The following is a 72089-nucleotide window of genomic DNA, read 5'->3' on the forward strand; positions in this document are numbered from 1 at the left end:
AATAAATATGGGAGTGTAGAGGTTTCTTCAACATGTTAATTTCAATTCTTTTGGCTATATATCCAGTAGTCGGATTGCTGGATCATATGGTAATACTTTTTTTTTTTTTTTTGGTTATTTGAAGAACATCTGTATTGCTTTTCATAAAGGCTGTATAATTTGCATTTCTAAAAGCAGTGTACAGAGTTCTCTTTCCTCTGATACTCACCAACACTGGTTGTCTTTTACTTTTTTTATAATAGCAATTCTAACAGGTATGAAGTAATACCTTATTATGGTTTTAATTTTCTTATCCGAATGGCTAATGATATCAAGCAATTCCTCATATGTCTGTTAGCTGGGTGTGGCTTCTCTTGCTTGCTTATCGTAAAATGTGTGAAGACAAGAATGATTGGATGGGATTTGTAATAAATAAGAAAGCAGAACTTAAACTATTTGGAAATTCTCACCCTCGTCATATTGTAAAAAACGAGAAATCATGTTTTGGAGAGACCGCCAAGGCTGTAACCAAGTTCCTGTTTTATAAGGTGACTAATATGGATGAGTAGCAGTTGGGTGTTATTCATCAAGGCAATAGAAGAATGGCCCTGAAGGCATTTTCAAGATCACTGATTGCCATTTCCATCACAGTTTCAGAGTGCCACAGTCGACGGACAAAACTATGTCAAAAGAGGAGCTTCAGTAGGACCTCAGCACTAGTTGTTCAATACTGCACCAAGTTCCTTCTTCCCACATGCTGGATCAGCACTCTACCTCTGGTATGACTCCAGTGGACTTTGGTATGATATGAGCCATAGTAGCCTCCCCACTCAAGGGTAAAATGGTTAACTTTGGTGGCATCCATGCAATGTTATCTCCACCAGAATGTAGAGTTGCAGGAGCTGTAAGGTCATGGTTGCCTCCACCTAGATTTCAAAGGATGCCCCAGAGTTTTGTGGCCCAGAGAACTGTCACAGGGGTGGTGCCACTACAAAGAACCCCCAATAAGACAATTCCAAATACAGTTATGCGGGTGGGGCGACCAGAGACCCTCCTGCTATAGAAATGCCTAGTGGAGCTGTGGCTATCTGTGAGATCTCAGACTAGTAGTGCCACTAACATGCAACCCCAGCCTAGGAGAGCTACAGGCACACAACTCCAACCCATGAGTACTGACATGGGGAGCTGCTCTGACAGCTTTTGGGGCCCAGTCCCTACCCCAGTGTGTCCAGAAGAAAGGACATAAAGTAAAAAGATAATTCTCAATAATTAATATTTAATATTGTTTTACTTCGTGATTTTGGACTTAAGACCTATTGCCCCCTTACTTATTTTCTATTTCTCCCTTTTGGAATGAGAATGTCTATCCCATGCCTTTTCCAAACAACATTTTGGAAGCACATAACTTGTTTGAGTTCGCAGGCTCACAGGTGGATGGGGATTTGCCTCAGGATGTCTGGAGGGGAATTGCATCTTGGGTCTCAACGCTACCCAATTTAGATGGATTTAGGCAAGACTATGCACTTTGGAATTTTGAGTTGATGCTAGAATGAGCTAAAACTTTTGTAATTTGGGGGATAGCAATGAATATAATTTGCATGTGAATAGGGCACACATTTTGTGGGGCCAGAGTCAGAATGCTATGATCTGAATGTTTGTGTTCCTCCCAAATATATATGTTGGAACATAATTCACAATGTTATAGTATTAATAGGTAAGACCTTTGGTGGGTGATTAGGTCAGCAGGGTTCTGTTCTTGAACCCAGTACCTCAGTTGAAAATGCGGAAATCACCCATCTTCTGTGTCACTCACGCTAGGAGCTGGAGGCTGGAGCTGTTCCTATTCGGCCATCTTGGGCGCACCGTGGGCTCTGTTCTTATAAATGTGATTAGTACCTTTATTAAAAAGGACTGATGGAGATTGTTTGCTCCTTCTTCCATGTGAAGATGAAGTAAGAATGCACCATCTATGAAGCAGAGATTATGCTCTCAACAGACATCAAATCTGCCTTGATCTTAAACTTCCCAACCTCCAAAACTATGAGTAATAAATTTCTATGGCTTATAAATTACCCACGCTAATTATATATTGTTATAGCACCCAAACAGACTAAGACAATACCATATGTTGTTTATCCATTCATCTGTCAAACACTAGGGTTGCTTCCGTATTTTGGTTGTTGTGAATGATGCTGCTATAAACATGGATGTACAAATGTCTCTTTGAGAACCTGCTTTCAATTGTTGTGGGTATTTATTTGGAAGTGAAATTGCAGGATTATATGGTAATTTTATTTTTAATTTTTTGAAGCACCACCATACTCTTTTCCACAGCAGATGTACAATTTTACGTTACTACCAAGAGTGCACAAAGGCTCCAATTTCTTCACATAATTACCAACAATTGTAATTTTTTTACAGTAAAAATCCTAAGGGGTATGAAGTGACATTACATTGTGGTTTTAATTTGCATTTCTCTAATGATTATTGACCATTTCACGTACTTAATATTGAGTGTGGCAACTCATATATTCTGGATATTAACACCTTATCAGATATATGATCTTCAAATATTTTCTCATATTTGTGGGTTGATTTTTTCACTCTGTTGATTGTGTCCTTTGCTGTGTAGACTTCAATTTTGACATAGTCTCATTTGTTTATTTTTGCTTTTGCTGCATATAATTTTAGTATCATATTCAAGAGTTTATCACCAAGTCCAATGTCACGAAGACTTGCCCCTATGTTTTTCTGTAGGAGTTTTACAGTTTTAGCTCTTATGTTTAGTGCCGTAAACCTTAATTTTTGTACAGGTATAAGGTAAGGGTACAACTTTATTGCTTTGAATGTGTATATACTATTTTCACAGCACCTTTTGATGACAAGAATGTACTTTTCCCAACAGTCTTGACATGCTTGTCAAAAATTATTTTACCATGTATGTGAAAGTTATTTCTGGACTCCATATTCTGTTACATTTTTCTATATGTCTCTCTTTACACAAGTGCCATAAACTGTTATAATTAGTGTAGTTTTATAATTGTTTTTAAAATCAGAATATTGAGACTCCCAAACATTTTTTTGAATATTATTTTGGCTATTCAGGGTCCCCTGATATTACGTATTAATTTTAGAATGTATTTTTCCATGTTTGCAAGTAATACTATAGCTTTTTGATACAGATTACATTTAATCTGTAGGCTGCTTTGGGTAGTATTGACATCTGTCCTACTCAGCTTTGTATTCTAGAATGAAAATACATTACACTTGGCTGAATAAACAGCAAAATTTTGTTTCTCATAGTTCTGAGTACTAAAAAGTTCAAGATCAAGATGCCAGCAGATTCAGTATCTCATGAGTGCCTTCTTCTTGGTTTAGATAATAGTCTTCCAGCTGTGTCCTTACATGGTGAAAGGGACAAGGGAGTTCTCCGGAGTCTCTTTTGTAAAAATATTAATACCTTTTATAAGGGCTCCACTGTCATGACCTAATCACCTACCAAAGGCCTCAACTTCTAGTACCATCACTTTGGGGTTAATATTCCACATAAAAATTTTGGGTGCATACATTCAGTCCATCGTAACATTTTAGCTAAATTAAATGTTCCAATCCATGAACATAGAATATATTTTTATTGGTGTCTCTTTTAATTTATTACAGCCATGTTTCACAACTTTTAATGTACAAGTCTTTAACCTCCTCAGCTAGATTTATTTCAAAGTATTTATTTTGATGCTATTGATTGTAGAATTGTTTTCTCAGTTTCCTTTTTTGATTATTAATTATTAGCATATAGAAATGCAATTAGGCTGGGCACAGTGGCTCACACCTGTAATCCCAGTACTTTGGGAGGCCGAGGTGGGTGGATCACCTAAGGTCAGGAGTTCGAGACCAGCCTGGCCAACATGGTGAAACCCCATCTCTACTAAAAATACAAAAATTAGCCGGGCGTGGTGGCAGGCACCTGTAATCCTAGCTACTCAGGAGGCTGAGGCAGGAGAGTCACTTGAACCCGGGAGGCAGAGGATGCAGTAATCTGAGATCTCACCATCACAGTCCAAACTGCGGGACAAGAATGAGACTTCCTCTCCGAAAAAAAAAAAAAAAAAAAAAAGCAACTAATTTTTGTGTGTGTTGATTTTGCATCTTGAACTCTTTTGAATGCATTTATTAATTCTAGCGGGTTTTTTAAAATGGAATCTTCTATGTTGTCTTTCTTTTTTCTTTCTTTTTTTTTTTTTTTTTTTTTGAGATGGAGTTTCACTCTGTTGCCCAGGCTGGAGTACAGTGTTGCAGTCTCAGATCTCTGCAATTTCTGCCTCCCGTGTTCAAACAATTCTCCTGCCTCAGCCACCTGAATAATTGAGATTACAGGTGCACACCACCATGATGCCTAATTTTTGTATTTTTAGTAGAGACAGGGTTTTGCTATGTTAGTCAGGCTAGTTTTGAACTCCTGACCTCAAGTGATCCACCCACCTTGGCCTCCCAAAGTGTTGGGATTATAGGAGTGAACCACTGTGTCTGGCTCTTCTGTGTTAGCTACATAAAAGATTATATCATTGATAAACCGATATAATTTTACTTCTTTCTGTCTAATTTGAATGACTTTTATGTTTTTCTTGCATAATTGTTAGATCTTCCAGTACTACATTGAATAGAGGTGGTGAAAGCAGGCATTTTTTTCTTGTAATTAATCATTGAGCATAATCTTCAGTACTTCACCATTGAGTATATTTTCAACTGTTGGCTTTTCACATGTGGCCTTTATTATGTAGAGGTACTTTATTTTTCCATTCCTAGCTTGTTGGTTGTGTTTATCATAAAAAATATTGAATTTTGTCAAGTAATTTTTCCACATATATTGAGAAAATTATGTGATTTAAAAATCTCACTGTGTTAATGTGATATATTACATTGATTCATTTTTATATGTTGAACCATGTATGCATACCAATAATAAATCTCATTAGATCATGGTGTGCATTTTAATGCACTGTTGAATTCTCTTTGCTAGTATCTTATTGAAAATGTTTGCATCTATGTTAATTAAAGATCTTAGCTTGTAGGTTTTTCTTTTTTCTTGTGGTATCTTTGTCTGACTTTAGTGTCAGAGTACTGTTGGCCTCATAGAACGAATTTGAAAGTCTTTTCTCTTCGATTTTTTGAAATGATTTTAAAAGAATTGTCTTAATACGTCTACGAATGTTTGGTAGAATTCACCAATGAAGCCATCAGGTCCTAGGCTTTTCTTGGTTGGGCAGTTTTAATAACTGATTCAATCTTCTTAACAGGAATAAGGTTGTCCAGATTTTCTATTTTTGTTTCATTATGTTGTCTTGTAGGTTGTGTGATATAGAAATGTTTTTATTTCATCCAGGTTATCAAATCTGTTGTTGTTCAATTGTTCATAGTATTCTCTCATAATCCCTCATGTTGCTGAAAAAGTGGTGTAATGTTCTCTCTTTTCTTTCTGATATAGGTGTTTGAGTCTTCTCTCTTCCCTTCCAATTAAATTTAGATCAAAGTTTGTCAATTTTGTTCATCTTTTCAAATAATCCACTAATGATTTTATTCATTTTATCTATTGTTTTACTATACATTGTTTTATTTATCCCTGCTGTAATCTTACTTTTCTTCAGGAAGTTTGGGTTTGGTTTGCTCTGCTATTACTAGTCACGTAAGGTGTAAATTTAGATTGTTAGTTTGATGTTGTTGATTTGTGGTCTCTCTTTTCTTGAGCTGCAAGCATTTACAGCTATACATTTTTCTTTCACTATTTTTCCTATATTCCGTACATTTTGGTTTGCTGTGTTTTCATTTTCATTTATTTCAAGATATTTCCAAACAACTGTAGATCTTTTAGTTTTTCTCCTGCTATTAATTTCTAGTTTCATTCCATTGTGACTAGACAATATATTTTGAGGATTTTAATCTTAAAAATTATTTAAAATTTGTTTTGTGGCTTGGCATAGGGTCTATGCAGGACAGTGTTCTATGTTTACCTGACAAAAATATGTATCTGCTGTTCTTGGATGGAGTGTTTTATGTATGTCTGTTTTTTTTTTTTTTTTTTTTTTTTTTTTAATTTTTATTTTTATTATACTTTAAGTTCTAGGGTACATGTGCATAACGTGCAGGTTTGTTACATATGTATACTTATGCCATGTTGGTGTGCTGCACCCATCAACTCGTCAGCACCCATCAATTCATCATTTATATCTTGTATAACTCCCCAATGCAAGCCCTCCCTCCTCCCCCCTCCCCCCTCCCCATGATAGGCCCCAGTGCGTGATGTTCCCCTTCCCGAGTCCAAGTGATCTCATTGTTCGGTTCCCACCTATGAGTGAGAACATGCGGTGTTTGGTTTTCTCTTCTTGTGATAGTTTGCTAAGAATGATGGTTTCCAGCTGCATCCATGTCCCTACAAAGGACGCAAACTCATCCTTTTTTATGGCTGCATAGTATTCCATGGTGTATATGTGCCACATTTTCTTAATCCAGTCTGTCACAGATGGACATTTGGGTTGATTCCAAGTCTTTGCTATTGTGAATAGTGCCGCAATAAACATACGTGTACATGTGTCTTTGTAGTAGAATCATTTATAATCCTTTGGGTATATACCCAGTAGTGGGATGGCTGGGTCATAAGGTACATCTCGTTCTAGATCCTTGAGGAATTGCCATACTGTTTTCCATAATGGTTGAACTAGTTTACAATCCCACCAACAGTGTAAAAGTGTTCCTATTTCTCCACATCCTCTCCAACACCTGTTGTTTCCTGACTTCTTAATGATTGCCATTCTAACTGGTGTGAGATGGTATCTCATTGTGGTTTTGATTTGCATTTCTCTGATGGCGAGTGATGATGAGCATTTTTTCATGTGTCTGTTGGCTGTATGAATATCTTCTTTTGAGAAATGTCTGTTCATATCCTTTCCCCACTTTTTGATGGGGCTGTTTGTTTTTTTCTCGTATATTTGTTTGAGTTCTTTGTAGATTCTGGATATTAGCCCTTTGTCAGATGAGTAGGTTGCAAAAATTTTCTCCCATTCTGTAGGTTGCCTGTTCACTCTGATGGTAGTTTCTTTTGCTGTGCAAAAGCTCTTTAGTTTAATGAGATCCCATTTGTCAATGTTTGCTTTTGCTGCCGTTGCTTTTGGTGTTTTAGACATGAAGTCCTTGCCCATGCCTATGTCCTGAATGGTACTACCTAGATTTTCTTCTAGGGTTTTTATGGTATTAGGTCTAACATTTAAGTCTCTAATCCATCTTGAATTAATCTTCGTATAAGGGGTAAGGAAAGGATCCAGTTTCAGCTTTCTACTTATGGCTAGCCAATTTTCCCAGCACCATTTATTAAATAGGGAATCCTTTCCCCATTTCTTGTTTCTCTCAGGTTTGTCAAAGATCAGATGGCTGTAGATGTGTGGTATTATTTCTGAGGACTCTGTTCTGTTCCATTGATCTATATCTCTGTTTTGGTACCAGTACCATGCTGTTTTGGTGACTGTAGCCTTGTAGTATAGTTTGAAGTCAGGTAGCGTGACGCCTCCAGCTTTGTCCTTTTGACTTAGGATTGTCTTGGCAATGCGGGCCCTTTTTTGGTTCCATATGAACGTTAAAGCAGTTTTTTCCAATTCTATGAAGAAACTCATTGGTAGCTTGATGGGGATGGCATTGAATCTATAAATAACCTTGGGGAGTACGGCCATTTTCACGATATTGATTCTTCCTATCCATGAGCATGGTATGTTCTTCCATTTGTTTGTGTCCTCTTTGATTTCACTGAGCAGTGGTTTGTAGTTCTCCTTGAAGAGGTCCTTTACATCCCTTGTAAGCTGGATTCCTAGGTATTTTATTCTCTTTGAAGCAATTGTGAATGGAAGTTCATTCCTGATTTGGCTCTCTGCTTGTCTGTTACTGGTGTATAAGAATGCTTGTGATTTTTGCACATTAATTTTGTATCCTGAGACTTTGCTGAAGTTGCCTATCAGCTTAAGGAGATTTTGGGCTGAGACGATGGGGTTTTCTAAATATACAATCATGTCATCTGCAAACAGGGACAATTTGACTTCTTCCTTTCCTAACTGAATACCCTTGATTTCTTTCTCTTGCCTGATTGCCCTAGCCAGAACTTCCAACACTATGTTGAATAGGAGTGGTGAGAGAGGGCATCCCTGTCTTGTGCCAGTTTTCAAAGGGAATTTTTCCAGTTTTTGCCCATTCAGTATGATATTAGCTGTGGGTTTGTCATAAATAGCTCTTATTATTTTGAGGTACGTTCCATCAATACCGAATTTATTGAGCGTTTTTAGCATGAAGGGCTGTTGAATTTTGTCAAAAGCCTTTTCTGCATCTATTGAGACAATCATGTGGTTCTTGTCTTTGGTTCTGTTTATATGCTGGATTACGTTTATTGATTTGCGAATGTTGAACCAGCCTTGCATCCCAGGGATGAAGCCCACTTGATCATGGTGGATAAGCTTTTTGATGTGCTGCTGAATCCGGTTTGCCAGTATTTTATTGAGAATTTTTGCATCAATGTTCATCAGGGATATTGGTCTAAAATTCTCTTTTTTTGATGTGTCTCTGCCAGGCTTTGGTATCAGGATGATGTTGGCCTCATAAAATGAGTTAGGGAGGATTCCCTCTTTTTCAATTGATTGGAATAGTTTCAGAAGGAATGGTACCAGCTCCTCCTTGTACCTCTGGTAGAATTCAGCTGTGAATCCATCTGGTCCTGGACTTTTTTTGGTGGGTAGGCTATTAATTGTTGCCTCAATTTCAGAGCCTGCTATTGGTCTATTCAGGGATTCAACTTCTTCCTGGTTTAGCCTTGGGAGAGTGTAAGTGTCCAGGAATTTATCCATTTCTTCTAGATTTTCTAGTTGATTTGCGTAGAGGCGTTTATAGTATTCTCTGATGGTAGTTTGTATTTCTGTGGGGTCAGTGGTGATATCCCCTTTATCATTTTTTATTGCATCTATTTGATTCCTCTCTCTTTTCTTCTTTATTAGCCTTGCTAGCGGTCTGTCAATTTTGTTGATCTTTTCAAAAAACCAACTCCTGGATTCATTGATTTTTTGGAGGGTTTTTTGTGTCTCTATCTCCTTCAGTTCTGCTCTGATCTTAGTTATTTCTTGCCTTCTGCTAGCTTTTGAATGTGTTTGCTCTTGCCTCTCTAGTTCTTTTAATTGTGATGTTAGAGTGTCAATTTTAGATCTTTCCTGCTTTCTCTTGTGGGCATTTAGTGCTATAAATTTCCCTCTACACACTGCTTTAAATGTGTCCCAGAGATTCTGGTATGTTGTATCTTTGTTCTCATTGGTTTCAAAGAACATCTTTATTTCCGCTTTCATTTCGTTATGTACCCAGTAGTCATTCAGGAGCAGGTTGTTCAGTTTCCATGTAGTTGAGCGGTTTTGATTGAGTTTCTTAGTCCTGAGTTCTAGTTTGATTGCACTGTGGTCTGACAGACAGTTTGTTATAATTTCTGTTCTTTTACATTTGCTGAGGAGTGCTTTACTTCCAATTATGTGGTCAATTTTGGAATAAGTGCGATGTGGTGCTGAGAAGAATGTATATTCTGTTGATTTGGGGTGGAGAGTTCTATAGATGTCTATTAGGTCCGCTTGGTGCAGAGATGAGTTCAATTCCTGGATATCCTTGTTAACTTTCTGTCTCGTTGATCTGTCTAATGTTGACAGCGGAGTGTTGAAGTCTCCCATTATTATTGTATGGGAGTCTAAGTCTCTTTGTAAGTCTCTAAGGACTTGCTTTATGAATCTGGGTGCTCCTGTATTGGGTGCATATATATTTAGGAGAGTTAGCTCTTCCTGTTGAATTGATCCCTTTACCATTATGTAATGGCCTTCTTTGTCTCTTTTGATCTTTGATGGTTTAAAGTCTGTTTTATCAGAGACAAGGATTGCAACCCCTGCTTTTTTTTGTTCTCCATTTGCTTGGTAGATCTTTCTCCATCCCTTTATTTTGAGCCTATGTATGTCTCTGCATGTGAGATGGGTCTCCTGAATACAGCAGACTGATGGGTCTTGACTCTTTATCCAGTTTGCCAGTCTGTGTCTTTTAATTGGAGCATTTAGTCCATTAACATTTAAGGTTAATATTGTTATGTGTGAACTTGATCCTGCCATTATGATATTAACTGGTTATTTTGCTCGTTAGTTGATGCAGTTTCTTCCTAGCCTCGATGGTCTTTACATTTTGGCATGTTTTTGTGATGGCTGGTACCGGTTGTTCCTTTCCATGTTTAGGGCTTCCTTCAGGGTCTCTTGCAAGGCAGGCCTGGTGGTGACAAAATCTCTAAGCATTTGCTTATCTGTAAAGGATTTTATTTCTCCTTCACTTATGAAACTTAGTTTGGCTGGATATGAAATTCTGGGTTTAAAATTCTTTTCTTTAAGAACGTTGAATATTGGCCCCCACTCTCTTCTGGCTTGTAGAGTTTCTGCCGAGAGATCTGCTGTTAGTCTGATGGGCTTCCCTTTGTGGGTTACCCGACCTTTCTCTCTGGCTGCCCTTAAGATTTTTTCCTTCATTTCAACTTTGGTGAATCTGGCAATGATGTGTCTTGGAGTTGCTCTTCTGGAGGAGTATCTTTGTGGCGTTCTCTGTATTTCCTGAATTTGAATGTTGGCCTGCCCTACTAGGTTGGGGAAGTTCTCCTGGATGATATCCTGAAGAGTGTTTTCCAACTTGGTTCCATTTTCCCCCTCACTTTCAGGCACCCCAATCAGACGTAGATTTGGTCTTTTTACGTAATCCCATACTTCTTGCAGGCTTTGCTCATTTCTTTTTCTTCTTTTTTCTTTTGGTTTCTCTTCTCGCTTCATTTCATTCATTTGATCTTCAATCGCTGATACTCTTTTTTCCAGTTGATCGAGTCGGTTACTGAAGCTTGTGCATTTGTCACGTATTTCTCGTGTCATGGTTTTCATCTCTGTCATTTCGTTTATGATCTTCTCTGCATTAATGAGTCTAGCTGTCAATTCTTCCACTCTTTTTTCAAGATTTTTAGTTTCTTTGCGCTGGGTACGTAATTCCTCCTTTAGCTCTGATAAGTTTGATGGACTGAAGCCTTCTTCTCTCCTCTCGTCCAAGTCATTCTCTGACCAGCTTTGATCCGTTGCTGGCAATGGGCTGCGCTCCTTCGCAGGGGGAGATGCGCTCTTATTTTTTGAATTTCCAGCTTTTCTGCCCTGCTTTTTCCCCATCTTTGTGGTTTTATCTGTCTCTGGTCTTTGATGGTGGTGACGTACTGATGGGGTTTTGGTATAGGTGTCCTTCCTGTTTGATAGTTTTCCTTCTGACATTCAGAAGGACTGTCTGTTGGTCTGTTGGAGATTGCTTGAGGTCCACTTCAGACCCTGTTTGCCTGGGTATCAGCAGCAGAGGTTGCCGAAGATAGAATATTGCTGAACAGCGAGTGTACCTGTCTGATTCTTCCTTTGGAAGTTTCCTCTCAGGGGTGTACTCCACCCTGTGAGGTGTGGGGTGTCAGACTGCCCCTAGTGGGGGATTTCTCCCAGCTAGGCTACTCAGGGGTCAGAGACACACCTGAGCAGGCAGTCTGTCCGTTCTCAGATCTCAACCTCCGCGTTGGGAGATCCACGGCTCTCCCCAAAGCTGTCAGACAGAGTCGTTCGCGTCTGCACCGGCTCCTGCTACTTCCCCTGTTGGTCTTCAGCTGTGCGCTGTCCCCAGAGGTGGAGACTACAGAGACAGGCAGGCTTCCTTGAGCTGCTGTGAGCTCCACCCAGTTCGAGCTTCCCAGCGGCTTTGTTTACCTACTTAAACCTCAGTAATGGCGGGCGCCCCTCCCCCAGCCTCGCTGCTGCCTTGCGGATAGATCGCGGCAGACTGCTGTGTTAGCAGTGAGGGAGGCTTCGTGGGCGTGGGACCCTCCCGGCCAGGATTGGGATATATTCTCCTGGTGTGCCTGTATGCTTACAGCGCAGTATTGGGGTGGGAGTTACCCGATTTTCCGGGTGTTGTGTGTCTCAGTTCCCCTGGCTAGGAAAACGGATCCCCTTCCCCCTTGCGCTTCCAGGTGAGGCGATGCCTCGCCCTGCTTCAGCTCTCGCTGGTCAGGCTGCAGCAGCTGACCAGCACCGATTGTCCGGCACTCCCTAGTGAGATGACCCCAGTACCTCAGTTGAAAATGCAGAAATCACCGGGCTTCTGTGTCGCTCGCGCTGGGAGTTGGAGACTGGAGCTGTTCCTATTCGGCCATCTTGCTCCACCCTCTCATTGTCTGTATGTCTGTTAAGTTTAATTGGTCTGTAGTGTTGTCCAATACTGTACTTCCATTATTGATCTTACTACCTGGTTGTTTTATTTATTTTTAAAATTAAGGTTTTGAAGTAATCTATGTTATTATAAAATTCTCAATTTCTCTCTTTAATTCAGGTTATATTTTTTTCATATAGTTAAGTGCCCTGATGTTTTGTTAGCAAGCACAGGAGTAAGGTTAGTTTCATAAATAAAAATGATTTTGGCTATGATACTATTAGAAGTTAATGTGACAAGAAAACGTGTAGTTTACACAGTTTGGTTTTGTTTTAAAGAAAAGTGTATTTTATTGTATTAATTCGGAGACTTTTGCCATGTGAAACCACCTTAAAAGGATATTGGAAAACATTATTGATTGCCTTCAATTCTGACTTTGTAAAAGGTACAATAAAATCATTCAAAGCGCTCTTTGCTTTACTGACACTGTAAAAGTTGAGGAAAGATTTATCTGTAATAACTAACACTTGATCCCGGGAAGACAGAGGGGAAATCTTCTAAGCTTTATGAAAATGTAAATGGAAAAGAGGAATAAACTCTCCCCCTCTTCATCCCTAAAAATGGATAGTTACAATCTAAATCACTGGTCTAGCAATAGGCTTTTCTAAAATTTCTTCTAAAATAAAATCAAAGAAGCTTTCTCCTTTTTGTTTTCTATAGAGCACACGTCTAATTCATTCAAGAGACTCATCAAGTTATTTAGGTATAAATTTAAAAAGGAGACAGTAAAAACCATTTACTTCACACAATTTAAAATTGGAATGCCATAAAGCTTCTCTTTTTTACTATAATATTGGTAGGCATTATTAAAATACAGAAATTAAAAGTAACAAATACATAGGATGGGCAAGTCTAGAGATTTTATGTACAATATGAGAACTATGGGTCACAATAGTATTGCATTTGAGATTCCTGGTAGATAAGTATACTCTTTATTAACTATATTATGCATATCACGTAACATCATGTTGATATCTTAATTATACAGAGTAAATTTTATTTCTAAAGATGATACTTAAAAAATACAGAAATCAAAATCAAGGTAATAAAATGTGTTGACTATCAAATTTATATTGATGGAGCAGAAGATTAATTAGTCCTATGAATAGCTTTTTACTGCTTCTAGGGTTACTGTGTAAGTAAGCATCTTATAACCTATATTAGTCTTTGCATTTTTGCACTAGACATTTTTTTTTTACAAAAGAAAACATTCAAAAAAAATACTTCCTCTTTTACAGTTATGAACATTACAAATTTCATAGAAACACTCAACATGATCTTAGGGAAAATCATTTCTAGAAATATTTTTAAGTGATAAGGATTTAATTTTATTACCTGTATTTATATTTAATAATTTTGTGTCATATAGTTTCTAAATAAGAAGACTTGCCAGCCTTTTATATTTCAATAGTATGATTTCTTAGAAAACTGAATTATTGAAGAATCACTGTGTTTTTAGAATTAGTACTGGCTCATTTGCCCATACAGTAGTACTAGAAAAGGTCATCCAAAATAAATATCTGGGAAGAGGCAGAGCAAGATGGGCTGAATAGAAATCTCTTCTGATCATCTCATTTGCTAGGGCAGCAATTTAACAACTATCTTTAAAAAAGCACCTTCATAATAACAAAAAATCAGATAAGTGCTCATAGTACCTGGTTTTAACTTCATGTCTCTTAAAGAAGCATTAAAGGTGGTAGAAAAGATAATCTTGAATTATTACCACCACCTCTTTTCCATACCCTGGCAATGGCCACATGGTGCAAAGAATCTGAGCACTTGGGAAAGGGAGAACACAGCAACTGCAAGACATTGCAGTGAATACAGTGCTGCCCTTTTACCGTAGAAAGCAAAATCAGGCTGAACTCAGTCTATGTCCACCAATGGAAGTAGTAGCCAGAACAATCCTAGCCAGAGGAAATACTAATCTTAGTGCTCAGAACTTGAGTTTCAGCAAGTCTTGCCACTGTGACATGAAGTGCACTGGGGTCTAAAGGAAACTTGAAAGACAATCTAGGTCACAAGGACGACAACTCCTAGGCGAGTCCTAGCACTGAGCTAGGTTCAGAGCCAGTACACTTGGAGGACACATGGTCTACTAAGACACCAGCCAAACTGGCAAATGGAGGGCTTGTACCACCTCTATCTCAATCCCAGACTTCAAAGCTCACAGCTCCAAAAGAGACCTCTACCTTCTGCTTGAGGATAGGAGAGGGAAGAGTAAAGAATTAATCTGCACTATACACCAAATGGACCTAGTAGATAGTTATAGAACATTTTATCCAATGGCTGCAGAATACGCATTTTTTTCCCTCAGCACATAGATAATTCTCAAGGATATACCATAAATCAGGTTTAAAAACAAGTCTTAAAACACTCAAAAACTTTGAAATGATATCAAGCATCTTTTCTGACTACAATGGAATAAAACTAGAAGTCAATAACAAGAGAAGTTTTAGAAACCATAGAAACTTGAAAATTAGATAATATGTTCCTGAATGACCAGCGGGTCAATGAACAAGCTAACAATGCATCTTAAAGAACTAGAGAAGAAAAGAAAAACAAACCCAAAATTAGTAAAAGAAAATGAGAAAAATAAAGATCAGAGCAGAAATAAATGAAATTGAAACCACGAAAGCAATACAAAAGATCAATGAAACAAAATGTTGGTTTTTGAAGATAATCAAAATTAATTAATCTTTAGACAGAATAAGAAAATATATAGAAAACCTAAATTTAAAAAATCAGAGACAGGAGATATTACAACTGATACTGGAGAAATCCAAAAGATTATTAGTGACTACTGTGAGCAAATATATGCCAATAAATTGGAAAATCTCGAATAAATGGCTAAGTTCTTTGACACATATAAGATAGCAAGATTGAACCACGAAGAAATCACAAACCTGAACAAATCAATAACAAAGAAAAAAACAGAAGCAATACTAAAAAGTTTCCCAGCAGATAAAAGGCCAGGATTCAAGGGCTTCACTGCTAATTTCTACCGCACACTTAAAAAAGAACTGATACCAATTATACTCAAACAATTTTAAAAAATTGAGGAGGAAGAAATACCTCCAAACTCATTCTACAAGGCCGGTTATACCTTAATACCAAAACCAAACAAAGAGACATAGAAAAAAAAAAAAAAAAAAACACCCCAAACCGGCCATTATTTCTGATGAATATTGATGCATATACACTCAACAAAATACTAGCAAACCAAATTCAACAATACTTTATCAAGATCATTCATCATGACCAGATGGGATTCATCCTTGGGATGCAAGGATGACTCAACATACGCAAATCAATCAATATGATACATCAAATCAACAGAATGAAAGACTAAAAACATATGATCATTTCAGTTGATGCTGAAAAAGCATGTGCTAAAATTAAACATCCCTTTAGGATAATATCCCACAGAAACCTTGGTGTAGAAGGAACATACCTCCACCTAGTAAAAGCCATATGTGAAAAACCCATAGCTAGTATACTAAATGGGAGAAAAGGAAACTTTTTCCTCTGAGATCTGGATCATTACAAGGTTGCCCACTTTTACCACTCTTATTCAACATAGTACTGGAAGTCCTATCTACAGCAATCAGACAAGAGAAAGAAATAAAAGGCATTTAATTTGGAAAGGAAGAAGTTAAATTATCTTTATATGCAGACAATATAATATTAGGCTTGAACAAATCTAAAAAGTCCACCAAAAAACATTAGAACTCATAAACAACTTCAGTAAAGTTACAGGATACAAAATCAACAAACAAAAATCAGTAGCATTTCTACATGTTGATATTAAGCAGTCTGAAAAAAAATCAAGAAAGTAACTCTATTTATAATAGCCACAAATAAAATACCTAGGAATTAAACAAAAAAAGTGAAAGATCTCTGTAAAGAAAACTATAAAACATTGATGCAAGAAATTGAAGAGAACACAAAATATGGAAAGCTATCCGATGTTTGCACATGGAAATATGAAAACCATAAAAATACCCAGAATATCCTAAGCAAAACGAACAAAACTAGAGGAGTCACATTACCTGACTCCAAATTATACTACAGAAATAAAGTAACCAAAATGACATGGTCCTGGCATAAAAACAGACATATACTTCAGTGGAACAGAATAGAGAACCCAGAGATTAATTCATACATCTACAGTGAACTCAATTTTGACAAGGTTTCCAAGATTAGAAAAGGATGATCTCTTCAATAAATGGTGCTGTGAAAACTAGATATCTATATGCAAAAGAATGAAACCGGATGCATATATACAAAAGTCAAATCAAAATGGATCAAAGACTTAACTCTAAGACCTCACACTATAAAACTACTAGAAGAAAACATTGGGGAATATCTCCAGGACGTTTATCTTGTTAACAATTTCTTAAGTGATACAGCAGAAGCACAGGCACCCAAAGCAGAAATGGACAAATGGGATCACATCAAGTAAAAACCTTCTTCACAGCAAAGGAAACAATAAAGTGAAGAGTGGTAGAAATATTTACAAACTACCCATCTGACAAGGGATTTATAACCAGTACATATAAGGACCTAAAACAAATATATAGTAAAAAATCTAATAATCCCATTTAAAAATAGGCAAAAAGATTTGAATAGATATTTCTTAAAAGAAGACACACAAATGGCAAACAGGTATATGACAAGGTACTCAACATCACAGATCATCAGAGAAATGCAAATCAAAACTTCAATGAGGTATTATCTCATCCCAGTTAAAATGGCTTATATCCAAAAGACAGGCAATAACAAATGCTGGCCAGGATGTGGAGAAAAGAGAACCCATATAGATTGTTGTTGGGAAGGTAAATATCACAGATCCTGCCTGACACAACAATTTGGTAGAAAAGAAAATAGGATAACGAAAAAAAATTAAAATGCAGTGTGAGAAGTTGTATAGTACAGTACAAATGAATGTAGTAGCATAGGGAAAGGTAAACATCTTTAAAAATTCAATGAAAAGGGGAGGAAGTAGGAATAGAAATAAGAATGATAATTTAGTAACTAAGAAAGTCAGGACAAAAGGTCGAGCGTGGTGACTCATGCCTGTATTCCCAGCACTTTGGGAGGCCAAGGAGGGTGGATCACAAGGTCAAGAGATCAAGACAATCCTGGCCAACATGGTGAAACCCTGTCTCTACTAAAAATACAAAAATTAGCTGGGTGTGGTGGCACATGCCTGTAGTTTCAGCTACTTGGGAGGCTGAGGCAGGAGAATCACTTGAACCCAGGAGGCGAGATAGCGCCACTGCACTCCAGCCTGGCAACCGAGTGAGATTCCGTCTCAATGAATAAATAAATAAATAAAAATAAAGTCAGGAAAAAAGAAAGAGATCACATTTTTTGGTTCATGTACATTTTACTCTCAAATACTGCTTTCCAAAAGCATGAACATTGATCACTAAGCTTATATCATTGCATTAACCACATGACAATTAAAAAATGAAATATTTTTAGAGACATTGAATGGAAAACACCTGAATATTCTTATTCACTAATTTAATAAATACGTGGGAAGCATCTACAATGTAAAGATCAAGAACTCAGATTATTTATCTTTAATTTTCAATTCATGTCATTTTTTTGTCCTATAACCAATGAAATATGTCTCTAGGTGCAGTTAATAGAAGTGAACAGATTTTTTTTTATCATTGTGAAGCATTACATTAAAAATAAGTATAATGTAAATGTAATTACTTAAAATACACCTTTGTAGTGTGTTTTTATTTTAATTTTATGGTCATTGGCAGATTCCCCATTTTTAGACATATCAGCGTTTCCTTTTTTTGAACATTACAACTTCCAGTGAAACTAACTGAGAACTACTGTGCCTTTAGTGTTGTCTTAACTGCCTTTTCAAAATCATTTTTGTTAATTGGCACCAGAACTAGAGTGCACTTTATTTTTAATTATTGTTTCTTTCTAACCCTCCCCAGAGTCCCCAAAGAAACTTAAATGAAAAACTCAGATTGGTTACATTTTATCAACAACCTTACTGATATAGTTTGGATATTTGTTCCTGCCCAAATGTCATGTTGAATTGCAATCCCCAGTGCTGGCGGTGAGGTCTGGTGGGAGGTGCGTGGATCGCTCATGACTTGGTGCTGACTTCAGGACAGTGAGTGAGTTCTTCAGAGATCTGGTTATTTAAAACTGTGTGACACCACCCTACTTTCTTTCTCCTCTCTCTCTCTCTCACTCCTGCTCTGACCATGTGATGTGCCTGCTCCCCCTTCACCTTCTACCATGAATGTAAACTTCCTGAGGCCTCATCAGAAGCCAGGCAGATGTGTGGTGCCATGCTTCCTGCAGAACCGTGAGTCAATTAAGCCTTTTTTCTTTATGAAATACCCAGTCTCAGTTATTTCTTTGTAGAAATATAAGAATGGCCTAATACACTCACTTATTACAGACTCACTCTATTAGTCCACAGATGTCGAGGCAGCAAAAGACATCATCTGTCAAAGTAACTCTCCATAACCACATGTTACTTGCATGCAAAACATGCTTCCCTGTTGAGACCACAAAACTAAACACATTTTTTAGAAAAAACACTGGTTTAAGCAATGACAGAACTGTTCCTTTTTATATTTTCTTCTCACAAATTACTAAATTTTCCTTTATGTGGTAACAATAGGAGGGACTATCCGAAGACGTAGAACAATTAGTAAGAAAACAGTTTTGCAGAACACGGTGTTAAAATAAAATAATCTCAGTGTTTTTCTACCAATAAGACATTTGACACAACAATAATATTAGTACTCTTGCATAATGTCCTTTAAAAAATAGAAAGAGCTTATGCCAAGTGTGTTAAAGCCAGTACTTTAATATGTAGCATAGAAAACTCTTTCATTGTCCTTATTAAAAGGTTTAGATATTTTCATTATTGTCTGAAAACCTTTTCATAGACACCCATACGCTCACAATAGTTCAATCCCACTGATACTGAGCCCTGAAGAGTGATCTATTCATATAACCAGAAAAACAATTGTTAATAATATTTATACCATTTGAAAGAACAACTTCACTACAATGAACTGAAATCTAAGAAGTTGACCTAAAACTATTGTCTTAACTCACTTGCTATATTTTTGAAATATTTCTGAAAGCAATTAAGACTGTTTAGTTACAAACTACTATTTTTTTTCAGGGACCCTATTGAATTGGGGTTATCTAATCATACTCTCTAGAATTTCTCTCTAAAAGTGCATTTCCATTACACTAGTGGAACCGAAATTGAAGTTATGTGTATGCATGTACATGTATGTGTGAGAAGATGTGACAGAGAGAAAGAGGGAAAGAGAACAATAGATAAGAATAAATTAGAAAAGTCTCTTGTGTATAGTATGCATTAATAAAATGAATGTGTTATCTAAGTTGATATCTTATATTGTGATAAGTAAAAACTCATAAACTCTACTTACATGGATATATTGATACAAAATAATTGCATACATGAATTAAGACAGATAATAAATCAATAAATTACATTTATCCTTAAGGTTTGACATTGCAAAAACATATGCTTATCTCACTTTAACAGTAAAGAATATGTAAGTTGTTACACAATTCCTCCTCAAAAAATTTGTTCGCAACATCTATGATTAATGTAAAATGAACTATAGTATCTTGTACTTGGTAGGGGAGAGAAATTTTAATTTTCTGATGGCAGTCTTACATCATCTGAGTGACTGAACTAGCAAAAACAGTATCTACAGCAATACTCACCACTAAATCAAGATAAGTGGAGTGCTGCTTAGAAACCAAACAGAAAAGACAGAAAACATATGCATTTTGAAACATTACACATACTTACTCTCAGATCCATTTGCTTGTTTTATCTGTTGCGTTAAAAAGGAATATTTCAAATAGTTCCTAACAGGATAATTGTACTCTCCACTTTCAGCATGTTTAAAATGAAAATTCCAAGTGTTTTACAAATATAAACACATTAATGTTCCTGTGTCTCTGTTAAGTGAATGAAACAATGCAAGCTACACTTTTTCTCTCAAGAACATAAAATTTAGGCACCTTCCCCTGGCTTGTACTAGAATATAAATGGTAAATTTCTTTTCAGGAAAAGTAATTATAAGTCTCCCCTTTGGTCTCTTTTTTTGGAGCCCTTTTAAATTATATTCAATGATTTTCATCTAGTTCTTTCTTTACGATAAAAATTAATTACAAGTGATAGGGGTATGGAAAAGTGATAAATATATTTTATATGTTCTTCTTGTTTCTATAAAAGAAATTGCATCCCAATGATACATAATCTCTGCAGATCCCTTCTCATATCACTTAAACCTTTGACACATCATCACATGTTTTCGTATAATTTTGCTCTCAATGAACTGAAAGTAAATACTTATTTATAGGATATTTATAAAGCAGTTACAGTGAATCATTCTATCTTCACTAGACAAATAATAATGCAACAGGTGCAGTGTGTTATCAACTGTAGGGTTGGAATCCAACAACCTATGCTCCCATTGTGTTTTACAAAACAGTGTTCTATTATCTCTTGACCGTGTGGCCCCACCTTAGTCTGTTTCCTCAGTTTTTCTGAAAAAAATTTAAAGTATTAAGTCAAAAATGTCTTCATGTTACTTGATAAAATTACTAGTTTTGTGTAGACAGTTTAACTATGTCTTGCCTTAAGGGCTTTCTTTTATACATCATGGCTTCTTTTTTAAAATTTAAATGAAAATAAAACAGCAAAGAATTCCAAGCAGATAATCTGATTCAACACTGACAGAAATGTGAAGGCAGAAAGTGCCATGGGTGGATTTTGTCTGTATACCTATGTCTATTCTCAGCCGTGGCCAAAGCACTTGAACATCTTTGGGTCTCAGTATCAATGTGATGCCATAGCAAATCAACGTACTGCTATAGCAAAGAGCCTTTGCATCTTGTTCTAGGTATTTAATTCAAGTTCTTTGTGGTTAGAGGAAGCCCCACTAGGAGACATAGCAGTCCAGATCTCACTTAGGTCAAAGATGTAAGAGTAGGCAGCAGAGTTTGCAGAATGGAGAATGGTGAATTAAGTAGAGTTGAGAGGTACTCAATGAAATTGAGAATGTAGAAATTCAACCAACATTTTTGAACACTTAGAAAATGTACAAAATCCTGTATTGAGAGCAGTAAGAATACAATGATGAATCAGGCTATTTAGATCCATGTTTACAATTAGGAGACACAACAAAAAATGTACAGAAATAATAACGAGGTAGAACGAGATTAATGTCATAACGTGAAAAATTAAATTGAAACAGTAGTTCAGGGGAAAAGAGATTTATTGTTGCTGGAGGGGCAAAAGAGGATTTCAATAAAGAGACTGATTTTAGCTACACCTTAAAAGATAACTAAAATATTGTGATTTGTTCAAGAGAGTTGGAAAAATTATGGGCTTTCCAGATAGAGAGAAGTGTATTAGGAAAGAAAGTTGGCAGGCTGTGAAGAACCTGTAAAAGTTGGAATTAAATTGAAAACATTAAGCCAAATTGAGAAAACATGATGTTAATGAAAATATACCATAGGATTTCTGTGTATGTGTCACAGAGCATGAGAGGAAGTTAAGTCAGATAAGAAATAGGAGAGATAATCAATCCCCCACAAATGAAATAAACGTCTTTGAGCTGAGTAGCTTTTCGGCAAGCTTTCCAAAATAATCTATTTTGTATACTCAAAACTTTATCTCTGGGATGGATACATACTAGAGAAAAGATGTGAGACTGCAGTAGGTTCAGCATCTAGCCAAGAAAAGCAGGAGGCAAACGAAGGGCTAACACATAGTGAACTCCAGCTTGTTTCAATTCCATCCATAGTAATTCCGGTTTTGTGCTTGCACTACAAGGTCCTGCCTCCCCTACAACACACTCAGCGTTCTCATGAACCATGCTACAAAGCGTTTCAATAAGGCTTTGGAGAAGAATAAAGCTTCGTGTAATAATTTAGTTATTACATAGATTGGCCTTTGTCTCTAAGGTTTTGATTTTGTGCAAGTGCAACTGTTTTTTCTAAATTAAAGCCTAAACGTCCTGAGCAAGTATATTTACTGGGTTTGGTTTCATTCCACGGTAAGTAAAACATGATCAGTGGTGGTGTTTGGAAACTAATAGGGATAATTTTTATACCTTAGGAGAGAATCTCAAGAAGACAATTTAGTCAGCCCAAAAGAGTGCCTATGAGGGCAATGCAGAGTGGCTTTAACGTTTTTCATTTCAGAACACCATAAGAGTACAACCACTAAGATTCTCTAGTGATTTCACAAATACTTTGTTACTAAATCTACTGGCTCTTAAAATTTGTGCTCTTCTTCAAACAAGGCTTGGAATTTTCTTTTAAAATACTCTACAATATTTAGACCAGAAATACAATGAAAATACTGATATAATCCATAGACAATACCACAGTTCCCCCTTATCCGTGGTTTTGCTTTCCATAGGTTCAGCTATCTGCCATCAACTGTGGTCCAAAAATACGAAGCACAAAATTCCATAAACAATCCGTAAGTTTTAAATTGTCATGCCACCCTGAGTAGCATGATAAAATTGATGCTGTTTCACTCTCTTGTGCCCAGGGATTATTCCTTTGTCCAACATATCCATGCTGTCTATGCTAGAGCCCATTAGTCACTTAATAGCAGCCTTGGTTATCATATCAATAAAATATAGTGTAACAGGTTTTGATGCTATCTGCTGTTTCAGGCATCCATCAGGGAGTCTTGGAACATATCCCCTGTAGGTGAGGGGGAAATACTGTATATGATGTGTTGCAGGGGCTTTCATGCAGTGCTGCAGGGTGGTAGAGTGTATTAAGGTTGTGAAGTGGAATTAACCTTGATTTGTATCCCAATGTGACCACTGACAAGTAAAGTAATTAAATTTGATTATTATTTCACTTTTCTCACTGTCATTTTTCCTGTCGAAAAAAATGGAAATAATTTTTTATTTCCTCTGTTTTTTTGCAAGACTTAAGTGAGATAATATGTGTGAATTACCTGGCACAATGCCTGACATAGAGTATGTATTCATTTGGAAAATTATGTCTGTGTATTGAAATGAAGGTATTAAGAAGTGTCTCTGAGCAGCCAGTCCAATAAATAGAATTCAAATAAAAAAATATTTTATGGCATCTAACCACGTTTTTGAGCCTATGTGTTAATATTATTATTCCAGGAAATATTCTTTTACATATGCGGAAGAAAACTTTTTTATGGTCAAAGCTGCCAGAATGTAAACTGTATAATAAGCACAGACATAAACTGTCTTGCTTGCTGTTGTATCTTAGAGCCCTAAGAGAGTATCTGGGACTTCAACCAATATTTACTCAATGAAAGGAATTGACATCCATTTAGGGAAACCACAAACCCAGAGATATTAAATATGTTTTAAACATGTGGTTCTTTGAGGTCATTTCCTTTGCAGGACATGGAAGGAACGTCAGGCCATTATCCTTAACAAACTAACACAGGAACAGAAAACCAAATACCACATATTATCTCTTAGAAGTGGGAGCTCAATGATGAGAACTCACAGACACTTAGAGGGGAACAACACGCACTGGGGCCTACCGGAGGGTGGAAGGTGGGAGGAGGGAGAGGATCAGGAAAAATAACTAATGGATACTAGAGTTAATAGCTGGATGATGAAATAACCTGTACAACAAACTCCATGACACACATTTACCTATGTAACAAACCTGCACATTCTGCACACATACCCCTGAACTTAAAAGTTAAAAACAAAAATATGGTTCTCCAAAAAACAGTCTTGATTCCGTGTGAGATAGTCTAAAAATGCATTCTTAAGTATGAAAGTCTCCCTTCTCAAAAGCCAAGCTTCAATCCAGTCCCCAAAGAACTCAAGAGAAGCAATCTATCAACAACCTGAAGTTAAATTTGGAGTAACTTTAGATATGTGTACACGTCAGGAAGTCATTGTCATTATGATGTTGTGTGTGCAGAAAGAACAAAACAAATTTTAAGAAAGAATAGTGCATATATGATCTTAAACATTTATATTACTAAAACATAAATCAAAACTATTTTTAGTAGATGTCCCAGGGCATTAAGCTGATTACAATATGGAGACCTCTAAATTAAATTGTGACACACATTTCATTTTATTTTTCAGTACATTGCTGCCCATATTCAAATTTTCATATAATAAATCTAATGAGGAAATCTATGTATGAAATACTAGCATTTTATGTTTTATATCAGAACTTTATTTCATTGCAGTAAATGTTACACAGATTTGAACTTGATGTTTCCTACATTAAAACAATCAAATATTTTAATGTGATTCATGTACATGTGTAAATCACACACACTCTCTCTTGCCAACATAGTTTCCTGGAAACGCCCGAACTGTGATTAAAGCCATCTTTCTCTCTAATTTATGCCTACATATAGGAGCAGATATGCAGAAAAAAAGCTCAAACCATCCAGACTCGACTCACTTCAAATTTATGGCTGTAAACTTAAAAAAAAATACGAATTTAAATATTTGTCCTCAGAACTATAAAGTAGTTAATTTCTTAACAGGACTTAACTTGAACAGATAAAATTTTAGCTAAATGTTTCTTTTCTTCATGAAATTTCATAATTCCAATATATATATTATTTACATTAATCACTTTTGCAATATTCATACAAGCAGCAAATCCCAATAAGATTTTCTTTTCTTATACAAACATAAGCCATATAAAGGAACCTCTAACATAATAAAAACGACAATTGAGGCCTTTCTTTAAGGAGCCTAGGAGATTGGATATGTTTTACACACAAGAATATTAGAAATTCTGTTGTTCTTATTAAGCTATGAGCCAGGTTCAGGATGGGAGTCTATAATCTTACAAATCTCCAGGTATCATGAAGTTATATTCTGTACCGTGCAGTCTATGCTATTATTTTTTAATCCTCACTTATATTTTATTACATTATATTTGAATTATAATATTTAAATTCTTAAATTATAATATCAAATTATTAGATTATAATATTCATATTATTGCATTATACTTAAATTATAAAATTGCACTTTTAATTATAAATTTAAATTTAAAAAGTACACTTATAGGTCGGGTGCTGTGGCTCACGCCTGTAATCCCAGCATTTTGGGAGGCCGAGGAGGGCAGATCATGAGGTCAGGAGATGGAGATCATCTTGGCTGACACTGTGAAACCCATCTCTGCTAAAAATACAGAAAAATTAGTTGGGCGTGGTGGCTGGTGTCTGTAGTCCCAGCTACTCAGGAGGCTGAGGCAGGAGAATGGCATGAACCCAGGAGGCAGAACTTGCAGTGAGCAGAGATCGTGCCACTGCACTCCAGCCTGGGCGACAGAGCTGACTGCATCTCAGAAAAAAAAAAAAAAGTACACTTATATACTTATATTTTATTATGTTATTATGATATAATTCAGGCATACAAAAATTATAGACAATATAATTAAGACACACTTCTATTTAAGCCAGGTTAAAGTATAAAGAAGCAGAAATTTAATTTAGGCCTCCCGTTTTTAAATCTTGAAAGTAAAATAATTTAAAGAATTACTGCCTGGCATGGTGGCTCACGCCTGAAATTCCAGCACTTTGGGAGACTGAGGCAGGTGGATCACCTGAGGTCAGGAGTTTGAGACAAACCTGACCAACATGGTGAAACCCCGTCTCCACTAAAAACACAAAAAATTTAGTCAGGTGTGGTGGTGCATGCCTGTAGTCTCAGCTACTCGGGAGGCTGAGGGAGGAGAATTACTTTAACCCAGGAGGCGGAGGTTGCGGTGAGCTGAGATCATGCCATTGTACTCCAGCCTGGGCAACAAGAGTGAGAGTTCGTCACTCCCAGAATAAAAGAATTACCTTGCATGTGGTTATGTGTAAACTTAAAAGACTCTTGCCACTTCTAGGGCACGACACTTTTTTAGTCAGGTCCTACTTAACAAATGTAATCTCTATAAATTTCAGTGCTATGTCTTCAACAAAATGTATGTATTGCTTGTTAATATGTGTGCTGATACAATCACAGATCCTCAAAACCTTGTCTCTTTTTTTTATTGGAAGCTTTTGAAAAAGAAAATTGATATGCTATTCAAAAGATTTTTTAAGTTTTCCCGGATGTACTTATAAGTCTGGCTCTAACATAAAAAAAAAAAAAAAAAAAAGGAACTTCTTAAAATTTAACTTTGAAAGCTCAGAGAATTACATTTTCTTAAGAATTCTCCATTACTATATATTAGTTCTAGTCTTAAAAAGGATCATCAGTGCCTTACAATAGTACCTTTCAACCTGAAGAGAGATTTATTCTGGCAAGACATGAGTGTTTCCCACTAGGGCAGCATGGCTCCAAAATATTATTCCTTTTCAACTTATATCCAGATATAAGGTACCCTCTTTGTGTTTATATACACATATTTCTAAGTATATTCCTTCTTATATAAGAATGAATCAATGAGGCTTCCAGTAAGCTATAAAGCGAAAAAGAAAAAGAAAGAAAAAAGAAAAAGAAAAAAGAAAAAAAGGAAAAGCACATATAAGAGACATTTCAGAGCTATCTTTTATTTCCTTACATGTAGTGTACATTCTTGACTATTAAGAATTTATTTTTCTTGTCTAATAAATAACTATATTGGTGATATTTCAGTGTAGAAAAGCTTGTAACATATACAAAATATATAAAAAGTCGTATGCTATTTACATCTTTTTCAACTATTAGGATAGATTCAGGGTGTACATGTGCAGGTTTGTTACCTGGATATATTGCATGATGCTGACGTTTGAGGTATGAATGGTCCCATCACCCAGGTGATGAGTATAGTACCTGATACTTAGTTTTTCTACCCTTGTTCCCACCTTGCACCCCGCCTCCCTGCCCAGTAGTTCCTAGTTTCTATTGTTGTCCTCTTTGTGTCCATAGCACACAATGTGACAACATGTGATATTTGGCTTTCTGTTCCTGTGTTAATTCACTTAGGATAATGGCCTCCAACTCCATGCATGTTGCTACAAAGGACATGATTTCATTCGTTTTATGGCTGAGCAGTACTCCATGGTGTATATTTACTACAGTTTCTTTATTCATTCCACCATCGATGGGCTCCTAGGTTGATTCAGAGTTTGTGCCATTGTGAGTAGAACTATGATAAATACGTGAGTGGATGTGTATTTTTGGTAGAACAATTTGTTTTCTTTGAATATATACCCAGCAATAGGATTACTGGGCTTTATGGTAGTTCTATTTTAAGTTATTTGAGAAATTTCGAAGTTGCTTTCCACAGGGACTGAACTAATATACATTCCCACGTCAGTGTATAAGCATTTCCTTTTCTCCGATACCTTGCCAGGATCTGTCGTATTTTGACTTATTAATAATAACCATTGTGAGTGGTGTGAGACAGTACCTTATTATGGTTTTGATTAGCATTTCTCTGATGATAGGTGATGTTGACCATGTTTTTTGGGCCACTTGTATGTCTTCTTTTGAGAACTTCTGTTCTTCACTTTTGTCCATTTTTAATGGAGTTATTTGGTTTTGTTTGTTCAATTGTTTAAGTATCTTTTCCACTGTGGATAGCAGGCATTTATTGGATGCATAATTTGTGAATATTTTCTCCCATCTGATGGGTTGTCTATTTACTCTATTGATAGTTTCTTTTGCTGTGCATAAACTCTTTGATTTAATTAAATCTCACTTGTCAATTTTTGTTTTCTTTGCAATTACTTTTGAGAACTTAGTCATAAATTCTTTACCAAGGCTGATATCGAGAATAGTGTTTTCTAGATTGTCCTCTAGGTTTCTAATAATGTGAAGTCTTAATTTTAAATTTTTAATATATCTTGAGTTGATTTTTATATGGTGAAAGGTAGGATTTAAGTTTCATTCTGCATATAGCTAGGCAACTATCCCAGCACCAATTATTGAATAGGTAGTTCTTTTTCCATTGATTGTTTTGGTCAACTTTGTCAAAAATTGGATGGCTATAGGTGTGCAGCTTTACTTGTCTATTCTCTATTCTGTTGCATTAGTGTGTGTGTGTCTTTTTCTTTTTTAAACAAGTACCATGCTGGTTTTTATAGTATTATTTGAAGGTGTATAACGTGAGGCTTCTGGCTTTGTTCTTTATACTCACGGTTGCTGTAGCTATTCAGGCTTCTTTTTGGTTCCCTATGAATTTTAGAATAGTTTTTTTCTAATTCTTTGAAACATAATGTTTGTAGTTTGATAGAAATGTTTGAATGTGTAGATTTCTTTGGGCAGTATGACCATTTTTAAAAAGTTAATTGTTCTAATCCATGTGCATGGATTTTCTTTCCATTTTATTATGTCATCTATGATTTCTTTCAGCAGTGTTATGTAGTTCTCCTTGTAGAGCTCTTTCACCTTCTTGGTTAAATGTATTTCTAGATACTTTGTTTTTTGTGGCTATTGTAAATGGAATTGTATTCTTGAATTCACTCTCAGCTTGAATGTTACTGGTGATAAAGATGCTACTAATTTTTGTACATCACTTTTGTATATAGAACATTTATACTTTACAGCCACATTTGGCAGAGTGATTAGGGTTTTCCAAATAGAGAATCATAGAATCCATGAACAGAGAGAGTTTAATTTATTCTTTTCCTGTTTGGATGTCTTTTATTTATTTCTCTTGCTTGATTTCTCTAACTAGAACTTCCATTACTATGTTGCATAAAAATGGTGAGAGTGGGCATCTTTGCCTTGTTCCACTTCTCATAGTGAATGTGTCTAGCTTTACTACCCATTTGTTATGATGTTGGCTGTGGGTTTGTTATAGCTGGTTCTCATTATTTTGAGGTGTATTCTTTTGATGCCTAGTTTATTGAGAATTTTTATCATAAAGCAATCCTGGATCTTATCAAAGCTTTTCCTACATCTATTGAGATAATCATATATACATAGTTTTTAAATTCTTTTTATGTGATAAATCACATTTACTGACTTTCGTATGTTGAACCAGCCTTGCATCCTAGTGGTAAAGCTTACTTGATCATGCTGAATTAACTTTCTGTTGTGCTGTTAGATTCATTTTGCTAGTATTTTGTTGAAGATTATTGTGTCTTTATTCATCAGAGATATTTATCAGTAGTTTTTTGTTTTTTCTAATTGTGTTTTTGCCAGGGTTTGGTATCAGGGTGATGCTGGCTTTCTAGAATAAGTTGGGGAGGAGTACCCCCTAACCTTGAGTTTTTGTAACTGTTTCAGTCGAATTGGTACCAGCTCTTCTCTGTACATTTGGTTGAATTTGGCTGTGAATCTATCTGGCTCTGGAGATTTCTTGGATGGTAGTTTTTATTATTAATTCAGTTTCAGATCGGAATATTTGTTCATGTTTTCATTTTTTTTTTAATTCAACCTTGGGAAATTGTTTGTTTTCATGTACTTATCCATTTTCTCTAGATTTTCTATTTTGTGTGCATTGAGGTTTTCTTTAAAATCTCTGAGAATCTTTTGTATTTCTATGGGACTGGTTGTAATGTCACCTTCTTCATTTCTGACTGTGCTTATTCGAATCTGTTCTCGTTTTCTTTTAATTTATCTAGTGGTATATTGGTCTTGTTTATCCATTCAAATAATCAACTTTGCTTTTCATTGATACTTTTTATGAATTTTTGGTTCAATTTAATTAAGTTCGGCTCTTATTTGAGGTATTTCTTCTCTTCTGCTAGCTTTGGGGTTAGTTTGTTCTTTTATCTATTAGTTCCTCTAGCTGCGATGTTAGATTATTAATCTGAGATTTTTCTAACTTATTGTGGTGGGTGTTTTATGCTATAAACATTCCTCTTAACTATGCTTTTGCTGCCTCCCAGAGGTTTTGGTATGTGTTTTCTCTGTCTTCATTTGTTTCAAAGAATGTTCTTGTTTCTGCCTTAATTTTGTTGTTTACACAAAAGTCATTCAGGATCAAGTTGTTTAATTTCTATGTAATTCAGTGGGTTTGAGAGATCTTCTTGGTATTGGTTTCTGGTTTTATTCGATTATGTTCCAATAATATCAAGGGTACAATTTTTTTTAATTTATTGAGACTTGCTATATAGATGAACATGTGGTCGATCTTGGAGTATATTCCATGTGCAAATGAGAAGAATGTATGTTCTGTAGTTTATGGGTGCAATATTCTGTGGAAGTCTATTTGTTGTAATTGGTCAAATGTTGAGTTGAAATCCATAATTTTTGTTAGTTTTCTGCCTTGATGATCTGTCTAATTCTGACAGTGGGGTGTTGAAGTCCTTCTGTTATTGTGTGGATGTCTACTTCTTTTCATAGGTTTGGAATTTCTTGCTTTGTGAATCTGGGTGCTCCAGTGTTGGGTGCATATGTATTTGGGATAGTTAAGTATTCTTGTCAAATCAAACTTTTATCCTAAGTAATTATTTTCTTTGTCCTTTTTACTGTTGTTGGTTTAAAGTCTCTTTCTGTGATATTGGAATAGCAATTCCTGATCACTTTTGTGTTTCACTTGCATTTTTTAAACTTCTCCAATTTGTTACTTTGAGCCTATGAATGTTGTTTTATGTGAGATTGGTCTCTTGAAGACAGCAGTTGGATTGGTCTTGTTTGTTTGTTTTTTTTGTTTGTTTGTTTATTTCAGTTTGCCCATCTCTGCTTTTGTAGTTGGTTGTTTGGACCATTTGCATTCAAGGTTAATATTGATATGTGAGGTTTTGATCCTATTGTAAAGTAGTTAGCTGATTTCTTTGTAGTTTCTATTGTGTGGTTGCTTTATAGGGTCTATGGCCTATGTACTTAAATGTGTTATTGTGGTTACAGGTATCATTCTTTCATTTCCGTATTTAGAAATCCCTACATAATCTTTTCTAATGTTGGTCTAGGGGTAATCAATTTCCTTAGAATTTGTTTATCTGAAAAGACTTTATTTCTCCTTCATTTTTGAAGCTTAGTTTGTTGGGATATTAAATTCTTGGTAGTAATTACTTGAATATTGCTAGAAATAGATCCCCAGTCTACCTGGCTTATAAGATTTTTGTTGAGAACTTCACGTGTAACCTGATGGAGATCCCTCTGTACATAATCTGATCTTTTTCTTTAGTTGTCCTTAATATGTTTTCTTTAGCATTTATTTTGAACAGTCTGGTGACTATGTGCTTTGGTGGTGTTCATTTTTACAGTATCTCACAGGTGTTCTCTGGATTTCTTTTTTATTTGGATGTCTGCCTCTCTAGCAAGGTTAGGGGGATTTGCTTGAATTATTTCCTCAAATATGTTTTCCAGGTGGTTTGCTTTTTTTCCTTCTCTCAGGAATGCCATTAATTCATAGGTTTGGTCACTTTATATAATCCTGTATTTCTTGAAGACATTTTTATTTCTTAAAATTCTTTTTTCTTTATTTCCGTGTAACTGGGTTAATTTGAAAGATCAGTCATCCAGCTCTGAAATTCTTTCTTTTGTTCTTTCTAGACTGTTGATAAAGCTTTCAATTGCATTTTAAATTCTTAGGAGAGGTTTTTCTATTCCAGAAACTCTGATTGATTTTTAAGATGTCTATCTCTTTCTTCATTTCATGGATTGTTTTAAAAGTTTCTTTATGTTTATTTTTAACCTTGTCTTGGATCTCATTGAGCTCTCTTGCAATCCATGCTTTGACTTATTTATCTGTAATTTGCGAATTTCCCTTTTTGTTAGATTCCATTGCTAGAGAGCTAGTGTGATCCTCTGATGGTGTCACAACATTCAGATTTTTTATGGTTTTAGAATTTTTGTGCTGGTTCCTTCTCATCTGGAGATGGTGGCACTTTAAATTTTTGTAATTATTTTAATGCTGGTAGGATTTTTTCTTTTTCTTTCTTCCCCTATAACAATATTTTTCCCATTCCCCTTTCTCCCCTCCCCTATGGGTACAACTGTAGAGAATGTTGGATAGTGTCCTTTGACTTTGCCTCTATAGCCCCATGCACTTCTTTTGGCAGGTTTTATATTGGTCTGTGCAGTTCAATGTACAAGCCAGCAGAGGGTGCTTATAGAGGTAAGACCTTGCTGCACCCAACACAGCTCTGTATACATTATCGTTTACTGGCAGAAGCTCCCTGTTATCTCAGGCAATTGGCTGATTCCTAGAATGTTTAGTGAACTGAGCTCTCTGCAGAGCCCTGCATTTTGGGGACTGTGATAAATGGGACCAGACTGGGCAGTTCTGCCTACAGGTCCCCGATGGCAGCCACAAGCACTTTCAGTGAAGAAAAATCCCATGGGTCACCACCAAGCACTCAGAGGTGTGCCTAGGCATGGAACTAAGGAACCTCCTCAGCACCAAAATCTCTGCACAGTAATGAGAGGTGGCCTAATCTCCCAATACAGGAGAGTGGGTCCTTTAGATACCAAGAAGTCTTCCTTGGCTTGAAGTAGAGTGGGTCCCCTGCACCAAGATGTCTGCACAGGAGAGGTGGGGCAACTCAGGCTGCTGAACCAGACTAGCAGCTGCTCTGGATTCCTGGAAATCTGCCTGAGCTTGTAAAAGTGAGTCCTACCCAACCCCAATCCCCACCTGCACCAGGATCTCTGCACAGGAAGGGTGGAGAAGCTCAGGTTGTTGATGCAGCTGAGTTGATGCTCCAAATGCCTGAATATCTGCTTGGTTAGTGGTGCAGACAGGTCCTTGCTGCTCCACAATCTGTATTCACAAAGGGTAAGGACTAAGAGCAGGATGCTTCTTGGCTGCTGAACCAGACAAGAGGGTGCTTCAAACGCCTAGATTTCTGTCTGGAGTTGGAGCAAAGAGGGCCTTGCTACATGAGATGTCAGGAGGGCAGGCTGGGGCACCTAGCAATGGCACATATGGACCACTTCTAGGTCACCAAGCTGGCCCTGCCTGCAGTCCTTTCCATCCAGGAGAAACTGCAGCTGTAGCAGCTCTCCTCCTGCCCCAGGATTGTGACTAGGGAGAGCATAATTCCACCACCTACTGCTGAGCTGCTTTCCATAGCTCTGACTATGAAGGCCCTTACCCCACTCTAGAGAGAGAACTCCAGTCTTTGTCCCGAGACTAAAATGCCTTCATGGCCATGTTTCTGGGTCACCAAAGAATGGCTATTTATGCACCTTGATTGAAAGTGGCATCCTGCTCTCAACCTCACGTTTGAGAAAATATCTGCAGCTTTTTTTTATGCCTTTTCCTCACAGTATCTCCAAGTCTTTCCTCAAGTTGCTGCCAGGGCTTGGGAGAAACAAAATGCTGTCCTTCAGCCTTGGTTGCTCAAATGTCTAGGGAAAAGGTGAGTCACAGAGGGAGGCTCTCTCCCTCTCTCACATACTGGGGCTTCACTCACTTGTATCAGCCAGATGCCATCACAGGGGCTGTTTACTAGTGTTCTTCTTGGGATCTGTGGTATCCTTTATGATTCTGGTGGATTCCCATTTTTCGCTTCTCAAAGAAGAGTTCATCTTTATGCACTATCTTGTTATCTCCAAGAGACTAAGGCATGCTAAATGCTTCTAATTAGTTATCTGGAGAAAAAAGAAAGTTATATTTTAAATTTGATCTTTTTGTTCTTTTAAAGTCATACATGTACAAAATTTGAACATAAAGCAAATTCTACAAAGCTTATAATGAGAATTAGCAGTTGCTTGGCTCAATCCCTTCTGACTCTGCAATTTTTCTCCCTAAATTCAACCATATTCAATTCTTCTAAGTTTTATTATGGTATTTTAAAATATTTCTAAATAATATGTTTATTCTATTACTTCTTTATTTTTCAATTTGGGGGAATATAAGGAATGACTATAAAGTGATGATTAAATACATATATAAACATACAAGCTTATATACACATATGTCTCAAATTTGCATAAATGTAAACATGCTTTATGTACTTATTATGTTGTGAACTATAAAATCTGATATTATTTTTTTTCTTTGGGAATTTTGATGTTTAGTATCCATTTAATATGTCTTAATATTATTTTTTAATATTCTGTAATACTCTGATCGTTTATTGTCTCTTTCAGATAGGCTCAGATTTTTTAGTTTCTATATTACCCTAAAGGTATGTACTTTTAATTATTAACAAATTATCCCTGCAGGTTCCTGAACTTTAGTCTACTTAACAATTTATATTTGGTATTATCTAGTCTTTTTTCATGGCTCATATAATAATGGCTTTATTTTCTTACCTCTGAAAAATCTCTTACACTAAAACAATCCTGCAGAATTCAAAATCAACTATCAGAATCCTAAGTGAATGCTTGAATTTTTTTTAGAGTAATGTTGTAACATATAATTGCAGCTTGAACTATAGAATATTATGAAAGCTTTGTATGAAATTAAATTTGTTGTTCAAAGTTTGTAATACACAAAATTACATAATTTTACAAAACAAAAAAAATTGTACTAAAAAAACAGAGTTAAATCAGAGAAACAATTATACTTTCATGGAAAAGTACACATCTCAATTAACTTAGCAAGTCTTTAAAAATCAAATAATAAAGAAATATATATTACAAGGATATCCTCCATAAAAATTGCAATGTTATGATGAAATTTTTTAATCAGTTGAATTTTTAATGTTGTTTCCAGTGTTTGAATATGTTCACCACTTACATGACTGTTATTTCCTGTTTCCACAATCTTCGCAAGATTAAAAAATGAATACAAATGAAATTACACTGATACACAGAAAGAGCTATTTGGATTATTATACTTTACTCCTATTGTTGGTATTCCAAGCAACCACTGTAAAAACTCTTTCAAATACATATAGTTTTGACTAATGTTTTGATTAATGCCTTGTTTTTTCTCAACTAATATCAGAATTTTCACTACATTCAGTGTAACATTTGAAGAACAAGACCCTGGAACACTTTGTTTACTTAGTCCTATGGAAGTTACAAATATGGTATGTCCCACTCTATATTGAAATAACTTTAAAAGGAGATGATGTAGCATAATGGCTAAAAGCTAAATCTCTACAGTCAAAAATCTAGGATTGAAGTATGGTTCTACCATTTACTAGGTATTCAAGCATTTTAGGTCTCAGATTTTTAATTAGTAAATGGAAGTTAATTATACCTACCTTCTGGAATTGTTGTGAAGATTAAATGTAATTATGTTTTTATGAGGCACTTAAAATAATGCCTTGTATACAATAATTACTCAATATAAAATGTTAGCTATAATTATCACTGGAATAAAGTTTTCTAGCTACTTCTATTGCATGCGTCATATGAAGTGTAGTTTTGGATTCAGGCTACACAATGGCTGCTGTGGATGCTAAATAATAAGATATTTGGAACACATTGCACTTCTTTTCAGGGCCAGGGCAAGAGTTCAACCATTATCAGCAGTGAATAAACTAATGAAGAATTTTGATTGTCTACCCGGTACACAATTGAGAACATGGGCCAAGATAAGCAGGCATGAGAAATCTGTAGCGGTAGTAAATGTGGTTTCATCTGTTACAGCCAGTGGTCCAAGTGGGTTCTCGCTATGTGAGGAATGAATTAAAGAAAGATGCCTAAATTAGATCAAAACATACCAGTTCGGCTGGTATATGTGGATTTTACTCTGGCTCACAATAATTATTAGGTTAATTATAGAATGTATATTTTATCTTCAAACTCTATTATAATTTGTACTTTATTTTCCTTTAAACAGTCGTTCCTTTTCTCAGTTTCTCATTCCCCAAGAATATATAAGATAGAAAACTTTTTCAGAAAATGGCATTTTAATAAGAGCACAAAATATAAGATTAAGATACTTGCAATGGCATTCTTTCTCTGATATTAATCAAGCCATTCACCTTGAAATATCACATAATGACTCTTCTCTGATTTTTTAAATAAGCTGGTATAATGATCAAATAAAAATAATGTGGCTTCTATGGTTTTTGGTTAGATTGCTTTATGGTGCTAATATTATTTTATCAACCCTATTAAAATTATATTACTATCTCCTGCACTGAAGGACAAATTTAAAATATGATAGATTTAATGTAGATAAATTTTAGGTCATTGAGAAAAGTAAAAATAATGTTCTATTAGAAATCTCATATGTGGAAATTGCCCATAATAAAGATAAATGTAACAAAATTTGAGGCTTCCTTGCCTGTCCATTTCTTAAATGTTTCTACATTTTACATTATTCTATATGTTAAACATTTTAATGTCTTACAGTAAAGGGAGCGATTACAGAGAAAGAGGACTGATTTGCAAGTGAAGAGATGCTAGTTGTAGGTAATTTCTAGAAACTACACACAAACACAGCAGCATAATATTAATTATGCAGTTTCTTTTCTCTAAAATGATAAAGAAAAAAATTTGAAAATGACACATGAAAGTGTAATTTGTTTTGAGAAAGAAGCATTCAAAATTCACGATGGTCCTGCCTACAGTGATCTACATAATGGGAGTCAGTGAGATAAATTGTGAAGAAAATGGATGGTGGAGTCAGTTTGTATCAAATTGGAAATGTTATTTGATTTCTCTGTCCCCCAATTTCCTCCTATGAGAAAGCAGGAAAATAAAAAAAACAACATGATAAGTTTGCTTTGAAGCTTATATTGGACAATATATATAAAGGATAGTGTCTAGAAATACCTGATGTTTGTAAATATTTGATTTCTTATTTTCTTTTCTGTGAGAAAAATAGAGAAATTATTAATCATGAATTTTTTTTATCATGTCTAAATTGACATTACAACTCAAACAATATCTGAGAGTCATGCTTTCCATTGGTCAATAAGTTGACCAAACTAAACAAACACATCTGTATGAACCAAAGTTACACATATTTATCAATACAATTAAAAGTTAATTATTAGGGTACAGCAAATACATCTGTGTTATGACATATTTAAGTTTCTGATAAGAATAAATAAGAGGTGCTCATTTCAGAAGCACATATACAAAAGTTAGAACAATACAGAGAAGATTAGAATGGTCCCTGGCAAAGATGACATGCAAATTTATGAAGGATTCCATATTTGTACTATCTAAGGTCTATGCTAAGGAAAAAAATCTTAAAAACAGCTAGAGAAAAGGGTCTAATTCCCTATAAAGGAAATCATAACAGAGTTAAGAGCAGACTTCCCAGGAGAAACTTTACAAGCCAGATGAGACTGGGGGCCTATTTTTAGACTTCTTAAGAAAAATAAATGTTAACCAAGAATTGCATATCTTGCCAAACTTAGCTTCATAAGGAAGAAATTAAAAATTTCTCAGGTAAGCAAATGCTAAGGGAATTCATCATCACCAGACTAATCATGTAAGAAATGCTCAAAGGAGTTTTAAAAGACAATACTTGCTACCATGAAAGCACACTTACAGACAAAATCCACAGGTCCTCTAAAGCAGTTACACAATTGAGACTACACTGTACCTAGTCAGAAACATTATGACAGGAACGAAACCTCACATATCAATGTGAGGTATCACATATCATTTAACATAAATGGCCTAAATACTCCACTTAAAAGCTATAGATTGGCAAATTGGATTTAAAGATGACCCAACCATCTGCTGCCTTCAAAAACCCACCAAACGTGTAATGACACCCATGAACTCATAATGAAGGAGTAGAAAAATATATATCACACAAATGAAAAACAAAAAAGAAGCAGGGATTGATATTCTTGTATCAGATAAAATGGACTTTAAAACAACAGTAAAATAAAAAAAGACAAAGAAGGGCATTATATAATGCTAAAGGGCTCAATTAAACAAAAAGATTTAATTATTCTAAACATATACACACCCAACACCAGAGAACACAGGTTAATAAAACAAATATTAGTAGACCCAGGAAAGAGGCATTCATATAATACTAGTAGGGAGCTTTAAAACCCTACTGACAGATCACTGAGGCAGAAAACTAACGAAGAAACTCTGGAATTAAATTGGACTCCTGAACAATAGAACCAATACACATCTACACAAAATTACACTTAATAAAAAAATATACATTTTTCTCATCTGAGCATGGAAGATTTTCTAAAATTGATCATATGCTTGGTCATAAATAAAGTCACAATATTTTTTTAAAAATCTCAATCATATCAAGCACCTTTTCAGATCACAGTGAAATAACATTAGAAATCAATACTGAGGAAAACTCTCAAAACCACACATGAACATGGAAACTAAATAACTTCATTCTGAATAAATTTTGTGTAGCAGTAAAATAAAGGCAGAAATAAAAAATTAAGTAAATGGAAACAGAAATAACATACTAATACTTCTGGGATACAGCAAAAACAGTATTAAGAGGGAAGTTTATAGCACTAAATGCCTACATAAAAACATAAAGATCTTAACAACCTAGTGTCACATCTCAAGGAACTCAAAAAAAAAAAAAAAAAAAGAGAGAGAGAGAGAGATCAGAACAGAACTAAATTAAATTGAGACCAAAAAATTATACAAAAGAACAACAAAATGAAAAAGTGGTTCTTTGAAAGGATCAACAAAACTAATAGAAGACTAGCTATAAACCAGCAAATCAAGACAGAAGTTTCAAATAAGCACAATAAGAAATAATGAAGATCACACTATGAATAATGTTACAGAAATACAAAAGCATCTTAGAGACTGCTATGAACATAAGCATGCACACAAACTAGAAAACCTAAGGGAAATGGAAACATTCCTGGAAATATACAATTTATCAACATTGAACTAGGAAGAAGTTGAAACTCTCTACGGGAAAATAATGAGGTATGAAATTGAATTAGTAATAAAATTTCTACCAAAAGAGAAAATAGAACCAAGCAGATTCACAGTCAAATTCTACCAGATACAGAAGAGCTGGTACCAATCTTACTGAAACTATTCCAAAAAGTCAAGAAAGAAGAATTTCTTCCTAACTCATTTTACAAAATCAGCATCAGCCTGATAACAAGATTCAATAAGGACACAAACAACAATGACAACAAATTACAGACCAGCATCCCTGATGAACATGTAGACAAAAATCCTCTATAAAATACTAGCCAAATGAATCCAGCAACACAACAAAATATAATTAATCTTGATCAAGTGTGTTTCATTGCGGAGATGAAAGGATAGTTCAAAATACACAAATCAACAAATCTTATTAACCACATAAACAGAATTAAAAATGAAAACCATATGGTCATCTCAATAGAGGCAGATAAAGCATTTGACAAAACCCAATATCCCTTTATAACTAAAGCCCTCAACAAACTAGGCATTTAAGGCACATTCTTCAAAATAATAAGAGCCGTATATGATAAACGCACAGCCAGTGTTATACCACATGTGGAAAAGTTGAAAGTATTTCCCCTAGGAACTGAAACAAGACAAAGATGTCCACTTTCACTACTGCTATTCAACATAATACTGGAAGCCCTAGCCGGAGCAATCAGGCAAAAGGAAGAAAAAAAAGGCATCTAAATTGGAAAAAAAGAAACCAAATTATCTCTGATTGCTGATGACATAATCTTATACATAGAAAACCCTAAACAGTCCTCCAAAATACTCCTAGATTTGACAAAGAAGTTTAGTAAAGGTCCAGGATGCAAAATTAACATATAAGAATTAGTTGTATTTCTATACACCAACACTCAAACTGAAACCAAATCAAGAACTAAATCCCAATTACAATAGCTATATAAACAAAATATATCTGGCAATACATTTAACCAAGGCAATGAAAGACTGCTACAGGAGTACTACAGGAGAACTACAAAACACTGAAGAAAGAAATTATAGATAACAGACACAAATGTAAAAACATCCCGATCTCATGGATAAGAAAAATCAATATCATTTACATGACTATACTGTCTAAATCAATCTACAGATTCAACACAATTTCTATAAATTTACTAATGTTATTTTTTACAGAATTGGAAAAAAAAGCTATTTTAAAATTCATAGAAAAACAAAATTAGCCTGAACAGCCAAAGCAATCCTAACTAAACAAACAAAACAACAACAACTACCAAACTAGAAGCATCTTGTTACCTGACTTCAAACTATATTACAGGGCTATAGTAACCAACGAAGCATGGTACTGGTACAAAAAAACACACAGATCAGTGGAATAGAATAAGGAACCCATAAATAAAGCCACATACATAAAAGAAACTGATCTTTGACAAAATTGTCAAAAATAAACAATGGGGAAAGGACATTCTATTCAATAAATGGTGCTAGGAAAACTGGGTAGGCATATGCAGAAGAATGAAACTGGACCACTATCTCTCATTACGTACAAAAATTAACTCAAAATAGATTAAAGACTTAAATGTAATACCTGAAAGTATAAAAATACTAAAAGAAAATCTAAGAAAAATTATTCTGGACACTGGCTTAGGCTAAGAATTTATGATTAAGACTTCAAAAGCAAATGCAATAAGAACAAAAAATATGTCAGTGGGATTTAAACTAAAGAGCTTCTGCGTAGCAAAACAAATGATCAGAAAAGTAAACAGTCAGCCTACAAAATGGCAGAAGGTATTTTCTAACTATGCATCTGACAAGGGACTAACATTCAGATTATATAAAGAACTTAAGCAAATCAACAACAACAAAAAAAACACAAAAAAACTCATCAAAAAGTGGGCAAATAACATAGACAGAAATTTCTCAAAAGAAGTCATATGCATGGTCAATAAACATGTGTATAAATCATCAACATCACTAATTATCAAAGAAATGCAAATTAAAACCACAATGATACATCATCTGACACCAGTCAGAATGATTATTATAAAAAGTCAAAAACTAACAAATGTTGGCAAGGATGCAGATAAAATAGAATGTTCATACACTGTTGGTGGGAATGTAAATTAGTTTAGTCATATGGAAAACAATATGCAGATTTTTCAAAGGACTAAACATAGAACAACCACTACCATTTGACCTAGTAATCCTATTACTGGGTATTTACCCAAAGAAAAATAAATTGTTTTATCAAACAGATACCTGTACTTGTGTGTTTATTGCAGCACTATTCACAATAGCAAAGTCATGAAACTAACCTAAATATCCATCAGTGGTTGACTAGATAAAAAATGTGGCTTGTATGCACCACAGAATACCATGCAGCTATACAAAAAAAATGAAATCATGCCCTTTGCTGCAACATGAACGAAGCTGGAGACTATTCCTAAGTAAAATAACCGAGAAGCAGAAAATCAAATGCTACATGTTCTCACTGATAAGTGAATGATAAAAAATGGGATGGGTATACATAGACACAAAGATGGAATAGACACTGGTGACTACAAAAGGTGAGAGAGAGGGAGGAGAACTGATTCAAAAACCTCCCTATCATGTACTATGTTCACTATTTGGGTGATGGGTTCACTAGAAGGAAACCTCATCATTACACAATAAATTCATGTAACAGACCTGCACACGTATCTCCTGAACTTAAAAATTGTTTAATTAATTAAATAAAAGATAAAAATAATGAGCAAAAAGAAAAAAGTAAGAATACCAAAAAACAATGTTGAGAACATATTCTTATTCAAAATACTTACAAGATAAGACACATTTTCATTAGCTAATTAGTTTGTGTAAGTGTTGTTATTATGAACCACAAAGTGTAAACTAGACAGTAAATGTTTCTTTACAACCAGATTACATGTTGTATAAAATAGAACTAAATAAAGATATCTTTATCACTTCCTTTTAAAACATTTATACTCTAGCAGCATGTAGCTAACTATTTTTGGCTTATGCAAAGCAGATTTTCAGTTGGTATTTTTAAAAGTATTATGTTAATGCTCTTCACTATCTGTAGGTGGTTGCATCATTATGCTTCACATTACTCTTAATATGTTCCATATTAGGATATATAGGTTTTCTTTGGTTTGAAGCATTATAGAAAAAAAATACCCTTGGAAAAATAGAATTCTGATGGATATTAATTTTTTAAATAAATTAAATATATTTTCTGGAGATAATTTATACTATCCTAAAGAGGAGAGAAATAAGTAACATTTGCAGGTAGATTACAAGCTAGTATCAGCAATTTAAACCTTTTTTCTTGCCAGATATCTTATCTATTTTATCAACAAAAAGCAAAACTAATTTGTTGTTGAGAATCATCCTCTTCTTCATTATGAGCAACTGTTTATTAATAGTATTATTAATCATCACAAACTGAATCTATTATAGTTATATAGTTTTACTCCCTTTAATAAAAGTGGGTTATCCTCGATATTCTGGGTTACCTATACAACTCTTTTGTGGTGGGTTGTCTATACAACCCTTTTGAGTTGGCCAACTGGAATGAATTAAGGCTTGTCCTTATGATGTTAATCAGATTGTGTTTTCTGTGTATCCATTTGCTTTGGTAAATTCAAATGATGAGAAGACATTTTTCACTATGCCGAAATTAGGCATAAAATCGGCCCTAAATATAAATTTTCTACACATTTAAAAGAAAACAACAACAACAACAACAAAAATAGCAAACAAATGAGCTGGTGCAGATATAGATAGGGGTACCTTCTTTGGTGACTTCTACCAAATATTTAAGAAAGGAAACTCAGTATTACATAAACAAATCAAGAATATTAAAGGTGAAAAAAAGGCTTTCTAAATAGTTTTGTGAATATAGGATGACCTTGATATCAAATCATGACAAAGACAAAATAAGAAAAACAATTCAGGCCAATGGCTATTATTGAACATTGATATCAAGATTCTAAATATATTATTAGCTATATGAATTTATTAAGGAATAAAGGGATATATAAATCAAAGCAAATTATGCTTATTCTAGGAGCACAATATTTTTCATGATTTCAAGGATGTACACTTATCTGCAAACTCATGAATTAGTTTACATTAAATATGTACAGGTTTTCATTTGTCCATCATACCTCAAAAGATATTTAAAAACATTTTATTAACAATAAAAATGAATTCATGCAAATTCATACATTACAAGAGAAAATATATACAAAAAAGGGTAATTATAAGTGAAAGATTGAGAATTTTATTACATTCACATTATTAACCTAATGTTTTTCAAATAAGCCATCAGGGTAGTAAAAATTATATTTCATAAAAAATTTTGTTTCCTAAAAATTTGAAATATACTTGTATAATGAATTCAGCTCTAATTTTATTAGCACTATACTATTACAGGTGTAGTGCAAATTAACTTGGGATATCATTAACTTGTCTCAGAAACCAACTCTTACAGTGTTTTGCCATTCATTTTACTTATCCATGAAACATAATCACATTGTTGTTATGATGATTTTGGATAAGTTATGTATAAGAAATATAATCGGTATTCTAATAAGGACATAAAATGAAATATAAAATGCTCAGTTAAAACTACAAAAGGCAGAAAAAGAGTGGAACAAACAGAAAGAATCAGAGGGCAAAACCAATAAGTAGAAAAAAGTAACAAATATGGTAGATATTAATCCAACTATATCAATATTCACTTTAAATATCAGTGATCTGAATAATCCAATTAAAAGAAAGACGCTAACATAGTGGATTTAAAATAAGCATAAACATATGTTCTCTTCAATACACTCATTTTAATATAAAAAACACATAGATTAAAGGTAAGAACTGGGAAAAATTCTATCATGTTAACACCAATAACAAGAAATATTGAGTAGTTATATTAATTTTAGATACAGCCCACTTTGGAGCAAAACATAAAATGACCAGAGACAAAGCAGTATATTACATAATTAGGAAGAAGACATAACATTTCTCAATCTGTATGGGCCTAATAACAGAGTGTCAAAATAGATAAGACAAAAACAGACAGAAATGCAAGAATAAATAGATTAATACCTCATTGTAGTTGGAGACTTCAATACTCCTATCAGTAATTAACAGATCCAGTAACAGAAAATCACTAAGGACGTAACTGAACTCACCAACTTCATCAACCAACTGGATGTAATTTACATGCATAGAGTATTTTATTCAACAACAGAAGAATACACATTTTTTCCAAGCCCAAATTAAACATTCAACAAGATAGAACATATTTTGGGCCACAAAACACATCTTACCAATTTTTAAAATATTAATCACAAAAATATACTGTCTTTATTCTCAGATAACATGATTGTCTATGCATAAAATTGCAAGCAATCAACAACAAAATTGTTGAACTAATAAGCAATTAAAATAAGGTTGCAAGATATAAGACTGATATACCCAAGTCAACAGAGAATAATTAAAATTTGAAATTAAAATCAAAATTGTATTTACATTAACACCAAAAAATGAAATACTTGGTTAAAAATCTAGTAGAGTATGTACAAAATATACATAAGGAAAATCATAATACTCAGATGAAAGAAATTGGAGAAGATATAAGTAAATGGAAATGTATTTTATATAAATAGAATATTATCTATAGAGGCAACACAATCTCAATCAAAATCTTAGCAAATAATTTTATGAATGTTGACAAACAGATCATAAAGTTTATATATGAAGGGAAAACACACAACATAGCCAACACAATATTGAAAGAGAGGACAAAATTGGAAAGCTGACATTACCTGACTTTAAGACTTACTATAAAGCTAAAGCAATCAAGATAGTGTGGTATTGGCAAAATATTATACAAATATATATTAGAGTAGAATAGAGTCCAGAAATAGACCTCCACAAATACAGTCAACTGATTTTTGAGTAAGGAGAAAAGGCAATATTTGAATTAAGGGTTTTTTTCTAGCAAATAGTGCAGGAACAACTGGAAAACTTCATTCACAAAATATATAAATAAACCAGACACAGATGTTGTACTTTTCAAAAATCAATTTTTAAAAATCCAAGTTAAAAATGCAAAACTATAGAACTCCTGTAAGATATCATAGAAAAAAATTCAGGGAACCTTGGATTTGGCAGTGACATTTTAGATACAAGAACAAAGGCATGATCTATTTTAAAAAAATAATAAGCTGGTCTTCATTAAAACTTAAAAACTTCGTTCTTCAAAAGACAATGTCAAGACAGTGAGAAGACAAGCTACAGAATAGAAGAAGAATTTTGCAAAAGACATATAGGATAAAAGGACTGTAATCTAAAATATGACAAGAACACAAAAATTAACAATATAAAAAACAAAGAACTCAAAAACGGGCTAGTGATCTAAACAGACAACTCGTCAAAGAAGGTATACAAATGGCAAAGAAGCTTATAAAAATATGTTCTTGTTTCTCATTAAGGAATTGCAAATTAAAACAACAATGAAATAAGATTACCCACCTATTAAGATGATAAAAATTCAATCATTGACAATACCTAAACACCAGAGAAGATATACAGGAACAGGAGCTTTCATTCGTTGTTGATCATAATGCAAAATGGTATAAACATTTTAGAAGATATTTGGTAGTTTTTTATTTTTTTCTTTTTCAGTTTGTATTTTAGAATCATGGGTACACATGCAGATTCGTTCCAAAGGTATGTTGTGTGACACTGAGGTTTGGGGATTGAATCCATCACTGAGGTAGCGAGCATAGTACTCAATAGGTAGTCTTTCCAGCCTTGCCCCACTCCCTTCCTCTCCTCTCTAGTGGCCCCAATGCCTACTATTCCCATCTTTATGTCCATGTGTCCCCAGTATTTAGCTTCCAAATAAGTGAGAGGATGCAATATTTGATTTGCTGTTTCTGCATTAGCTTGCTTAGGGTAATGGCCTCCAGCTGCATCTACGTTGCTGCAGAGCACATGATTTCTTTCTTTTTCATGATTGCATAGTATTCCGTGGTGTATATATATCACATTATCTTTATCCAACCCACCATTGATGGGCATTTTAGTTGATTCCAGGTTTTTGCTATTGTGAATAACACTGTGATGAATACACAGGGATGAATGTCCTTTTGATAGAAATATTTATTTTGTTTTGGGTATATAACCACTAATGAGATTGTTGGATTGAATGGTGGTTCAACTTTTACTACTTTGAAAAATCTCCAAACTGCTCTCCCAAGTGGCTGGACTAATTTACATTCTCAACAATACTGTATAAGTGTCTTATTTTATCTGCAGCCTTGCCGACATCTGTAATTTTTTGGCTTTTTAACAAAATTCATTCTGACTGGTGTGAGAAGGTATTTCATTATGGCTTTGTGTGGCTTTGATTTGCATTTATCTGATGATTGGTGATACTGCACTTTTTTCATGTTTGTTGCCTGCTTGTGTGTCTTTCCAGAAGTATCTGTTCATGTCCTTTGCCCACTTTTTAATAGAGTTCTTTGATTTTTGCTTTTTTATTTGATTAAGTTCCTTATAGATTAGGGATATTACACCTTTGTCAGATGCATAGTTTGGGAATGTTTTCTCCCCTTATGTAGTTTGTCTGTTTACTGCCTTAGTTTCTCTTGTTGTGCAGAAACTCTTCAGTTTAATTAGGTCTCACTTGTCAATTTTTGTTTCTGTTGCAGTTGCTTTTGAGGAAATAGATATAAATTCCTTGCCAAGGCCAATATTGAGACAGCTATTGCCTAGGTTTTCTTCTAGTACTTTGATACTTTCAGGTCTTACATTTAAGTTGTAATCCATCTTGACTTAATTTTTGCATGCAGTGACAGGTAGGGGTCCAATTTTATTCTTATTCTTATGTGTAGCCAATTATCTCAGCACCATTTTTGAATGAGGAATCTTTTCTCCGTTGCTTATTTTTGTCAAGTTTTCAAAGATGGTTGTAGTTGTGTGGCTTTATGTTTGTGCTCTCTATTCTGTTCCATTGGACTATATGTGTTTTTGTACCTGTACCATGCTGTTTCAGTTACTGTAGTTTTGTTGTATGGTTTGAAAACAGGCAATGTGATGCTTCTAGCTTTTTTTTCTATTGGATTAGGATTGTTTTCACTATTTGAGCTTCTTTTTCATTTCATATGAATTTTAGAATAGTGTTTTGTTAATTCTGTGAAAAAGGATTTTGGTAGTTTGATAGGAATACTGTTGAATCTGTAGATTGCTTTGGGCACTATGGCCATTTTAACAATATGATTCCTTTGATCCCTGAGCATGGGATTTGTTTCCATTTATTTGTGTCATCTATGATTTCTTTCAGCAGTGTTTTGTAGTTCTTCTTGTAGAGATCTTTCACCTCCTTTGCTAGATGCATTCCTAGGTATTTTATTTTGCATGTGTGGCTATTGTAAATGGGATTCTGTTCTTGATTTAGCTCCGACAGAACATTATTGGTGTATAGAAATGCTACTAATTTTTGTACATTGACTGTGTATCCTGAAACTTTACTGAAGTTTTTCTTCCAGTTCTATGAGGCTTTTGGCAGAGAGTCTTTAGTGTTTTCTAGGTATATAGAATCATACAAATGACAAAGAGACATAGTTTGACTTTTTTCTCATTTGGACACATTTAATTTATTTTTCTTGCCTGATTGCTCTGACTTCAACTTTCAGACTATGTTGAATAGGAGTGATGAGAGTGGGCATTCTTCCTTGTTCTGGTTCTCAAGAGAAATGCTTTCAGGTTTTGCCAATTCCATATAATATTAACTGTGGTTTTGTCATAGATGGCTTTTATTATTTTGAAGTATGTTCCTTCGATGACTAGTTTTTTGAGGGTTTTTATCATGAAGGGATTTAGGATTTTATTTAAAGCTTTTTCCACATTTATTGACATGATCATTTAAATATTGTTTTAATTATTTTCTTATGGTGAATCATATTTATTGATTTGCAGGTGTTAAAACAACTTTTCATCTCAGTAATAAGGCCTACTTGATCATGGTGAATTTACTTTTTGTTGTGCTTCTGGATTCAGTTTGCTAGTATTTTGTTAGGAATTTTAGCATCAAGGTTCATTAAGGATATTAGCTTTAGTTTTATTTATTTATTTTTTGCTGCGTCTCTATATTTGGCAATTTCTTATAAAACTAAACATACACTTGATTGCAATCCAGCAATTGTACTCTTTTGTATTTAGCCTAATTATTTGAAAATTGTGTCTACACAATAACCTGCATACACATGTTTATAGAAGTTTTATTTGTAATTACCACAACTTGAAAGCAACCAAGATGTTTTTCATAGGGGAATGAATAAACTGTGGTACATCTCTACAATGGAATATTATTCAGTAAAAAATAACTAAATGAAAATAAAATGATCTATCAAGCCAGAAATAAACAAGCAGGAACTCAAAATGCATAATTCTAAGTGACACAGGTCAATGTCAAAATATTATATACTCTATGATTCCAACTATATAACACTCTGGAAAGGGCAAAGTTATGGAGACAGTAAAAGATCAGTGATTGCCACATTACAGAAGGTGGGAATAAATAGGTGGGTACCGGATTTCAAGGGCAGTGAGACTAATCCGTGTTATAGTATAATGGTGGGTATACATTATATATTTGTCAAAACCCATAGTATGTACAATACTAAAAGTGAAACTTGATATAAACTATGGAATTTAGCTAATAATAAGGAATCTATGGGCTCATCAATTGTAACTAACGTATCACACTAATGCAATATAATAATAAGGGAAGCTGTGTGTAATTGAGTGTATGGAAACTCTTTGTATTTTCCATGTAATTTTTTATAAATCTAGAACTTCCCTAATAACTAGTCTACTGATAAAAAAAAAGTTGGACTATTCTTTTTTTTTTTTTTTTTTTTTTTTTTTCCAAACCAACTCATCTTTATTAAATGCATCGTGTGTGTGTGTGTGTGTGTGTGTGTGTGTGTAGCACATACTTCAGGCCTGTGGCACCACTCCATAGAGCTGGTGAGGAAGTAACTTCTGTTTCTCGTTGCAACTGTAGATCCATCGGGGACGAACAAATGCCAGGGAGGGGTTGTCCATCAGGGCCTCCTCAAAACTGGGATCCCATTCCTGTGCCGTGATCACAAACTGAACCCGGTCACTCATACAGTCCTCGAGCTCACCATTGAAGGCTGTGACATATCGGATGAGTTTCCGCCGCTCATCCCCAGGGAACTCCCCGTAAAGGAAGAAGTGCTTCCCCTGGAAGAAATCTGGGAGCTCAGGGACTGGCAGATCAGGTGGCTCCTGGTGTTCCTCATCGTCCGTGTTCTCATCCGTGGAGCCTGCATACGGGTCTTCCCCGTTCTCCTCCTGGCCAGGGGGTGGTCTGTGTTCCTTCTGCTCAGCCACCCTCCTCAGCTCATCCTCTGTGTCCCCAGAATCTTCCGCCCCGTTGTCCTGTCCTTCTGACTGTTCCCCCTCAATGTCTATATCTTCCTGGAGCACTGATGAGGCTGCTTTGGTCTCTTCAGGGGATGGGGGCTTCTGGGGTGAGCTGGGTCCCGTTGCCTGAGTGGGTTTGGTTTTGGTCTGGGGGCGCTTTCGAGGAAGCTTGGAGGCTTCATCTCCACTGCTGCCGCTGTGAGAGGCCTCATCCTCCTCGCTGCTGGAGCCTGGCCCTGCCATGAGGTACCTTCGGGAGGGCAGCCGCCGACGCATGCGGTGACAGTCCAGCACCCACTCCTTACGCACGATGCGGCCTCCCAGGCCTAGGACCTGGCTGTACTTGGGGGTGTTGGCAAAGGCACAGATGAGGTGCGTGCTGTCCTGGGTCCAGTCTGGTCGGTACTTGGCCCCAAGCTCTAGGGCCTTATCTCGCAGCTCAGAGCGGAATGGGTTCTGGAAGCCACTCAGCACCACTACCACACCCTGAAGGATCTTCCCTAGGTCCTCTGGGCCAGCTCGGGGTCGTCTGGGCTCGGTGCCTTCTCCTCGGGGCTTGCCTGTCACTGCCCCCTGTGCTGGGGCAGGGACTGGGACTACGGCTGGGGTACGAGTGGGAGCTGGTAATTTAGGTCTCTTGGGAACAGATGGCGACAGCTGGGCTGGTGGTTTGCTGGGGGTCTTCTTTTCTTCTTGGTTCAAATCCAACTTCCTCTTCCCTTTGGGAGACTCCTGGGGCTTGGAGGTGGCGCCTATGGCCCTGGAGACTGGAGAGGCTGAGGAGGCAGCACTAGAGGCCTGGAGGGTAGCAGCTGCATAGCTGGGTCCTGCCGGGTCGCTGGCCGTGACTGGGGATGTCTTGTTGATCCGGCTGAAGAAGAGAGCCCCCGGCCTCAAAGAGTTGGCGCTCTCATCCTCCTCCTTCACACGGAACTGGCCGAGCTTGGTCACTGTCACCTTCTGGGACGGGGCCTCTGCCTCATCTTTGTCTGGGGGGCTATGAAACCGTACAAAACTCAAGCCAAAGGGGGAGTCCTTGCTGTAGGGCTGGCTACAGACAATTTTGACCCGGTCCCAGCGCTTCTCGGCGGCTGCCCGGACCAGCTTGTCAGGTCCAAACATGCGAACGCGGTTGGGGTTTGAGCCACTGCGGCTCTCAGAAGGGGACATGAAAGATGAGGTGACCAGAAGGACCTCATAGTCTTGCTCCCCAGCGCCTCCAGCTGAACTGCCTACCAGCACCTCCACGAAAGCTGAGCCATCATTCCCAATGTCCACACTGTGTATCTGTTCCTCCTTCTCCAACTGTAGGACCACAGAGATGGTCTTCTCGCCTGCCTTGGCTGCCCGCCATTTTCGGTAAGTGTCTGCCTTGAGAAGATTGTCTGCACAGTGAGTCGAGTCCTGGCTGCTGCAGGACACGACATGGCGGAGGCGGATCTCCGGCATGTCAACGTCGTGGGCTTCGCCTGGCCAGAAGGATGAGGTAGGGTCTGGGGTCCGAGAGGCAGAGAGGGTGGGAGGGCTGGACTATTCTTACATGTGTATTCTTCTTGGTCTCATTTCAGTGTGCTTCTTGTAATAATAAATAGCTTATATTGCTTGGAAATCAGATAAATAAAAGTTTGAATTCAGTCTCTGTGACATCTTTTATATTATATTCGAAAAGTTACTTTGTCTTTGTCTCACTTTTTTCATCTGTAAATTCTTCTTAACATTGCATTCACTGCTGGCACAATGTGGACTTTTTCTATTTTCTTAGTTTTTATATGCAGAAATATATTATGTGTGTTGTCCTGTTTGGGTCAACTATATGCTCTCTCATACCCCTTTCTCTCTTTCACTCTCATTAAAAGATCAGATCATTTAATCTCTTACTGGTATAATCACTGTGGGCTTATGTGGAGATCAATGGAAGATATTTCCCCACTAGAGAATTACTAACGGACTGTCCCTAGGGTAGAGGCATTGGCCAGACATGTTTATTAGAATACATTATCATCATCTCTGTTCTTCTTTCAAAGCCAGGCTAACCAGTGACTTAGAGACTACTTAGTGCAAAGGAAAAAAAAAAAATCTAAGAATTGAACAGAGAGCAACAAATTTCTCCAACGTGTTCTAGAGTTTTGTTTCTTTTTCGCACTATCCTATATTGGAATGTGAGACTCTCTGAATATTGAAAAGATAATGTCTATAACACATGTATGGTACATTTTGCTGTTTATGAAGCACTTGTACATTTCTCATTTCATTTGATTTTTGCAACAATGCTGTGAGGTCTTTGTGGCCAAAGTCTGAACTATGATTAACATGATTAGGCAACTACATTTCTTCAGGTTTTTGATAGAGACCTGACATTTCTATATAGTTTAAAATAAAGAATAGATATCCTTAGTTCATTTCCTTCCTAACCTTGTGACTTTCATGATTCATTGTTAATGTAACTAATAACTCCACTTTACATTAAGTCATTATGTTTGTGTGTGCAAACATGTGTGTTCTTTATTGCTGCTGTTATTTTCAGCAAATGTATCTTTTTTCATTGCCACCATGCTGTATTACTTCTCTCTTCGGTCAATTTATTTCTATCATTATTTTTATATGCACATTTGTGTTTGCAATAAACATTTCTAACTTATGCAAAAAGGTATTTATATATAAATCTTATGGTACAAGATAATGTTTTATCTAACCATAAGAAATAAGAAGCTCTGTTATCCAATTTTGTTTGCTCTAAGAAGCACTAGACCAGCACCTTTGCAATGGACATTTCTTAGAATGACAATTATAGTAGCATTCATTTATCAGTATGCCTTATAATTTGTAAATTTTAAATGCTTTTTGATGTTATATTTTAAGGTGATAGTACTCATTCAATTAAAAATAAAAAATTAGATATATGTGCAATTTAGTTAAATGGACAGAATTTAATTCCCTTCCCATTTTGCAGTTCTCTTCTTGTATTTTGGAAATGTCTCTGCTCATTAAGCTCACTTCAGAAATTCATCTCAATTCTGTAAGTCCTCTCAAGTGGGCAAGTATTCTTATTCAAAAGATAAATATGTAGGATACTGAAATGTACAGGTTTATCACGTATATCAAATTAGTAATTAAACCAACAAGAAGATTTAAAATTTGACCTTTCCTTTCCTTTAATCATCTGACATACTTTATTCCATTAAAATCCATTATATAATTCATACTTTTACCACTCTAGCACAAAAAAATAAAATTTTGTAATTGATCATGGGCTCACAAGGTTACTTGGAGTCAATTTATTGAAACAACATTTCTTTCAGGAGCATTTTCCAGAAAAAGTGTGAAGAACAGTAGACCTCAGTCAAAAGGGAGGCCAGAGATCTTAATGATTAAAAGAGGATTGTGGCATTGACCCAGTGGTGGCATTGATTTACCATTGTCCTTTTTTAGACAACAGAATATTTTTACTTTAATATAATTTATATTTTGCTACTTTTTGATTATTTTCTGCTAAAATTAGGCAACCGAGTATACAACAGCATTAAATTTTGGAGAAAGATTTCTTTACAAGGAGTCTCTGCTAAGCATAACAGAATTTAGAATGTATTAGTCTTGGAATTTTTATCATAGGCTATTATATATGCTATCATAATTAAAATATTTGGAATTAAAATAATTGAAATGCTATCATAATTGAAATAATTGGGCTACAGAAATATAACACAACAGAATTTAGTTTCATATTTCTTTGTGCATAAGGGATTGAATTTCCATCCAGAAACCATAACAGAAAGTTTTAACAAAGCAGATTTTTTGTGTTTAAGCATGTTTAAGTTATTTTGTGATTCATGATACTGCATTAATTAATCCTTTGAATGTAAATTACCTTAACTCATTGCTATTTCTTGATTTTAATCAAATGTACTTGCTGTTTTGGTTATAATAAGTACTCACTAATTTGCATTCTATCTCTAATTTATGATAATTTAAATGAGTTTAATTTGTTTCAATTTTATAAATAAAGTAATTGTCTAAGAAAGAATTTAACCAAAATAAGTGGTGAATAGTGAAAAAAAAATTTTCGAAACATTTCTGCAGTGCACAATTATATGTGCAAATCTAATTTTATTACAGATAGGTTGTACCTATCCATCAAATCTTATTTTATTCGACCTGTGATATAGATTAAACAGAGTTAACAGAGAATACTCTGTTGAATACTTCTCATGTTAACAAATATTCATTATCTATGTGCAAAATACAAGAGAAGACACCATGGGAATACATGAAAAGAGTAAGATGTGATTATTATTCTTAGGGAATTTACAAGAGTGAGGGGATGATAGAAGTTTATATATTAAAGAATGAGAAAATAATACCAGTGATTTGGATAATTATAAGCAGTAATAAGGGAGACAGAACTGATCTAAATTCAGCTTAATTGCTTGAATCATTTTGAACATATTCAATATAAGATAAAATTGCACAAACAGATAAAATAATGAAGGTCTGTGAAAACCAATCATAATGTAATGAAAGACAGATATTATAGATGTTTTCTGTAGGATATATTACTTAGATTCTCATTGGGTATATTGCACAGTAGTGAAAGAAAATTGTAAATTATGATAAATATTTTCATGGACTGGTAATATTTTTATTAACATGAAGGAGGTCATACATAGAGATATTCAAAGTACAAATGTCAGAAGATTATTAATTTAGTTTGAAATATGTTTACTACAACAATAATTGGTAAATCAGAGTTACACTTGCATAATTAACAAGTATTCTGGATTCTCTATACTGTGTGTTAGTGTTAGACAACAGAGACTTATTTCTTCCTGCTTTGTTTTGAGTATGATCTGATATGTACAGATCTGTTGTTAAATGTCTGATCTTTCTACAACTGCTCAGATCATTTCTTTAAGTTGCCATGAGTTCTTGATATTGTTACAATAGCTACTGTCTTAGTCCATTTCTTGCTTCTGTAGCAGAATACCCGACACTCAGCAATTTACAAATAATAGAAATTTCTCATAGCACTGAAGGCTGAGAAGTCCAAAATTAGAAAGCTGGCAAGTTTGACATGTGGTAACAGATCTGTCTCTGCTTTGGATGGTGCCTTGCATGCTGCATTCTTTGAAGGGGAGAAATCTTGTTTCTCAAATGGCAGAGAAGCAGAAGACAGCAAACTTATTTCCATAAGCCCTTTTCATAGGGGCCTTCATCCATTCATGAGGGTGGAGCCCTTAAGACTTAAACATCTCCCATTCGTTAGGCTCCATCTCCCAACACTGATGCATTGAAGATTAAGCTTTCAACACATGAATTTGGAAGGGACAAAAACATTCAAATCATTGTACTTGCCTATACTACCAAGCATCAAAATGAGTTATGCTGTCTCTGTCTGACAATGTGGCTTTTGATTTTCTTATATTTCCTAAGGTTTCAGTGGCCATATCACATCACCTTTACTAGTATAAAGTTCTAAGTGTCATGAAGAAGTTCGCCATCATACTTGGTGGATGTTTTGAAATGAGTTTTATCAGTTTCTCCCAATAAGTTTTGTTAGAATAAAATTTACCCATGTTAGTTTCAAATGGGAAGTGGCAGTACCAGCAATTTTTGAAGTCTGCCTTGGACATATTTTGGATTTTAAATTATTGGACAACTTACTCAGAACCCCTTCTACCACTAATGAGTATAGTGGGGCAATATATGACTTGGAAATACAGTCTCAGATGTTACATTCTCCATTCTCCACAAAATATAAAATGATCACTTCAGTTTATAGTTCCTCTTTCTATTAAAAGAAATGGCACAAGAAAAAAATTGGAGTAAAAGAAAAGATACATTAAATAAACAAAAAAAATGGCTGAGAACTGTACTTTATTTAGTGGTGAAATTGATAACTGTCTTAACATTGTAAACTAGAATAATTTGTTATCTCATCCTAATTTACTGCTGGTATTTATCATCATTGAAACAAACAATTAACTGTCCATCTTTCTTCAGAAAGCACCTTAGCTCAGTATTTTTCAATGATGAAATAATTTGATAATCCCTGAGATATTAAATAAGGTGTGCATCTCTAAGAAAATGATTGATCTTTTACTAGTTTATCAGTCAGCAAGTATTATATTTATTGATTATCTGTAATATAATAGGCACTGTGTGGTAAAAGAAAGAAGTATAATTGACTTACTCATTAATCAAATATTGAGTGCTTGAGTGACAGATCTTGTCCTTGAGCAAAAGGATACAATATAGATGAAGATATTAACATATGAACCAATTAGGAAATAATAAAAAGAAATATTGGCCGGGCGTGGAGACACATGCCTGCAATCCCAGCACTTTGGGAGGCCAAGGTGGGTGGATCACCTGAGGTCAGGAATTCCAGACCACACTGCCCAACATGGCGAAACCCTGTCTCTACTAAAAATACAAAAAATTAGCCGGGCGTGGTAGCTGTAATCCCAGCTACTTGGGAGGCTGAGGCAGGAGAATCGCTTAAACCTGGGAGGCAGAGGTTGCAGTGAGCCGAAATCACACCACTACACTACAGCCTGGGTGACAAGAGTGAAACTCTACCTCAAAAAAAAAAAAAAAAAAAAAAAAAAAAAAAAAAAAAAAAAAAAAAAACTAAACATATTCTAAGAGATATAATGCAGATTTTGACATAAAATGAATTATAATCTTTGCATGAGCTGAAAAAAGGTAATGAGGAGAAGTTAATGCACAAAGTATAAAATGATAAATTTAAAAGTTCTCAAAATCCTAAACATGAAGATGGAATACACATATTAGAAGAAATTTCTTAGCCTAAAACTTTAACAGAATTGTGAATGGTAGTTTTAATATTTCATTAAAACTTATATAAAAAAATTTAAAAATGTACTTTGATGCTTATTTATCTTTACAGAAATAATAGTTTTTATAAATCCTAGACCTGCAAGCACCTTAGAACTTATATTATCCAACTTTTAAATTTTATCAATGAGAAAAGTACAGTACACACTAATCCTATACTTCTATATGTAAATTTTTCATTTTTATTTTTAAGACATCAAAGTGAAGATTAATCTTCTATGAAAATAAATATATTACTTTGAAGGATATTTTCTCTTACAGTCAAACCAACTAGAATAAATATATTATGAATTTTATGTTACATTTGAGATGAGAGATGAGTTTAGGACAAAGAAGCTTAGGTCTAATAATTCTTGACTTCACATTTTACAAAATACCCAGGTCGAAATTAGTGAAGATGGTGTATATGCACTAACCATGGATTTGGTATATGAAAATCATCAAGCAAGTGTTTCAGTTTTTGAATAAAAATGCACAGCTTAATGCATCTGGAAGGCAGAACAGAATATGTTTCAGCATACAAAAGTAAAACTCTCTGTGATGATTAGCAAAATAAAATATCTAAAATCCAAAGCAATCAGAGAGGCTAGCAAAACAGACAGAATTGAAAATCCCAGGCATTCTCATTGCACAATAGAATATATTTATCTTAATGAAAATCTAGTTTCATCTCTCGTTCATACATACAGTGTGCAAACATGACAATGATGTAAAATGAGGCTATGACTGTTGTGACAGGAAAACTGCCCATGTCTGTTTGCCAAGAAATCAGCCAAAATAGAGAGAACAAATGGAAATTTCCCAGGAACATAAAAGTGAATTGAGCAGCAGTTTGTCCCTAGGCTAGTTCCAAGTTGAATATATGTGCTGCCAAACTGAGTACATGTTGTTTTCTCATTTTTACATTTTAATTTGTTTGTATTTGCCATATTAGTGTTGAAAGTAGCTAATAACAATCAATTTCAAATTCTAACATTTAGAATTTTACAAAAAATGTAAACTTTCCCCATAAATTTGCATATGTCTAGTTTTCTACATTTTATTAGTTTATATTATCATCAATATTATTCACAATAATGATAATGATAGTCACTTTGTTTTATTTGTTGTGGCTTGGCTTAAGCTAAAACAATCGATATTTTAAATAGTTTTCCTTTTTGTGTTTTTGTGTTTGTTTTTTCCATTGTCTTTGCTTTACATTTCTTTTCTCACTTTTGCTTATATCACTGTATTGTCGGTATTTAGTGTAAGGTCAAAAGAGAGAGCTTCCCTTTTACCCTCTGAAGATTTGCTGAGAATGAATGGACTAAAGGCAGACTAATAGGAGAAAAAGGTATATAAAATTTATTTAATAGACATAAACACAGGGAAATTAGAGTAGGATTATGTAATAATCCAAACAGACTAAGATGCTTATTTACCTGTTTTCATATGGGAAAGGGAGATGGAGGTTGTGGGAATAAATGATTTTCAGGGGAAAAGAATGAGTTCAAAAAACAACGGCATGTTACAAAGATTTTCTGAGTTCTGAGGGAGATGGTGGGAAGGTGAGGGCTGGGGCTTTACAGTGAACAAATGTTGTTTTATTATGCAGATAAAATATCAGAACTGTCATTAGAATAGATGCAAAGTCTGTCTGGACTTTCTAACGAATCCTAGTCTCTTTCTTCTTTCTGTGATTAATCTTTCTCATTATTTGATGATATTTCTAGGGAGAGAATTTTAAAACAATTACATTTCTTTGAAAAGAAGTTTTCTTAGTTAAGAAAATTTTAAAGACAGTCCCTTTTGGTTATCACCAAAGAAAAAAGATCATCTTTAATAATAACATGGATAATTGATATCTTACTTAAAAAATAGAAAAAGAAACACAGAGATAGGGGACAAGGGAAGGTAAGAGAGAGACAGTGGTTGGGAAACTTATTATTGAGACCTTTCAATTTTCTTTAATTCAAAACACTTAGCATGCCACAGTGCCATATTTTGGAGTACCATTTTCCATTTTCTGTAAACCAACATTAGAAATGGTAGTCCATCAGAATTTTGTTAAGATGAATGTTTACAATTTTAAATTTAGAATGATAAAGATAGATAAAATAGATATTTTAGATAGATAAAAAGTCATCAGTTTTCTAGATCAGAGCCTTTATAAAAAGGATTAAGAAATAAGACATTAGAAAAATCTTGCACATAATACCCAAAAGGGTAGGAAATGAAATATTTAATTATTTTATTTAAATTAGAAATCTAGAACTATCTTTTTTTTGTTTTTTACTGAATTGTGTTTTAAATATTACAACCATATTCTGTTGTCAATTTTTAAGTAATTATACAAAATTAGTAGTAATCAAATTGGGCTTATTTTTATTACCCTTAATTTTATATATTTTTATTGCTAAATATAAATATCAAATCTATATAGATGGAAAATGTTATAAATATGATTTATCTTGGATATTACTTCATGTAAAAACTGATTTAGAATTCATTTGCTCTAGATTCTTCTGTAACATAAAACTTCACAAAGGTAAAATCACATTTGGTTTTATAAGCAACTTCCAATATTATTTTGTATGTAGATATTCATAAAACTATAGTACTAAAAATCATTGAGAATTCCACAAAAAATCAGAAATGAATTGTAGATGAAATATCTAAAAGTTTCCATTTCAACACATAGACAAGTATGAGGGCCTTTCTTAGGGTGATGTTCCTCTAGATTATATAAAGAAAGCACAGTGAAATTTTCGTAAAGTTGTTTACAATTTTTCAGCTATAGTTTGAAAAAAATATATAAAGTGGCTTTTATTTGGTAATGCTACATAGCTTTAGAAGCTGATGAAGTGTATAATTTTTTTAAGTGAGGATTAAATTTAGGTCACTTTTAAAAAATGTCCACATGTGTTCAAGTTGGGTGATATTTGTGGTTTTATGTGACAGATTCTGAGTAGTTTATGATTACAGCTACTTTTTTTTTATAAGTACGATTTTGAGTAATTTTCCTGTCACTGTGGATCTTTAACTCAGGCTCTTTAAAAAATATGTATTTATATTCTCTTTTATATGGTTTGTAGTTTATTCTATGTAATAGGCCTCTAGAAAACCAGCCTTATATCTTTATTTTTGAAATCGCATTAAGTATTCTATTTCAAGTTATCAAAAATTGAATAGTGCCTGGCACTTTATTAAATTTACATTTTATATTATAATGAATAATACATTATACCTTATACATTAAATACATATCATTTTACATAGTCATTACAACAGTTCCTTAAAGAAGGCATTATTAGCATTTTACAGATAATATAGAACTGAACTGGAGTCCATTTGTTACAGTAGTCGAGTAGTCAGGCATAAGCAGGGCAGGAGAGGGCTCTGTCTGACCACAAATATCAGGCAACCATCAGGTAAGGGTCAGGTGGTTGTTACCTGTCTCTCTAAAATAAAAATTGATCATAGCTGGCACCAGCAAAAGTCAATCTCCCCATAGATAGAAAAAAACTGAAACGTGATCAGCAGCTTCCTGACAACATCTCGGAAACTGGGGGAGTGAGCTCAAACATGTGAACTGAGAGTCCGAAAGTTGAAGTTTAACTGGAAAATGACCTTTCTAGGAGCATTCAGCTGGTAAGGGTAGAATGCCTCAAGTGACCATGTGTATCACTTCAGTAAACACACTGCACATACTCAACTTCCAAATACTGGCTGGCCACTGCACATTCAGACACCCAACCCCAAGAGAAGAACCAAGGCAGAAGGGATGCAAGTCGGCAGAAGTATGCCAACATGTACAACGTATAAGTCAGGCCAGGAGAGGTGGCTCACGCCTGTAATCCCAGCACTTTGGGAGGCCGAGGCGGGCGGATCATGAGGTCAGGAGATGGAGACCAACCTGGTCAATGTGGTGAAACCCTGTCTCTACTAAAAATACAAAAATTAGCTGGGTGTGATGGTGCGCGCCTATAGTCCCAGCTACTCGGAAGGCTGAGGCAGAAGAATCTCTTGAACCCAGAAGGTGGAGGTTGCAGTGAGCCAAGATTGGGCCACTGCACTCCAGCCTGGTGACAGAGTGAGACTTCATCAAAAAAAAAGAAAAAGAAAAAGAAAAAAAAAAAAAACACCCAAGTCAAAAGGTCAAACCGCACACTTGTTTTTCAAGTGGCCTGCTTGACTCTCTTGGAAGTGTACTTCACTTCCTTTCATTTTTGTCCTAAAGCATTTTACTAAACTTTCACTCCTGGTCTAAAGTTTGCCTTGGTCTCTTCTTCTGCCTTATGCCCCTCAGTTCAATTCTTTCTTTTGAGGCTGCAAGAATTGACTTTGCTGACATGTTTTGGTGCGCTGTGACTGGGATAACTTTCGCCGCTAACATACATTGGCAAGGCTTGACTAGGATCCATGCCCTAGTGGTAATCTCTATGCTTCGCCTTCTTTGGCTGGAGGTGTTTAACACCCATACATGGTTTTCTTCTCCCTTTCTCTCTTCTACTTACTAACCAACACCCAGAACAATTCCTCTCAGACATTAGTGACCCTGCTCCTCATGGCTGCTCTCTCAGCTCACCCTGATGGGTGGCTCATCGTGGTGGAAAGGACGTTGGGGTTCACATGCAGTAGAACTGAAGCACTAATGACCCTCCTGGACAGAAGCTCATGAGAATGCTAGAACTAAAGTCTAAAACCGTGCAATGTCTGGGTTTCCTCTGCTTTTTCACCTAAAATTGGCTCTTTCCCAATAATTCACAATGCCTATTCTCCTGTTTTCTCTCTGTGTGTTCTGAAATGGCCTTGCACACCTGCCAGACCATCTGCCTTGGGGGTAAGTCTGCTCTTTGCTTTCACTTTGCAGGCTATGTGACTTCTTAAATACACACTTCCTGCTATTCATGTGCCCACAGTTCTTTCACTGTGTTTGTGAGGCAGCAAAGACATGGGCTCCCTTGGGGATATCTCCTGAGATTTATATTTGCTTTTACCCTGGTAGCTTGGATGAACTCCAACCCCTCCCCTTTCTGCTGGCACATTGCTGGGACAGACACTAATCGGAACTCTAACTCTGCCAGGTCTTTATGACTTACCATATGATTTTCATTCCTGTTACTCTCCGGGGCCAAGTTTTCCCCTATGCAGGCAGACAGACTGCTTCAAAAGCCGCTGGTTTCAAAAGCCACTAATTTGAAGCAGTTTGTGAACCTGCATAGGGCCTCACGCAGGCCCTTTAAGGATCGCACCTACTTGCTTTTTTTTAGTTAGCACCACTTTGGGAAGAGAGGAAGTTCTTCCTTTGCCATTTGTGAATTCTTTTCATTTTAAGTTCCGGGATACATGTGAAGGACGTGCAGTTTTGTTACATAAGTAACGTGTGCCATGGTGGTTTGCTGCACCTATCAACCCAATACCTAGGTATTAAGCCCCGTGTCCATTAGCTATTTATCCTGATACTCTCCCTCCTCCCAACTCCCTGCCCCAAAAGGGCCCAGTGTGTGTCATTCCCCTTCCTGTGTCTATGTGTTCTCATTGTTCAGCTCCCACTTATAAGTGAGAACATGTGGTGTTTGGTTTTCTGTTCCTGTGTGAGGATAATGGCTTTGGATTTGCTGAGGATAATGGCTTCCAGCTCCTTCCATGTCCCTGCAAAGGACACGATCTCTTTCCTTTTTATGGCTGGATAGTATTCCGTGGTATATATATGCTACATTTTCTTTTTTCAGTCTATCATTGATGGGCATTTGGGTTGATTCTATGTCTTTACTATTGTAAATAGTGCTGCAATGAACATACATGTGCATGTATCTTTATAATAGAATAATTTATATTACTTTGGGTATATACCCAGTAATGGAATTGCTGGGTCTAATGGTATTTCTGGTTCTAGATCTTCACCACACTGCCTTCCACAGTGGTTGAACAAATTTATATTCCCACCAACAGTCTCAAAGCATTCCTATTTATCCACAGCCTCACCAGCATCTGTTCTTTCTTGACTTTTAATAACCACCATTCTCACTGGCATGAGATGGTATCTCAATGTAGTTTTGATTTTCATTTATGTAATGATTAGTGATGTTGACCTATTTTTCATATGTTTGATGGCCACATAAATGTCTTCTTTTGAGAAGTGTTTGTTCATGTTCTTTGCCCACTTTTTTTTTTTTCTTTGAGACAAAGTCTCACTCTGTCACCCAGGCTGGAGTGTAGTGATGCAATCTCAGCTCACTGCAACCTCCGTTTCTCCGGTTCAAGCAATTCTTTAGCCTCAGCCTCCTGAGTAGCTGGGACTACAGGCACCCACTGCCACACCCAACTAATTAGCTTTATATTTTATTTTTTATTTTTTTATAGTACAGACACTGTTTCACCATGTTGGCCAGGTTGGTCTCAAACTCCTGACCTCAAGCGATCCACCTGCCTTGGCCTCCCAAATTCTTTGCCCACTTTTTCTTACAAATTTTTTAAGTTCCTTTTAGATTCTGGATATTAGATCTTTGTCAGATGGATAGATTGCAAACATTTTCTCTCCCATTCTGTAGGTTCTCTGTTCACTCTGATGATGGTTCTTTTGCTGTGCAGAAGATCTTTAGTTTAATTAGATCCCATTTGTCAATTTTTGCTTTTGTTGTAATTGCTTTTGATGTTTTCATCATTAAATCTTTGCCCATGCCTGTGTCCTGAATAGTAATTCCTAGATGGTCTTCTAGGGTTTTCATAGCTTTGGTTTTTACAATTAAGTCTTTAATCCACTTTGAGTTAATTTTTGTATTAGGTGTAAAGAAGGAGTCCAGTTTCAATTTTCTGCATTTGGATAGCCAGTTTTCCAAGCACTGTTAATTAAATAGGGAATATTTTTCCTATTGCTTGTGTTTGTCATGTTTTTGAAAGATCAGATGGTTGTAGATGTGGTCTTCTTTCTATTCTCCATTCTGTCCCATTGGTCTATGTGTCTGTTTTTGTACCAGTACCATACTGCTTTGGTTACTGTAACCTTGCAGTGTAGTTTAAAGTCAGGTAGCATGATACCTCCAGCTTTGTTCTTTTTGCTTAGGATTGACGTGGCTGCACGGGCTCTGTTTTGCTTCCATATGAATTTTAAAGTTTTTTTTTTTTTTTTTTTCTAATTCTGTGAAGAATGTCAATGGTAGTTTAATGAGAATAGCATTGACTCTATAAATTGCTTTGGGCAGTATGGCCATTTTTGTGATATTGATTCTTCCTATCCATGGGCATGGAATGTTTTTCTATTTGTTTGTGTCAAATCTGATTTCCTGAACAGTGGTTTGTAGTTTGACTTCAAGAGGTCCTTCATTTTCTTTGTTAGCTGTATTCCTGGGTACTTTATTCTCTTTGTAGCAATTGTGAATTTGGAGTTCATTCATGATTTGGCTTTCTGCTTGTCTGTTGTTGGTGTATAGAAATGCTTGATTTTGTATCCTGAGACTGCTGAACCTGCTTATCAGCTTAAGAAACTTTTGGGCTAAAACAAAGGAGTTTTCTAGATATAAGATCATGTCAGCTGCAAACAGAGACAGTTTGAATTCCTCTCTTTTTATTTGAACACGATTTATTTCTTTCTCTTGCCTGATTGCCCTGGACAGAACTTCCAATACTTTGTTGAATAGGAGTAGTAGAGAGGGCATCCTTATCTTGTGCCGGTTTTTCAAGTGGAATGCTTCCAGCTTCTGCCCATTCAGTATAATATTAGCTGTCGGTTTGTCATAAATGGCTCCTATTATTTTGAGATATGTTCCATCAATACCTAGTTTATTGAGAGATTTTTTTAGCATTTTATTGAGGACTTTTGCTGCATCTATTCAGATAATCCCGTGGTTTTTGTCTTTAGTTCCGTTTATGTGATGAATTACATTTATTGATCTGGGTATGTTGAACTAGCCTTGCATCCCACGAATGAAGCTGACTTGATTCTGGTGGATAAGCTTTTTGTTGTGCTGCTGGATTTGGTTTTCCAGTATTTTATTGAGAAATTTTGTGTTGATGTTCATCAGAGATATTGGCCTAAAGTTTCCTTTTTGTTGTTGTTGTATCTCTGCCAGGTTTTGTTATCAGAATGGTAATGGTCTCATAAAATGAGTTAGGCAGAAGTCCCTTCTTTTCAATTGTTTGGAATATTATTGGAAGAAATGGTAGCAGATCCACTTTGTACCTCGGATAGAATTTCACTGTAAATTCATCTGGTCCTCGGTTTTTATTGGTTGGTAGGCTATTTATTACTGTCTCAATTTCAGAAATTGTTATTGGTCTACTCAGGAATTCAACTTCTTCCTGGTTCAAGCTTGAGAGGGTGTATGTGTCCAGGAATTTATTTATTCTAGATTTTCTAGCTTATTTGCATAGAGGTGTTTATAGTACTCTCTGATGGTTGTTTGTATTTCTGTGGTGTCAACAGTGACATCCCCTTTATCATTCTTTATTGTGCCTATTAGATTATTCTCTCCTTTCTTCTTATTAGTCTAGATGGTGGTCTATTTTATTAATTTTTTCAGAAAACCAGTTCCTGGATTCATTGATTTTTTAAAGGGTATTTTGTTTCTCTATCTTGTTCAGTTCTGCTCTGGTCTTGGTTATTTCTTCTCTTCTGCTAGCTTTGGAGTTTGTTTCTTCTTGGTCCTCCACAAAAGGGGAAACTTGAGAGCTGATGGGACTACAGCCACCTAAACTTTTGATTCAGTGTCGCTGCAATGGCTGGGTCTTTCTCTGGCCTCCCTGAGATCTTCACCTTTCCCACTCCACCACAGACAATGCTTTATGCTTTTCTCTCTTTTCCTCCTCCTCCTCCTCCTCCTCCTCCTCCTCCCCTCCTCCTTCCCCTCCTCCTCCTCTTCCTCCCCCTCCTCCTCCTCCTCCCCCTCCTCCTCCTCCTCCCCCTCCTCCTCCTCCCCCTCCTCCTCCCCCTCCTCTTCCTCCCCCTCCTCCTCCCCTCCTCCTCCCTCCTCCTCCTCCTCCTCCTCCTCCCTCCTCCTCCTCCTCTCCCCTCCTCCTCCCCCTCCTCCTCCCCTCCTCCTCCTCCCTCCTCCTCCTCCTCCTCCTCCTCCTCTTCTTCTTCTTCTCCTTCTTCATCTCTTCTGTTGCACAAGGCGACCATGTGGTCTCTGGGCAACATGGTCACCATGTGTAACAGAAGAGATTTAAAAAAAAAGAAAGAAAGAAAAAAGAAAAAGAAAAAGCTCCAAATTGACTGCTCTAGGCTCCTTCTGGAAACAGAAATAAAAACTGCCAAATTCTGTAGCATGGTAGCTAAGGCTCTGTATTTTCCCAATGGTGGCATGAGTTCAGGGTTCCATTCCTGGCTTAGGGAAGAGTACTTTCTGGTTGATATTTGTGTGACATTTGCCATTTGTTGATTCTCTGCCCCTCCAGGAACAACTTGTGAGTTCCCTTCTTGAATTTTCTTTCCTCTGAGCTAACTTCAGAGATTCTAGGTATTGTAAAAACTGTTAACTCCCTCTTTGAAAATACCTTGAACACTCATGGTTAAGTCATAACTTTAGTTAAGGCCTATTGGTTTCACCAGTGAGGTTTATTTTGGTAAAGTTTAAAAGCCAGGAATATTAGCTGTTTGGCCTAGCTAGAGTAGGGTAATAAGAGATTTAGAAAAATTTTCTTTTTTTAAGAGCACTGTGGTTAAAAGTCAGCTTAAATAAAAACAGATATCCAAGTCCAAGCTATTCATGTATTTAAAAGATCTTTACTTATTATTATTATTATTATTATTATTATACTTTAAGTTCTAGGGTACCTGTGCACAATGTGCAAGTTTGTTACATATGTATACATGTGCCATGTTGGTGTGCTGCACCCACTAACTCGTCATTTACATTAGGTATGTCTCCTAATGCTATCTCTCCCCCTCACCCCTCCCCACAATAGGCCCCGGTGTGTGATGTTCCCCTTCCTGTGTCCACGTGATCACATTGTTCAATTCCCACCAATGAGTGAGAACACGGGGTGTTTGGTTTTCTGTTCTTGTGATAGTTTGCTAAGAATGATGGTATCCAGCTTCATCCATGTCCATACAAAGGACACGAACTCATCCTTTTTTATGGCTGCATAGTATTCCATGGTGTATATGTGCCACATTTTCTTTTTTTTTTTTTTTATATTATACTTTAAGTTCTAGGGTACATGTGCATAACATGCAGGTTTGTTACATATGTATACTTGTGCCATGTTGGTGTGCTGCACCCATCAACTCGTCAGCACCCATCAATTCATCATTTATATCAGGTATAACTCCCAATGCAATCCCTCCTCCCTCCCCCTCCCCATGATAGGCCCCGGTTTGTGATGTTCCCCTTCCCGAGTCCAAGTGATGTCATTGTTCAGTTCCCACCTATGAGTGAGAACATGCGGTGTTTGGTTTTCTGTTCTTGTGATAGTTTGCTAAGAATGATGTTTTCCAGCTGCATCCATGTCCCTACAAAGGCCATGAACTCATCCTTTTTTATGGCTGCATAGTATTCCATGTTGTATATGTGCCACATTTTCTTAATCCAGTCTGTCACTGATGAATATTTGTGTTGATTCCAAGTCTTTGCTATTGTGAATAGTGCTGCAATAAATATATGTGTGCATGTGTCTTTATAGCTGCATGATTTATAATCCTTTGGATATATAACCAGTAATGGGATGGCTGGGTCAAATGGTATTTCTAGTTCTAGATCATTGAGGAATCGCCACACTGACTTCCACAATGGTTGAACTAGTTTACAGTGCCACCAACAGTGTAAAAGTGTTCCTATGTCTCCACATCCTCTCCAGCACCTGTTGTTTACTGATTTTTTAATGATTGCCATTCTAACTGGTGTGAGATGGTATCTCATTGTGGTTTTGATTTACATTTCTCTGATGGCTAGTGATGATGAGCATTTTTTTCATGTGTCTGTTGGCTGTATGAATGTCTTCTTTTGAGAAATGTCTATTCATATCCTTTGCCCACTTTTTGATAGGGTTGTTTGTTTGTTTTTTTAAATTTGTTTGAATTCTTTGTAGGTTCTGGATATTAACCCTTTGTCAGATGAGTAGATTGCAAACATTTTCTCCCATTCTGTAGGTTGCCTTTTCACCCTGATGGTAGTTTCTTTTGCTGTGCAGAAGCTCTTTAGTTTAATTAGATCCCATTTGTCAATTTTGGCTTTTGTTGCCATTGCTTTTGGTGTTTTAGACATGAAGTCCTTGCCCATGCCTATGTCCTGAATGGTACTACCTAGGTTTTCTTCTAGGGATTTTATGGTATTAGGTCTAACATTTAAGTCTCTAATCCATCTTGAATTAATTTTTGTATAAGGGGTAAGGAAAGGATCCAGTTTCAGCTTTCTACTTATGGCTAGACAATTTTCCCAGCACCATTTATTAAATAGGGAATCCTTTCCCCATTTCTTGTTTTTGTTGGGTTTTTCAAAGATAAGACAGCTGTAGATGTATGGTATTATTTCTGAGGACTCTGTTCTATTCCATTGGTCTATATCTCTGTTTTGGTACCAGTACCACACTGTTTGGTTACTGTAGCCTTATAGTATAGTTTGAAGTCAGGTAATGTGATGCCTCCAGCTTTGTTCTTTTGGCTTAGGATTGTCTTGGCAAAGTGGGGTCTTCCTTGGTTCCATATGAACTTTAAAGCAGTTTTTTTTCCAATTCTGTGAAGAAAATCATTGGTAGCTTGATGGGGATGGCATTGAATCTATAAATTACCTTGGGCAGTATGGCCATTTTCACAATATTGATTCTTCCTATCCATGAGCATGGTATGTTCTTCCATTTGTTTGTGTCCTCTTTTATTTCACTGAACAGTGGTTTGTAGTTCTCCTTGAAGAGGTCCTTTACGTCCCTTGTAAGTTGGATTCCTAGATTTATTTTTCCCTCTGAAGCTATTGTTAATGGAAGTTCATTCATGATTTGGCTCTCTGTCTGTTACTGGTGTATAAGAATGCTTGTGATTTTTGCACATTAATTTTGAATCCTGAGACTTTGCTGAAGTTGCTTATCAGCTTAAGGAGATTTTGGGTTGAGACGATGGGGTTTTCTAAATATACAATCATGTCATCTGCAAACAGGGACAATTTGACTTCTTCTTTTCCTAACCAAATACCCTTTATGTCTTTCTCTTACCTGATTGCCTAGGCAGAACTTCCAACACTATGTTGAATAGGAGTAGTGAGAGAGGGCATCCCTGTCTTGTGTCAGTTTTCAGAGGGAATGCTTCCAGTTTTTGACCATTCAGTATGATATTGGCTGTGGGTTTGTCATAAGTAACTCTTATTATTTTGAGTTACTTTCCATCAATATTTAGTTTATTAAGAGTTTTTAGCATGAAGTGCTGCTGAATTTTGTCAAAGGTCATTTCTACATTTATTGAGATAATCCATGTGTTTTTTGTCTTTGGTTCTGTTTATGTGCTAGATTATGTTTATTGATTTGCATATGTTGAACCAGCCTTGCATCCCAGAGATGAAGCCCACTTGATCATGGTGGTTAAGCTTTTTGATGTGCTGCTGGATTACGTTTGCCAGTATCTTATTGGGGATTTTTGCATCGATGTTCATCAGGGATATTGGTCCAAAATTCTCTTTTTTTATTGTGTTTCTGCCAGGCTTTGGTATCAGGATGATGTTGGCCTCATAAAATGAGTTAGGGAGAATTCCCTCTTTTTCTATTGATTGGAATAGTTTCAGAAGGAATGGTACCAGCTCCTCCTTGTACCTCTGATAGAATTCGGCTGTGAATCCATCTGGTCCTGGACTTTTTTGGTTGGTAGGTTATTAATTATTGCCTCAATTTCAGAGCCTGCTATTGTTCTATTCAGGGATTCAACTTCTTCCTGGTTTAGTCTTGAGAGAGTGTAAGTGTCCAGGAAATCATCCATTTCTTCTAGGCTTTCTAGTTTATTTGTATAGAGGTCTTTATAGTATTCTCTGATGGTAGTTTGTACTTCTGTGGGGTTGGTGGTGATATCCCCTTTATCACTTTTTATTGCATCTATTTGATTCTTCTCTATTTTCTTCTTTATTAGTCTTGCTAGCAGTCTATCAATTTTGTTGATCTTTTCAAAAAACAGCTCCTGGATTCATTGATTTTTTGGAGGGTTTTTTGTGTCTCTATCTTCTTCAGTTCTGCTCTGATCTTAGTTACTTTTTGCTCTCTGCTAGCTTTTGAATGTGTTTGCTCTTGCCTCTCTAGTTCTTTTAATTGTGATGTTAGGGTGTCAATTTTAGATCTTTCCTGCTTTCTCTTGTGGGCATTTAGTGCTATAAATTTCCCTCTACACACTGCTTTAAATGTGTCCCAGAGATTCTGGGATGTTGTATCTTTGTTCTCATTGGTTTCAAAGAATATCTTTATTTCTGCCTTCCTTTCGTTATGTACCCAGTAGTCATTCAGGAGCAGGTTGTTCAGTTTCCATGTAGTTGAGCAGTTTTGATTGAGTTTCTTAGTCTTGAGTTCTAGTTTGAGTGCACTGTGGTCTACGAGACAGTTTGTTGTAATTTCTGTTCTTTTACATTTGCTGAGGAGTGCTTGAATCATGTTTATCTGATTTTTTTTTTTTCTTTCTTGTTAGTTGACTGAATAGTTGTTCTCCATTTTGTCTTCTTGCCACTCTGTTTGCACACATGAGAGAACCTAAGATAATTTCTAAGACAATTTCTCCTTGGGATAAACAGCGGAAGCAACACAGACCCCATTTTGAGAAAAACTTATTTCCCTCATGAAGTTCCAGGAATCAAAAGCAGATAACATCCCTGTCAAAATCTAAACGTCTGTTACACTTTGAATGGTACTATCTGATGTTTTGTTTTTGTTTTTTTTTTTTTAACTTTTAGGGGTATCAGAAATTACTTTGAATTATGAGAGAGCTTTGGTGTGTAATAACTGGGTAAGAAATATACTTTTAGGGATGGCTAATGGCAGTTATGGTGAGATACTCAGTGCTTTACACATTTGGATCAGAGAAACATGCTCTCGGCCACCTAGAAACTATGGAAATGTTTCCACTCCTCGCTGATAGATAAGAATCCCATGGGAAGGGGGCTCATTTTTCTCTTTTTGGGGATCTAGGATCTGGTATAAAAATGGTACTCTTAACTTTTGGGGATCTGTTTTGCATCCAGCTGTGACTGCTTATTAGGCCGTAGAAACTGCATACTTTCCTGGCCTTGTTTCTCAAAGTGCTCCACCCTGAAGCCAGTAATCCAATTAAGAAACTTAAAAACTGGCAAATGGAAAACCTTACATTACTGGATTTTCTGTCTTTCTGTGTATTTATATGTGTTGGGTGTGTGATGTTTATATATGAAAGAGCTCTGATTTATTGGCTTAAAAATAATAAGTGCTTAAATCAAGTATTTTGCCAGAAAAAGAAAAACTATAATGCCATTTCATTCATGTGACTTAAGTAATGTTTGAGAAATAAAGACACTTTTAAATATTAATGGTAAAATAAAAATATATTCAAAAATTTAGACATATTGTATAAATTATGCAGGTCAGATACTACGCTTGCTAAATGTTGTAAGGTCATAAACTTATTCTTTGACTTATGAAAATTGTTCAAGTTACCTGTTTTGGAGCCATTAGATTCTGTGTAAGGCCTGAGGACATGTGAAGTTAGCCATGCTCCCCTGGTTATGCTGCAAAGAGTCAGACTTTATTCCCACTTCCATTTGGTTTCTTAGGCTCCACACCTAGTACATAATTAAAATCACTTACTTACCAGGTTTTTCACCAAAAATAAAAGTTGCTAAGAGTTAACATCGTAACGTTTAATTAAAACTACTGAAGGAAGAGTTTTACACGTAAGGTGTGTCAGGAAAGTGAAATGTGTTTTTTGTAAAAGATTCTTACAAGGCAAGGTAATGTGTATATTTTTGCCTAGATTAATGTATTAAAGGCTTGTTTTTCACTAGATGGAAAAAAAAAAAAAAACCTGAAAGTTTGAACAAGTCATGGAAAGTTTGGGAAAAATTAATCTTGTGAAAAAAAAGTTTGTGTGTGAAATTATTGGGTAAAGATAAGGGGTATTATTCAGTATTTCTGTAAACTAAACATTGGAATAAAACCATAACAGGGTTTTTTTAGAGCATTGTTCTGCTTTTTAACAAATAAAACTGTAAAGAGTTATAAAAGGTTTATGAGAGTCTTACTGTAGATTCAGACTGATTAAAATTGAATAGATTTGTCTATAAGGTTTTAAGAACTAAGATTGACATCAACAGTACACTAATGCAAAGGTAATATTTGGCTTTCTTTGGGCTGTATTTGTATAAATGTGTTATGAGCATTTGTTCCAAAATTATGTGAAACTTCTATAATTCTGATATTAATTAGTGTGTGTTATTAATCATTAGAATTGTTAGGTTAAATTGTTATAGTACACTAAAGAAGTAACCAAAATTCCTAGTCAATTGTGGCTTTAATAGAGGCTGCCCTAAGATGTCTTGTCATCCAAGGAAATTGTTGTCTTCCTTTGGTTCTCTTTAGAAGGTGGTTTTATAACTCGCTATAAAACTTTAAGAAGTGTTCTTGAATGCAGCATTCTGATGACTTTGGAGATTGTGATGTTAGAATTAGGGAAAAAACTTTTAGGACTCTCATGGAGAACTGAAATTTTTATGAACATCAAGCAGAGCAAGAGTTAACTGTATGTATGGCCTGAACTAATAGAAGACTAAATTAATTATTTCATGACTTTTTGCTTAAAATGTTGCTGGTATTTTGTTTTTCAAAGCCAGGGAGACTTTTCTTTTGAGCTATTTACATCTTTTACCAACTCAGTAAAATATG

The 72089-nt window shown here is 35.5% G+C and overlaps 1 protein-coding gene and 1 non-coding gene across 3 annotated transcripts; one reads left to right on the forward strand and one right to left on the reverse strand.

The window, feature by feature from the left end:
- The first annotated feature begins 37171 nt into the window (after window positions 1-37171).
- LOC115898834 lies at window positions 37172-37277 on the forward strand. Its single transcript, XR_004058499.1, has one exon. It is a non-coding gene; the product is annotated as a U6 spliceosomal RNA (small nuclear RNA).
- An 11643-nt stretch (window positions 37278-48920) lies between these two features.
- LOC115898748 (DNA repair protein XRCC1) lies at window positions 48921-50961 on the reverse strand. 2 transcript variants are annotated; one of them, XM_030934568.1, is made up of 2 exons: window positions 50748-50959; window positions 48921-50636 (listed from the first exon to the last, which is right to left on the reverse strand). In XM_030934568.1, the coding sequence occupies exons 1-2, from the start codon at window positions 50889-50891 to the stop codon at window positions 48990-48992; spliced, it is 1791 nt and encodes a 596-aa protein (XP_030790428.1). In that variant the 5' UTR covers window positions 50892-50959; the 3' UTR covers window positions 48921-48989. The 2 variants fall into 2 exon arrangements, with proteins under 2 accessions (XP_030790428.1, XP_030790427.1); XM_030934567.1 differs by having other exon boundaries at window positions 48921-50961.
- Between the last annotated feature and the right edge of the window lie 21128 nt (window positions 50962-72089).

The sequence above is a fragment of the Rhinopithecus roxellana genome, chromosome 7 (genome assembly GCF_007565055.1).
Source record: "Rhinopithecus roxellana isolate Shanxi Qingling chromosome 7, ASM756505v1, whole genome shotgun sequence".
Lineage (NCBI taxonomy): Eukaryota > Metazoa > Chordata > Mammalia > Primates > Cercopithecidae > Rhinopithecus > Rhinopithecus roxellana.

Excerpts from the sequence above, each read along its gene's own strand:
- LOC115898748 (XM_030934567.1), bottom strand. The coding sequence starts at position 50,891 with ATGCCGGAGATCCGCCTCCGCCATGTCGTGTCCTGCAGCAGCCAGGAC.